Source organism: Euprymna scolopes, chromosome 21 (genome assembly GCF_053919585.1).
Source record: "Euprymna scolopes isolate OS-2025 chromosome 21, ASM5391958v1, whole genome shotgun sequence".
NCBI lineage: Eukaryota > Metazoa > Mollusca > Cephalopoda > Sepiida > Sepiolidae > Euprymna > Euprymna scolopes.
The window spans coordinates 49958700-50021503 of record NC_136502.1 but is presented as its reverse complement, the minus strand read 5'-3'; the positions used below and the strand labels follow the sequence as shown (position 1 = coordinate 50021503).

Genomic DNA, 62804 nt, shown 5'->3' with positions numbered 1-62804 from the left:
TTATCTCCCTTTTCCTACTTCCTGTACAGACCCCCTCCCTTTACCTGATTCCTCCTTTTTCGAGAGTCTCCTCGTGATACGCACGCTTCTCTCATGGACTCCTCATGTGAGGATTTAGTTCAATAAAGCCCACTTGAGCAGTTACTCCACTCTTTGCCTTATTCTGTTTTCGTTGGTCTCCCTTTTCATCACAAAAACAAAACTACTTGATCAATTTACATGATTTTTGGAATATGGCATTTTTCTTTTCGTGATGGGTACGTAAATCAAAGATTTTTCTGTATTTTTGTTTGTTTTTATACACTTGAATTCTAAATAAGAACCTGGTTGTTCTGTATAGATATGTAATATGAAAACTTTCAGAAAAAGATGAGTGCATTTGAAAAGAGTAAAATTTCTATTCAGAGTATGATCAGTAAAATATGAACGCTATTCCAAAATATGAACGATATTTCAAAAGTTATGCTTCCTATTTTCATTCTGCTTGAATGAATTAGAGGGAATTGAAAATTACACTGTTCTGATAGCAGTATCAGAATTTTTGTAGGAATTTTTGACAACCCTAACACGAAACTGCGAATACAATATAAAAATCTCGTAATTTCTCTGTTAAAAGTGGGTTATTTATTTTCTTTATGGATTATACTTCCAAAATAAACTATTACAGTTGTTTTAAAAGTAATAGAAATATTTAAAAAAAAAAAAAAACAGTAATGAATTTTCCGAACTCAATATTTTTCAATTTTTAAACTTTAAAAATCTATCAAAATTTTTCTATTGATTCTATTTTTACGATATTTTCAGGGTCAATGTGAAATTTTATGTTCTTTCCAATAAACCGAATATAATATTTTAGACAAACGTTTTTTTTTAATTCACGCCCCCCCCCCCCAAGTGTCACCCAGTAAATAATTAATTTATGTCGGGGAGTTTTATATATCACAAATTGAAGAGAAAAGGTCAATAAATAATATATTCAAATTTAAAACAAAAAAAAAAAATCGCTTTTTTAGAAATTTACCTGTAAAGTCTGAAGTTTAAAACCTTTTTTTAAAAAAAAAACACATTGTTTTTTTTTTGTTGTTTTTTTTTTTTTAATAAAACCTTGGTCCTTGCTCCTTTAATTGAAAAAAAAAATAGGGCTTGAATTACATTTTTCGAGGAGTTATAAGCTTGGAAAGATGGGGTGGAATTATTCACTATTTTCACGAAATTTCTGACACTACCACTGTTCTGATGACTGAACTTATGCATTCATGACCTGAAAGTTTCATCTCTCTGTTGCAGATATTGACAGTGTGACGTGCTAGGAAAGCAGCCTATGTCATGGACGTGCGTGAGAAGCAGAAATGTGTCATTAAACTCCTTCATACAGAAAAACATTGAAGCGATCAATATTCACAGGCACTTGTTGAATGTCAGCATAGTTAGATGGTTTGTTGATTCCAGAGTGGCGACACCAATGTAACATTGGTTCTCTACACTGTAATATAGACTACGATGTATCATGGACTTAGTCACTGTGGGGAGGTATATTAAGTTTCCTCATAGTGAAATTTGCAATCCCTTTTCATCCATTTGGATGGAATAAAAAATAGGAGGCATTACTTTTGGAGTGTCACTATTATTATACTATTATATCTATATAAAAAAAAAAATAATAATGATTTTATTAATTCCTCTTTCCTTTTTAAGAGTAGTACATATTTTCTATTCATACCAAAAAGGGAAATTAAACTTTTTATTTTATAAATTTAACATTCTTCCAGAAGCCGATTTTTGGACACTCACCTCTCTCTTTCTCTCTCTCTCTCTCTCTCTCTATATATATATATATATGTGTGTGTGTGTGTGTGTGTGTGTGTGTGTGTGTGTGTGTGTGTGTGTGTGTGTAGTAAGTTATAAAAATATATATAGTAATTAAGCTACACAGAATATTCTGCATTTCATTGTGTAGCTTAATTGGCATATATATTTTTATAACTTACTATTATATATATATATATATATATGAGAGAGAGAGAGAGAGATAGGGGAGAATTTTCACAAGAATGAAACTCGGAATATTCTGTGTAGCTTAATTGCCATATACATTTTTATAACTTACTACCTAGCACTACCTATGTATTGAGCACTGTTGAAGTAAATACTAAAAATTTACGCATAAATTATATTTTCGTATATTAATTTATGTGATTTAATGAAGTAGTAGTCATCTCTCTCTCTCTCTCTCTCTCTCTATATATATATATATATATATATATATAATTTTTTTTATATATATATTTAAAGTTCACGCCAAAACTAATCAATCATTATGAATTTGTTTGATGTAAAAGTAAGTAGTGTGGGTTATATTTATCTAAATTTAGTTTTATATGAAAGAGATCAAACGGGGTGAGAGCCATTAATAAAAATTTGAATACTTCTTCTTCCCGTGAACTTTTACAATAGAGTTCAACTGAAGTATTTCTGCTTTTCAATTTATTGAGATGCGTTTAGATGGGTTGTCAAATCATACAGCTTTCGCTGAATTTCAATTTCTCTTAAAGTACTTGATTTTAAGCCTTAAATTTTAGATATTGTTGTAGAATACGAATATAATGATAATATTAATAATAATGACATATATAATAGTAATAATATTAATAATAATAATGACATATATAATAGTAATAATATTAATAATAATGACATAATAATATTAATAATGGCAATAATAATGACATAATAACAGTTATATTAATAATAATGGCAAATATAGTAATATTAATCATACAAGTTTCGCTGACTTTCAATTTCTCTTACAGTACTTTATTTTAAGTCTTAAATTTTAAATATTGTTGTAGAATACAAATATAATACTAACAATAATAATAATAATGATAATGATGATGATGACATATATAATAGTAGTAATATTAATAATAATAATAATAATGACATAATAATAGTAATATTAATAATAATGGCAAATATAGTAATATTAATAATAATGACAAATATAAGAATAGTAATATTAATAATGATAAACATAATAATATTAATAATGACAAATATAAGAATATTAATAATAATAATGACAAATATAACAAATATAATAATATTAATAACAATGACAAATAAAATAAGTATAATAATATTAATAATGACAAATATAATAATAACAATTATAATAATAGTAATATTAATAATGACAAATATAATAATAGTAATATTAATATAATAACAATAATATTAAATATAGTTTTATCATAAGTCTAAACAAGATTCATCTACATTATATCTTTACTTTATTTTTATGAGAGCAGAAAAATGGCGGCAAACTAAATGAATTTTAGTCCTCTAGAAAGAGGTATGTCATTTACTATGATAATTAATAAATACGAACAGACACTAGTGTTTCATCCTTTCGGGAACCATCAGTGCAGGGTGTCATGATTACCGCCAGTCAGGAGATTCAAAGCAGGCAATGAAATAATCAATATATATTGTAAGACAAATAAGGTAATCAACTGCAAGTGTTATGAATTGTTTACAGGATCATATATTGATTTATTCAAATTGGAAAATATGTGAAACAAAAATTTTAAATATTATGAATAATTTTTAGGATAATCAAAAGAATACAATGTGTGAGAAAAATGTTTTATTTTTTATTTTTCTTCCTGTTTTTTGTTGTTTTTTTTTTCATAATTTCCATAAAGTTTACTTGATGTTTCAATTTTACATATAAGATTTACTTCTAGGAGCAAACAAATATCACTAAGTGACTGAAAAATGATATCCTACTAAATCAAATATACATTTATTGTGAAATGGTTTGTATGAGTAGCAAGACAAATATGAAGAAATAATTGGACGAAAACGATTCTATGCAGATAAACAATAATATATGATTGCATTACACACACTGTCATTGATCTCAAATGCCTCAAAGTGTGCCCCATATTGATAGTCCAAACCTAAATAGTAATCTGCTGAAAACAGAGGGTATTAATTGATGACGACCTATTCCTGGCGGGTGGTGCATGCAAAATAGTAACAGGCAGAAATAGTTAGAAATCATTCATGAAATGTCTAATCTCCGCATAAGATGAGAAGATAAAAGAATTGAAAATATGAATGAAAATTACTATATTTTGTCAGGAATATATTTTGGAGGAAGTATTTCCTGTCGAGAAATCCTGGGAAATTCTCACTTCTTTCATAAAAAAATCCTAACATGAGTTTTCTTATATGCTTTTAAATTCTCTTTTCTTGCAAATGATGTGTTACTAACTTCACAAGAATAAGGGTTTTCTCTCTTTTTTTTTTGTTTAATTTTACTTCAATCGAAGTTCTGGGGTTTACACTTGACATAGTATCTGTTCTTCAGATGCTGCACTTCTATTTCTTGTTCTCTTTCGGTGGAGGAGAAATCCTTCACGACAGAGACAATTTTTATTTTTGTACCTTTTCTCCACTTTAAAAAACGACCCTGGTGTCTAACTCTGTCCCGTGGGGAGGCATAGTAAATAGGTACACAAGATAAATACATATTCAAATCTTCCATTAATGTTCTCCTTTACCTCTAAAATCCAGAGTACAAGAAAGAGAGGATTATCAAGAGACTACAAGAGAGGAAATTTATGTTCTCAACTTTTTTTACTAAAACTTTCTTGTAGTCTCTTGATAATACAGGATTCCAGGACAAGAATCTATCTCGTCTGATTAAGTATTCAGCTTAGTGTAGTTACTATTGGCAATATCACTTAGAGAAGCTGCGCCATTCCTTGTATAAGACAGTGTAGGGTGACCATACCAAGATTTGATTTGGGCTTCGAATACTATTTTATTTGGAATATTTGGTCAGGGTTTACTTCTAAGGGAAAGTGTTCTCACATACGGTTATCCTGCCAAACTCTTATACAGAGAAAGCTTAGATATTCGACTACTATTCTAGTAGGCATTCAAGTTCTCTTCTGTAGGTATTCAAGTTCTTGCCAATAAGCATTCTACCTTGTAGGCATTCATTTCTCCCCTATAGGCATTCAAGTTCTCGCCAGTAGACATTCAAGTTTTCCCCTGTAGGCATTCAATTTTTCCAATAGGCATTCAAGTTCTTTCATTTAAGTATTCAAATTCCCACCAATAGGCATTCTCCTCGGTAGGCATTCAAATTCTATACAGTACACATTTACCTTCAATCCAGTAGACATTCAAGTTTTTTCCCCTGTAGGCATTCAATTTTTCTAATAGGCATTCAAGTTCTTTCCTGTAAGTATTCAAATTCTCACCAATAGGCATTCTCCTCGGTAGGCATTCAAATTTATACAGTACACATTTACCTTCAATCCAGTAGACATTCAAGTTTTCCCCTGTAGGCATTCAATTTTTCCAATAGGTATTCAAGTTCTTTCCTGTAAGTATTCAAATTCTCACCAATAGGCATTCTCCTCGGTAGGCATTCAAATTCTATACAGTACACATTTACCTTCAATCTAGTAGACATTCAAGTTTTCTCTTTTCCACCAGTATGTTTTCGCTTATGTACTGCTAAATTAGATTTTATAGTAAACGATTTTCCACACACATCACAAGAAAAAGGCTTTTCTCCACTATGACTTTGCATGTGGATTTTTAAATGCGTTTTCTGTGAAAAAGCTGATCCACAGATTTCACATAAATGAGGTTTTTCTCCTGTGTGTATTCGTACATGTTTGTTCAATGACGATTTTGTTGTGAACGATGAATCACATGCGTCACACAAATAAGGTCTCTCGCCTGTGTGACGTCTCATGTGAACCGTTAATGTGGATTTTTCCGTGAACGATGCATCACAAATCTCGCAAGAATATGGTTTCTCCCCAGTGTGTTTCCGCATATGGACCCTCACATAAGATTTCTTGCTGAACGATGAGTTGCACACGCCGCAAGAATATGGTTTTGCACCGGTGTGGATTACCCGATGTCGCTTTAAGTACGGCTGACTTGTAAATGACAAATGGCATATCTCACAAGAATATGGTTTCTCTCCAGTGTGTGTCCGTGTGTGAATTTTTAGTTGGATTTTTCGTGTAAATGATAAGCTGCAGATGTCACAGAAATGTGGTTTCTCTCCAGTGTGGATGTGTGTGTGCGCTTTCAAATCTGATTTTCTTGCAAATGTATCTCCACAAAGTTCACAATTAAATGGTTTCTCTCCAATGTGCGTTTGTATGTGTCGCTGTAGACTAGACTTTTGTGTAAAAGATGAGGCACACATCTCACAAGAATAAGGTTTCTCTCCGCTGTGTACCAACATGTGTCGCTTTATGTCGTACTTTGTTGCAAATAGTGAACCACACACTTCACAGGAATGAGGCTTGCCAGCAGCGCTTTCCTGTATGCGCCCCTTTAAAAGCCCACCTTTTTTAAAAGACAAATCCCATGACTTGGAAGAATCAACTTTTTCCCCAAAGTGTTTGCACATATGTCTTTTTAAACTCGGCTTTGATGCAAATAACGAGCCACATACTTCACAAGAAAAATGTTTTTTATCTTCCGTGTGAGTATTAACATGTTTCTTCAGATTGTCTCTTGTTATGAAGGATGCACTACAGATTTGACAAACAAACGGTTTCTCTCCTGTATGCGTACGCACATGGATCTCCAATTCAGATTTTGTTGTAAATGATGAACTGCATGCTTCACAACGATAACGCTTCTCTCCACTATGCCTTCGTCGATGCACTAACAATTGTGAATTGTCTGCAAAAGATGAGCCACAAACTTCACAAGAATAAGGTTTCTCCCCAGTATGAGTTCGAACATGTATTTGCAATGCCGATTTCGTTGTGAATGCTGATGGACACACCTCACAGGAGTATGGCTTCTCACCAGTGTGTCTTCGCATATGTACTGTCAGCTGACCATTCGTTTTAAATGATGAGCTACACACTTGACAAGAAAAAGGTTTTTCTCCAGTGTGTATCCTCAGATGTCTTTCAAGTTGCGATTTGGAAATGCATGGTAATCTGCACACTTGGCAATGATATGGTTTCTCTTTACTGCTTTTTACCATGTTTTCTTTTATGCAGGATTCTGTTACAAAAGACGTATTACAAAGATTATTCACTTCAGCACTATAAGTTTCCTCTAGTATTTTTTTCGCCTATGTGCTGCCAATTATGGATTATCTGCAAATGATAAGCCACAAAAAGGTTTCACTCTATTGTAACTACACACACACATTTTTGCTGTGAACGCCTGGGGACACACGTTACTTCTACCTTTTTATTTTACTTCAATTAGTTTTAAGGGATCAAAGGGTTTCCCTGCTGGAGCTAACACTTGATTTGGAATTTATATTTATAATTAAGCTTCTTGTTCATCGACAAAGAGAAATAGACGTTTAGTGTTGGGGTTGGTTAGTGTGTGGCTCGACGATGTGGGTTGTCAAAGTATCAACCATGCTCACCCCGTGTTTGCTTGCTTTTGTTTTATGTTGTTTAGCTTTCTCTTATGCTGAAATTAATCACATTCCTTGAAATGTAAATATTAAGATATTACATTCTTTTCTTCTATTTTGCATTGCGAAATTCATAACTCCTGACTTTGGTATGTAAACAGTTCTTTGATTTTGTTTTCATTACAATTCCGGTCATTTTATTGCACCAAAGAATGTAGGTTGTTTTAAGAATCAACATTGTTTTTTATGGTTTCTCTCCAGTGTGTCTTCACATGTTTCATTAACTGACCATTCATTTTTAATGATGAGCTACACACTTGACAATGATAAGGTTTCATACTGCTGCTTTTTATCATGCTTTCTATTATGCAGGATTTCCTTACAAAAGACATGCTATAAAGATGATTTACTTGAGAACGATGAGGCTTCTCTTCAATATGATATACTAATAATTGTGTATTACCTACAAACATGCCACATACACCACCAGAAAAAGATTTCCCTTTACTGTGATTACAGACATGTGTTTGTAATGCCGATCTTTTTGCGAACACTGACTGACACGCGTTACAAAAATTTCTACCTTTCTTTTTCTTCAGTTAGTTTTTTTAACATAGGAGTCACTGTTTATCAAAGCCTAGAGTTCACTCGAGTCTAAGGGTTAATGAATGTACGGTAGTTAATGGGATGATATCGTAGTAATCGTTAGTAATGGAAGTTTGATAAATTGGATTACTTAAGAGTATGGCTCATCAAGAACTTGTTTATGTTTGACTTGAAGGCGGTCATATTGTGGTCAGTTGGAAAGCAGAGAAATGGAAGAGAGTTCCACAGGTGTGGTTATAAGAAATAAGCTTTTTTCCTGGAATCTAATTTAGAGTCTCTTTCTGTTGGAACCTTTTTTCATTGTGAGTTGAATGTATATCCAAATGCTCTTTTAAGAATACACATTCTTTTATGGCTGCTGTATTTGCATATGTACATAACTTGTCAATTTGCTTTAATTGATGAACTCTACATGCATGTGTAATCACTCTACACCTCACAAGAAAAAGTTTCTTATGCATGTGTAATCACATATGTTCTAATAAAGAATTTGAAATACATGACAACTATAAGTTTTTTTACACAGGATTTCATGATAAAATACATGTTACAAAGAGTATATCCTCGTTCATCTAGAGATTAGGTGTTCATGGTCCACATTGATTCATTTCTAAACGAGTGAAAAATTTCAGATGAAGTTTTCTATCCCATACGTGAATAGGCCACTTTGATTAATTTCCATCGTTACTTTCACCTGTGAATAAAGAAGAGATTTTATTTTAAATCTCATACATTAAAGCAGATATAATAAAGACATACACAGAAATATAAAAGTAATTAAATTGGAACAAATTAAAAGTAGATATATTATAACAATAGGGCAGGTCGATTTTGGAACCCCGGTGAGGCAATCGTGATGATAGTTGGGGTTTGACATAGAAAAGACCTACACAAAATATTTTTCTCAAAATCGTTATCTTTGCTTGAGGAAATGCCTTTAAAAGTTGAAAAATTGAAGTGATTAAAAGTTTTTCAGTGAATTGTTAAGAACGCCCCGTCATCAAAACAATCCATACTGTTAAGAAAATAGAATCATTATTTAGAATATATTTTAAACTACATTTTTAAATAAAACGAGTGAGGATAATGCATTAATAAAATAAATATTAAATGTAAAGGCAAAATTATGTTTTTAAAATAATAACGACCAAAGTTCGCTTTTTCATTTCAGAAACTTTTTTTTTGGTGGAAACATTTTAGATTTCACCGTCGCAAAACACGCTCGTTATTGATATTGAAAATTAACGTTTGTTTATTATTTAATTTGAAAACATTACGATTTAGGCTTAATTATTTCGAAAGGAAAAACGTTTAAAATATATATTATTATATTTCACGTGTCTGCACTGAATTTAAAGATGTTTGTTTTATCTTTTTTAATTTGTTTTTCTATTAGGTTGGTGCAAAAACACTATCATTTTTTGATGTTCAAATGAACGTCAAAAACATTATTTTTGCACCAACCTAATATTTCACATCAAATTCTATTTGAAATTTTTATTAAAATATGGTAATACTCCAGTTTTATATTAAAATAACAACAAAAATATAGTCCATACAATTTTATTCTACACATTCTTTACAAAACAACCACGTAAATTTTCAAGTTTTTCTACTTAATAAAAAATACTTTGCAGAAAATTAGTGTCAAATTTTAATTTCTTTTCTTTTTAGGGAGTAATTGTTTTTAAGCCGTGTTTTTCTTCTAAAATTATAGTTTTTAAATCAGATTACCCACAAAGATTAATACAAGTAAATAAGGAAACTCCTTTAAAGGTATTTCGTTATGTGTGCATTGTGCTAAAATAACTTTGTTATTTAGAAAGCCATTCTTAATATAGGAAGAAGGTTGTATTGTAACTATTCTGTACTTTCACCTAAAAATTTAATAAACAAAGATTTCATAATAATTAAATTTAACTTGAAAATACTATTAAAAATAGCATAGTAACATAGATGCACAAGCACTGGTTTTTCAAACTCTAAAGACTTAACACTCGTTAAAAATGGCACAACTACAGCAAGAATGAATCTCTTTATGGATAAATTCATGTTATCGAAGGCGGAGCTAAAATCTGCTAAAAATGTCTAAACTAAATACTGCTATGCCTCTGATTTGGTTTGGTCCTCTCTCTTCAATACATCTAATTCAACTCTACAAAGTTTTTCATTATTTCTTATAACTCGCACTTATTTCTTTACATATGAAACTGGAAGATAGCCTAATACAGTTTCCTTCAGTTATAATCCATTTATTTATTTTACTTTTCAGATTAGAATGTCAGTAACAGCATGACATTCAGTTTTAACCCGTGATTCACAAAATTTGCTGGTCCACTTTGTCATTTGGATGAAACAGCACCCCCAACTTCACGACAAGTCATCCAGTTTAGTTATTTCCTCGAAAACAGTTATCCCCACTTAAAAAATAGTGGGATTTCCAAGTTAATTGCCAAGGAAATAATTAATATTTGGCAAGCAGTCAATCCAAAATTGCCCTTGTTAAGGGAACGTTACATAAGACAGAAGGTCAATATATTTTGCTATAAGAGGGCCAAATAGATTGACAGGAAATCTCTTGCAGCAATAAAAGTGAAAAGAATGAAGGAACAGATAGACAGACTGTTTGATATATCTTCTTGTAGCTGTAAACTTCCTGTCTTGAGATGTGATGACTTTGCAGTAAAATGCAAGACAGAAAAATGTCAAAAAGGCACATAATCTGCACTTGTCCTTCTAATAAGGAGGTAAAATTAATTCTATAGATTCACCTGCAATTATGTTCCATTTTTGTGGAAAATAAAATAATATATTGGTATTTATTATGTAATCTGGCTCTATTATTAAACATGCAAATTTTGCAATTTTCAGGTTCCACTAGAAGAACTGACATTTACAGCAATTTTTAAATTAATTGATGGAACAACAAAAAGCCTAACAACATTTATTGGTCGTTTGGGGAAACTTTGTATCAATAATTATCAAGATTTGCCTCAAGTAGAATTCTAAAAATTAGTGCCCTTCCTGATCATCATTATCTAACAGCAGAAGAAACAAATAATTTAAGTGTGAAGACCAGAGGCTATTTTTTGAGTATGCTGTTTGCATTTCTTGTGGAGAAGTTAACTTAGAAAATTGGGCCCTTGAATCAAGGAAGATGGCTAACATAAGCCACAAGATTAATGTGTTTCTGGACTAGAGTTGTCTATCTCAAACACTATGATAAATTAAACATTTTGGTTAAATTTATCATTCAAGTGTATGCAGTTAGTTGGTTTGAGATCAAAACCGACAATATTTTTTTTTAACCAACAGCAGTATATTTTAATATGATTCAGAGAACAAAACAGTTAAATGAAATCCAAATTACTGTTTTAAACTGTTCAAAATATAGTGCTTTTGCACTTCTTCCAGAAAATATAATATTGATGATAAGCTCAGATGAATTGGATGTGAGAGAACAGGGCATTCAAACGATTTTATCCATTAGGTAAATAAATGTTTATTCATTAAATTTTATTAGTTTTCTTAATTTACCCAAACAATAGTTCGTTTTATTCATATTACATCGCATAACTCAAACAAAAAAAATTAAAAGGTTACTGCTATCAATTTTGCAGCCACATACTGGTCAAATTTGATTGATTTTTCTCAAAAAGTTGTATATGGGTAGGAAGCAAGACATAGACACATTATTACAAAGTCATCGTGCCAGCAAATTAGACCTTCATTTTCCTCAAAAGGAAATTATACAGAACAATTTAGTTCTATTATAACAGTTTATATTATTGCATTTAATAAAAAATTAAAATACATTGTTCTGTAACTTGTATCAAGTTGTTATTTTGTGTAATACATCTTCACATATTTTGGAATTGTGAAATTTAAAAGATCTAGTTGCTAATTAGCTTTTTTTACAATTTTTGTTTAATTAATGCAGTAAAAGTTTAGATATTTTGCTAGGTGTGATTCATAATTAAAATTATAATTCATGTATATACTTTTCTTTCAATTTATTTCATATAAATATATCAATTTCAATTGAATATTTTATAAAAATAGTGAAATTTCAAAGTCAGTGTTGTCAAAAATGCTATGAAAATGAAGGATTTCTTAGCATTTTTCTACACGATTTTTAAAATTAAATGCTCAATTTTCTGTTCAAGATGGAAATCTAATTTTTGGTATATGTTCTTATCGCATCAAATCCCAACTATCATCACCAGTGCCATGTTGATTTTATGAAAAAAGTTGCAAATCGATCTGCCCTATTTTAACAATACTTATAGAAACAAATTAAAAAGTACATATATTAAAACCAGGCTTATAGGAAAAAATAAAAGTAGATATATTATAGCAATATCTATAGGAATAAAAGTAGATATGTTAAATCAAACCTTATAGAAAAAATAATGAGTAGATATATTAAAGCAATACTTACAGAAAAATTTTAAAGTAAATATATTAAAGAAATAATTATAGAAAAATAAAAAGTAGATATATTAGTACAATGCTTATAGAAAAATATAAGAAAAATAAAAAGTACATATATGAATCAATACTTATAGAAGAATAAAAAAGTAGATATATTAAATACTTATAAAAAAAATATATATTAAATCAATAATTATAGAAAAATAAAAAGTAGATATATTAGATCAATACTTATGGAAAAATAAAAAGATATATTAAATCAATACTTATAGAAAAATAAAAAGATATATTAAATCAATACTTATAGAAAAATAAAAAGATATATTAAATCAATACTTATAGAAAAATAAAAAGATATATTAAATCAATACTTATAGAAAAATAAAAAGATATATTAAATCAATACTTATAGAAAAATAAAAAGATATATTAAATCAATACTTATAGAAAAATAAAAAGATATATTAAATCAATAATTATAGAAAAATAAAAAGATATATTGAATCAATAATTATAGAAAAATAAAAAGATATATTGAATCAATAATTATAGAAAAATAAAAAGATATATTAAATCAATACTTATAGAAAAATAAAAAGATATATTGAATCAATAATTATAGAAAAATAAAAAGTAGATATATTAAATCAATACTTATAGAAAAATAAAAAGATATATTAAATCAAAACTTATAGAAAAATAAAAAGATATATTAAATCAATAATTATAGAAAAATAAAAAGATATATTAAATCAATACTTATAGAAAAATAAAAAGATATATTGAATCAATACTTATAGAAAAATAAAAAGATATATTGAATCAATACTTATAGAAAAATAAAAAGATATATTGAATCAATAATTATAGAAAAATAAAAAGATATATTGAATCAATAATTATAGAAAAATAAAAAGATATATTGAATCAATAATTATAGAAAAATAAAAAGATATATTGAATCAAAACTTATAGAAAAATAAAAAGATATATTAAATCAATAATTATAGAAAAATAAAAAGTAGATATATTAAATCAATACTTATAGAAAAATAAAAAGATATATTAAATCAAAACTTATAGAAAAATAAAAAGATATATTAAATCAATACTTATAGAAAAATAAAAAGATATATTAAATCAATACTTATAGAAAAATAAAAAGATATATTGAATCAATACTTATAGAAAAATAAAAAGATATATTGAATCAATAATTATAGAAAAATAAAAAGATATATTGAATCAATAATTATAGAAAAATAAAAAGATATATTAAATCAATAATTATAGAAAAATAAAAAGATATATTAAATCAATACTTATAGAAAAATAAAAAGATATATTGAATCAATAATTATAGAAAAATAAAAAGATATATTGAATCAATAATTATAGAAAAATAAAAAGATATATTAAATCAATACTTATAGAAAAATAAAAAGATATATTAAATCAATACTTATAGAAAAATAAAAAGATATATTGAATCAATACTTATAGAAAAATAAAAAGATATATTAGATCAAAACTTATAGAAAAATAAAAAGATATATTAAATCAATACTTATAGAAAAATAAAAAGATATATTAGATCAAAACTTATAGAAAAATAAAAAGATATATTAGATCAAAACTTATAGAAAAATAAAAAGTAGATATATTAGATCAAAACTTATAGAAAAATAAAAAGATATATTAAATCAATAATTATAGAAAAATAAAAAGATATATTAAATCAATACTTATAGAAAAATAAAAAGATATATTAAATCAATACTTATAGAAAAATAAAAAGATATATTAAATCAATACTTATAGAAAAATAAAAAGATATATTAAATCAATACTTATAGAAAAATAAAAAGATATATTAAATCAATACTTATAGAAAAATAAAAAGATATATTAAATCAATACTTATAGAAAAAAGAAATATACGTATATTGAATCAATACTTATAGAAAAATAAAAAATAGATATACTAAAGAAATAATTATAGAAAAAAATAAATATAGGTACATTAAAACAAAACTCATAGAAAAATTAAAAGTAGATATATTAAAACAATACTGACAGAAAAAATAAAATTAAAGAATATGATACAACGGCACATATAATTATGAAAGAATCGGATTTTATCAATTTTGATCCCAACTTTAACTCTCAGCGTCACTTGTAGAGTTGTAGTCGAGTAAATTATATCATTTTGAAGAGAGGTGGTGCTAAAAGCTCTCTAAGGAATAATAAAGGTGAACTTTGTTTCTGTATTCTGGAAAATGCTCTTCTAATCCCGATATAAGAATAGTTTCAAATGTTAAAAACACTTGAAATCAGTTATATTCATGCAAGACCAATTCAGAGTTTGCATAGTCTTTGGTCCTGCATCTGTAATTTCACCAAACTGAAACGGAATATTTTTATTTTAGTAATAAAGTCGATTTCTTGCTTCTTGAGAATCTTCATAACACATGTTATGTTGTGTTTTAAGATGCATATATATATATATATATATATATATATATATATATATATATATATATATATATATATGTATGTGTGTGTGAGTTTTTCGTGCAACTTTTTTCTTATTCTCTCTCAATATCCTATCAGCCATAACATTTATATCTCTCCTTGCTCATTGATAGATTTTTACACCAACTGCACAAATAGTTTTCTTTTGGTTAAAACTTCCTCATGAAATTTTGACTTAACTAGTTATCATAACTGTTTTCCTAGTCCTATGACTCCTCTGTCTCTTTATTGCTCAGTTATTTAAAGAGATTATTTAAAAGATCACTAGTTAATCTAACCCTGTTTAGTCCATGGCCCCTTTTTGTCTCTTAACGGCTCAGCACAAGATTATTCAAAACAAGTTCAGCCTATTTTCGTTTCTTAGATGCTCAGTGACTTTTGACGAGATTATTTGAGACAATTACTGTTTACACCTGACTCAACAGGCCAGATACATTATTCATGCCTTCAAACTTAATTGGATATCAACATTATACAACAATTATTGCATTTTCCCCCTTTTTGTTACACAATACACTTGGACCTTATCATTAAGCATCGGCAGTTCTATCTCATGCGAGCACTGTTTATTCGCATACTACTCTCTAATTTCCACTATCCTCTAAGCTTCTTTGTTCATAAACTGACACATCAAAACTCCAGCCACTAACTTCTGATGACTATAGGTTTCATTCCATGTCCGCGAAATTTAATTCGTTGTCCAAATTCTGTCAACAAATTTCAGACTGTCTACAGAGAAAAAATGTCACTCCATCTCTATAACAACGGACTGTGAGCACCCTAAATGCTTAGTGGGCATTTATCTTTCTACCATAGTGGCAATACAAGCTGCCGCGCCTCATCATCATAAAGTGTTTCAGTTTAAAAGAATAGTTTCCTTCATATTAAGTGTTTTATCTTACCATCACGCAGTGGAGGTTCAGAATGACTGGAAACAATGCCGAGATAAGCGGAAAGCACATACAGCACCTAGAATTACCAAATGGTCACCCATCTGATACTAGTCGGGCTCAACGTTGCTTAACTTCGGTGATCTGATGAGAACCGGTGTGTCAATGTAATTGTGCCGATTGTGCAGGATTAATAATCAATTATAAACGACCCATAAGCTTAGAAAAAAATTATTACTCTTTATAGAAATAAAAGTCAGACTTTTTTAGTACTTATTTAGTACTTATATTTACCTTTTCACACATTATAATTGTTTAAACATTTATTATAGTCTTGCAAAACCACTATCCAAAGATTTTTTAAATTTTAAAACTTTAGTCATTTGTAGAGTTGTAGTCAAGTACATTATATCATTTTGAAGATTAACAACAAACTGGAGATACCACTTAAACAGTCCAAACACAAACTTAATAAAAATATGTTAAAGTCAAAAAAGTTTATTCCAAAATTCTCTCTAAAACAAAACAAGCTATTTGCTACATTAAAGTGAGTATGAAACAATATCACTTATAATAATGCATAACCGACTCATAAAACTAGAACATTCGTTTTTCACTAAAACAAAATTGACTTAAACCACTGTCGCCACAAAACAATAAAATATGACTGACAGGACCAGAGAAAAATTCAAAAGTGAGCAGACAAGACAAAGAGTGTGCAAGTGACTTACTGACTAGTGCAATATCCTTTTTTTTTTTTTCAAATTCTCCATACCTGGCCTGTTTTGTTTTTGTTTTGTTTTTTTTGCACTCCTCTTTTCTTACTGCATTTTTTCTGTGGTAACGTTTATTTTTTATTCTTTTTTTTTTCTTAATATTGACCCTTTTATGATAAAAGGCCTAGTCATGGCATCCAAAATAAATACTACATTGCCGGCTGTAGACAGCTATTCTTTATACGTCCATCTTTTTTTATTGCACTCTTTCTCCTGTCCACACGCTGGTTACAGCCAGCCCATTCTCGCTTTCACTTTATGTGTCCATCTCCTTCGGCATTGACTTTGTTTCTTCTCTTCACATGGAATTTTTTTCATTTTTCTTTTTGTGCCAGCTCACACATACTTCCTAATTTGCATATGTGCATAAATGCGGCTCTTGCTGCTAATACAATCACTTGTCATCCATCCTTTACTGCTGCTGATATTTTCCCGCCTGTTCATATGCGCTGTTACAATTATTTTAGCATGCATACACATTTCAAGCGTTTTCTTAAGATTACAAGCATAAGGCTAAGTAGATTTTAACTTGAAATGGTTCATTTACTAATATTTAACAAAAACAAGATGAGGCAATATATAGTTTTACTCCTCTTTCTTGAATTGTTTATAAAAATGGCCATTGTATTTTTTTCGGTAAAATTTCAGTGTTTCACCTGTGCAATATGATGACACTTGCTATAACTTGAAAATTTTACTGTCATTATATTTACTATTTTTATTGATACTGAACATCAAAAGGTGGCGGATCACCCACAATAAACTGACCCCAGGGTCACATTGGACAAACTTCAGAGATTTTTCTTCTTTTATTAAGAAAAACTCTTACCTGCCAAAAAACACAATTCACAGTCTGGAAATAAAATACATATTTACTGTTAGAATACAAATCGGTAAATTTTTACTTTCTTTCCACCTTAACAATCACCTTTAAAATGACATAGGTTTTCTGATATGTTGAAAACGAATATCGCATTTAAATTAGGTACAAACAAGTTTTCCAGATATTAAATGAAAAAAGAACCATCCCAGTGCAAGTAGAAGCCGGTGTAAGGTGAACATGTCACATTGGCCTAAAAATATTCCACCATTAAACCCGACGGTAAGACCGGGTTGCATGTTTTAGTTAAAAATAAGTAAAAATAGAAAGCTTTTGATCAAATTTTAATTTTTAGAAAATATGTTTAATAAAAGTAAAGGTAAAACTTGCGGAGAACACTCTGTTTTATGGTTGATATAAAAATGGAACAGAAATTTTAATTTTATTCTGTTTTAATCTTTTGTTTTTTCAACTCGCCTCTCCCCAAAATCGAAAGAATAACATTCAACAATCACACTTTTCATATATGAAAAAACAAAAGATTTTTTTATAAAATTTTATTAACAAAAACGAAATAATTTAATTTTTAAACGGAAAAAGTCAATTTGGTATACCTTTTTGGTATTTTAATTTTTTTTTTTTTAATAAGTCCAACTCACCGTTCACGTTGGAAATGTCAACTTTTCGGTATTATTATACAAACACCGTGACAGCGTTAGGGTTAGGGGTAGGATTAGGGTTAGGGTTAGGGTTAGGGTTTAGGGTTAGGGTTTAGGGTTAGGGTTAGGGTTAGGTTTAGGGTTAGGGTTAGGGTTAGGGTTGGGGTTAGGGTTAGTGTTAGGGTTAGGGTTAATTCGCTGTCACGGTGTTTGTATAGTTTTACCAACTTTTCTAGGTTTTTGGGTATCCTTACAACAAATGAACACCCTCAACCTCCCCATGTTAATAACGGCTTTCAGAATAAACACCCCCCCAATCTTGTCAATTTGGTGCTGTTTTACAATTTGTCATAGTTCTGAGAGAGACAACTCTATTTTACTAAGAGAGTCGTTCATTTTTTTCATGTCAGAATTGAGGACGCTAATAAGCTGTCAGTAAGTTTACACAAGCGGTTTACAAAAACATACTTTAATGTTTTTGTTCTTTTTGTTTGTGTTTTGTTTTGCTTGTTTTTTTAGGGGATATTCAATTATAGAATTCATATAGTTTTTAACAGATGCTTCTGAAATTTAAGCTCTCCGTCGCCCTCCCTCAATGTGTAAACAGAATGTTTGTGAAATATTAAATGGTTCTTCTGCTTTGTTAATGTCGATGCATTACTTACAGAAAAACGATTAATTAAACTGCAGAAGCACCTGTTAAAAACTAAAGTATTTTTTCTAAATAAAAATTGATAAAAACCTTTCCATTATTACTTATTTTGAACTAACAGAGGCAACCCGGCCCCGCCATGTTCTAATGGCGGAACATTTTTAGACCGATGTGCAATTTTCACCTTACACCGGTTTTTACCCGCATCTGTTCTTTTTCTATTCCTTATGTTATCATTATTTCGAAAAACTACTTGTTTGCGCGTTATTTAAATGCAATATTCGTTTTCAGCATACCCGAAAACCAATAATAGTCGTTATTTAATACGTGATTGTTAAAATGGAAAGAAAGTAAAAATTTACCTACGAATATTGCAATTAGCCTAAGAGAAGGTAAATTCTGAGGTAATCGTGAAGAAAGAGAGAGCCTGTTTCCTCCGTTTAACTATAGGTGCCGTTACTGTCTGTCCACCCAGTCACGGAAGCACAAAATGTATATAATGCCACCCTTGAAATAAAAATAAATGTTTTTGTTATATTTTAATTTTAAACATTTTTTTTTTTTTTTTGCAAACATATTTAAGTTTGTTTTTATTTTTAAACATATTTACGTTTTTTTGTTGTTGTTGTTTTTGCAAACATATTTAAGTTTTATTTTTCCAAACAAGCTTTGTTTGTTTATTTTCACACATTTACGTTGTTTTTTTGTTGTTTTTACGTTTTTTTTTTGTTTTTTTGCAAGCATAAACTAAATGTTTTTGCTATATTTTTCTTTTAAACATATTTATTGGTACAACAGTTATTCCGCGAGTATTTTTTACGCTCTTATAATAAAAAAAAAATCAACGTTTTTTCTTTTATCTTTTTTTATGGACCCCCCCTTTTTTCTAAATTTTTCTGCACTTATTTTACCTTTTCCGCGAATATTTATATATATATATATATATATATATATATATATATATATATATATATATATATATATATATATATTTGTAAAAGGATATTGTAAAACCTGAACTTACTTGAAACTACTATTAAAAATAGTGCGGTACAATAAGTGCATAAGCAAACTTTTCAAAAAGAAAAATATTTCAAAAATATTTAGTTTATGCTTGCAAAAAAAAAACGTAAAAACAAAAAAAAACGTAAATGTTTGAAAATAAACAATCAACAAAACGTAAATGTTAGGAAAAATAAAACTTAAACATGTTTGCAAAAAAATAAATAAATAAATAAATATGTTGGAAAAAAAATAAAACTTAAATATGTTTGCAAAAAAACAAAAAAAAAAAAAAAAAACATGTTTAAAATTAAAATATAACAAAAACATTTATTTTTATTTCAAGGGTGCCATATACATTTTGTGCTTCCGTAACTAGGTGGACAGACAGTAACGCCACCTATAGTCAAACGGAGGAAACAGGCTCTCTTTTCTTCACGATTACCAATTCTGAAATATCACAAGTCTAGTAACTTCATTTCATTAAAAAAAAAAAAATACTTACTTTACAAACTTTCGTAATGTGATTGACGTACTTTGTAGAATTATCTGAACTCTCCCATGTTATAAGACAAAAAAAATTGTCTAGACGGTGACATTTTTTTACACGAAATATTACCGACTTGTTTGCCTGCTTCTTCACCATGGAGACATAATTAAATAGGTTTGTTTTTAAAGTCGGAGTATGTTTGAAAAAACTTTATTCTACTAAGAACTATGCAGGAATCGAATAATGGGTGTGTCACGACAGGGTTCCCAGACCATAATAAATATTTGAAGCCAAGTTTTTCAGGAAAAAAGGCCAAAAAAAGCCAAATTCAACAGCAAAGCCACATTTTTTTAGATAAAAAAGGCTAAATTGAAAATTTTTAAAAAATTGACTTTTAACAGTTTTTTTTTTTCTGTATTAGTTTTGTCGTGTTTTCTTGGCAAAAACGTTACATATGAAATTGAAACTGAAAAATATGATTTGCCCCCCTCTCCAAGCATATTTTTCCATTTTAATTCAATAGGGAAGGTCTTTATTTTTAATATTTAGGCAAATAATTTCATTACAATACATTCTACAGTTTATATATTTTTAACATTATACAAGAAAACGTTAAAGAATATTTAATACTATTTTAATATTAAATAATTTAAGGAAAAGTTGGTAAATTTGTAGATGAGAACTCTAAGGTGCTCCCGTCCACCAAAAATAACAGATAGATCTACTTTTTTAGACAATTACATTTGAATATCTGGAAAAACTTGGGTAAAATAATTATTTTAGAATTTAGAGTGAGAGATCAGTTTCGCATATAAATTAAACATATGCTGATTACCCATTTCTAACAGGATAGGATTTTAAGAGTATATAACCAGAATTTCTTCTGTGAAAGAAGATAAATTGTGTTTTTTACAAGATTATTAACTTAAATTATTTAAATACTGGCAGGACTCGTTAACTGGTGTTGCCCAGTGGAATCATCCCTCCCCTTTAAAAAATTAAAGTATGGTTGTTGTTATTGGTTAACCCCAACCTCCTCATGTTAAGAACGGCCTCCTCGTGTTAAGAACGGCCTCCTCGTGTTAAGAACGGCTTTCAGAATGGACTCCCGTAACCTCCCAATGTTAAGAACTGCTTTCAGAATAGACACCCCAACTTCCTCATCTTAAGAACGGCTATCAGAATAGACACCCCATTTTGTGTGTGGGAGGGGGGTTGTAAAAATAGTTGCCCCAAAATTTAGCCTTGATAATCGTTGTTAGGATACCCACCCGCAAATACTATAAACCAACAAAACAATTGGGGGGTGGCAGTGTCGGTCGGAGAAAATTAAATTTGTTGCTCATGCGTGCGTACAAATCTGGCGGGCACTGATTTGAAATGCATAATACAAGTCTTTACATTTCGAAAACTACTTGTATCTGCCAATTATAAATAAGATTTTCTTAATCAGCATAGTCGAAAACTTACTAAAGCCGGCATTTTAAAGAAAAGTGAAAAGTGAAGGTGGAGCTAACGTAAACATTTACCTATAAAAAAGATAAATAAAGGTAATGTATATGCAGTGTCGATAAAGAGTCAGGAAAAGAGAAATAAACAAAATACTCCACAGAAAGTATAATTTGTCTATAATCAAACATAATGACTAACGACCATTTTGTGAGGATGGGTGTCAAAGTATTTGCCCCAAATGTAACCTTAATAATATCATATAAGGTTCGATAAGCCGCTAAAAAAAAAAAAAAAAAAAAAAAAATTAAAAATAAAAAATGATACCCGTACATTTTTTTTTTCAGGGTTTGTTTTTGTTTGAGGGGTATAGTGGCGTGTTGTTAATGTGTGCATAGGTACGTGTAAGGTTATTAGTATTTAATTTTCTGTTTATGAGCATTTATTATGTTTGTATTTGGTTTATTTTTTTTTAAACTGGGGAGATAAGATTTTTAGTGTGTATACCTATTTTTGCCTAATACGTAATTATATCAAAGAGTTTTCTTGTTAATTTATTTGGAACTGATATTTTCACCTGTGTGTTTTAATGGATAACCACCAGGACAACATTTGGAAGTTTGTAAAATTAAAATTAAATTATATCTATATTCTATAGTAGATGAGGAAACTCAGCTATCCTAAAGATGTGATTGTACTTTTTTCAAATAATTACGTGTGAACATCCAGAAAAGAAGTACTTTATAATTAATTAGTTTCGCATATAAATTAAACATAAAATGATCCTCCATTTTCGGGCCATCATAACTTTTTAGGATAGTTAACTTTTTTCTATCTCTAAGTCTGACTGACAAAATCGTAAAACCAGATGAAATTGCCTTATAAAGTAAAAAGTATAGAGTTTATCTCCCATAGAAAAAATATGCCCCAGTTTAGAAGAATTTTTCTTTCACTGACCAAGAACAGACTAAATAAAATATAGTAGCAGAACAAGTACTACACTTTAACATAAGCATTGATTCACAACTGGGACAGATTACAATAAAAGAATTGTTTATAGGCGATATAAACTTTTTTAAGATTATGACATAATTAATCATTTGGAGTTAGCATCTATTTAGTATTACAGCTGAAATCTGAAGAAAACATTAAAATGAATAAATATGCTAGTGTAATCAACAGATTTCTAAGATTGTGGTATGATTGAAAGGTAATTGGTCATTACTCCACATCAACTTTAAATATTAAATATATATTAAATATTAAATATATATTAAATATATTGATTTATTTTTAATTTACCAAAGTTTGTAATGTTTTCCTTTTATGCATTGCATCCAAGATTTTCATAAACTTATGAGACTTTTATTTATATCTTTCACTCCTGCTATTTTTTTTTTTTTCATATTTAACCAATTTTACCATTTTACTAGTGCCAATTTTCTCATGCCATTTTTATTGATACAGTTTGTAAATAAGTTCCTATCTGTCTATCATATTCTTTGAGAATAATTATTTCAGTCGCCACAATACCACATTTACTCACGGGGTGGGGGGTATCAACTTAAAATATCTCTAAAATATTGATAAATTTAATTTTAGTCATAAGTCTAAAATTAAACTTTGTTTCGAAGAAAATCTATGTATCATTATTAAGACAAATGCGCCTATTAATCAAAGATAGAAAATCTATAATTATTGATTTTTAAAGAAACTTTTGGAACTTACTCAGGAAAAATATAAGATTATTTTTAAACATTTCTTTTTAAATACAACTTTAGCTATTTGAGAGATGATTTAACAGTTATAAGTTTTCAAATTTCCATGAATTGAAAATGAATTGATTCCATTAATTTCAAAGTACTAGGTTTAAAGTATTACGAACGAAAAATCCAAACATTAATTATTTCAGAGGAGATATACTCAGTGACCGATTGACCTGACTGGACAGAACCAAGGTGCCAGTACTAAAAAAAAATGTCTCCAGAACGGTTCCATACTCAACTGCGAACCCTCCGAGAGGTTCCATATAAACGTTTAGTAAATAAGTGTGAAAACAAATTTAAACATTTAGGTGTAAGATTCCTTTAGTTCGTTAGAAAAAGATTTTAGTTTAGAAAAAGATTTTTCCCTGATATGACAAATGTTAGCAGATGTGGATTCCGGGGCTGTTTTTCTCATGCAAATCCATGAATCGAGAGAAAAAGCCAAAATTAAAAAATCTACAAGTTTCGACATCCGAACTACTTTTTAAATTACTTAATTATGTCTTTTTCTTTAATAATTACTATTAAAAAATATTTACATAAAATGATCAGAAAAAGGCCAAATTTGAAGCTATATTAGAAAAAAGGCCAAACAGAAATTTTGAAGGACAAACTGCTTTTAAAAAGGTCAAATTCGTGAAATTTGGCCTTAAAAAGCCAAACTGGCAACCTTGTCTCACGACATTTCCGAATAACAAAAACAGTGTTGCCAATTTAGCGGTTTTTCCGCTAGATCTGGAGAATTCGTTTGCAATTTAGCGAGCAAAATTTTGATCTAGCGGCTTGCGTTTTTTTTTTTTTTTTTTTTAGAAAATCTGGAGATATTTGACACTTACACACCCGCAAATTTAGATTAAAAGATAAAGAAAAGCATTTGAAAATAGTTTAAAACATAAACTAACTTGGTAAATGTGTAGTTTAGCTGTGTAACTTATTTGACTAACAAAAATTTATAAAAACTATTCATTTTTATATAAAACATTATTAAACCCAAAGACTGAAATAAAATCAGAAAAAATTGCATTTTTATTATTTTTTATTTTTTTATTTATTTTTTTTTTTTGTTGTTTTTTAATTAGACTAAATGTACGACAATCGAAGCCGTTGTATTCCTTTTAAAATTTGGCTTTTCTTCGGTTTGACAGATTGGCCTTTTTAAGGCCAAATTTGGCTCTCTCTCTCTCTTTTTTTTTAAGGCCAAATTTGGCCTTTTTACACTCTTACTAGCATGGGTGCCCGGCGTTGCCCGGATGTTTGGAGGTGTATGCTGAGCAAAAATAAAACAAAAAAAAAAAAGGTCACTTTATTTAAATTGACCCCTATTATGACCCCTTAACATTTAATGTTTTGGGCTCAAATCAAGTTATTAAGTTAGATCCATGTCCAAGGAACCTTTATTTAAAATTTCAAGTGTTTAGACCCAAATTGGCGGAGGAATTTGGTAGAGTTCTCAAAGGTCAAATCGTTGAACTTTGACCCCCTTAACCCACTTAATTCTTCTATGCATTTAATTTATAAACAAGGGATTTTTTTTAGAAAAGATGTTATACCTTGAAGGATGTCTAGTTGTACTTAGCCACTGCTTGGTCTCCCAGAGATTGTGTCTAAGCTGTTTTTAAATAGTTTTTTTTTATAAGGCTACTTGCCCCTACCACAAGTGGAATGCTCACTTTGTTTTCATTTTACGTCAGTGTATGTTCTCAGAAATCAAGAGGCCCCTTTTTAAGGCTAACACCTGATCTTTGTATGTGATATACAAATATTCGAATACTCCATTAAAGTTCTTTACCTCTCAAATGTTAGCTACAGAATAATAATTTTCCTTACGATAATTGACAACTAAGCTATGGCATGATAAATCTTTCTGGCAGTTTCTTAGTTCTGCCGGATTCCAGGACAAGAATTCATCTAATCTGGTGAAACATCAAAATGGAGGCGACATCATTGAAACAAGATGCAGCATTCCTTGCATAAGCCAGTTTGTAGTAACTATAGAGAAGGGATCTTATTTCGGCTGCAAATACTATATTATTTGGAATAATTAGTCAGAGTATATATGTAGAGTGAAGTAATCTCATACCAGGTTATTCTGGCAGACCCCTGCAGAGAGAGAGATCTTAGAGACTCAAGGATATTATTTCACAAGGAAATTATTAACGTTCATAAGAACCCTCCGAGAGGTTCCATTCCTTGCATAAGCCAGTTTGTAGCAACTATAGAGAAGGGATCTTATTTCGGCTGCAAATACTATATTATTTGGAATAATTAGTCAGAGTATATATGTAGAGTGAAGTAATCTCATACCAGGTTATTCTGGCAGACCCCTGCAGAGAGAGAAAGAGAGATCTTAGAGACTCAAGGATATTATTTCACAGGGAAATTATTAACGTTCATAAGAATTATAATTGCAAATATATATTTGCATTTGCCATGAAAATAAATATAACAATCTAAAAATAAGGCGTTAATGTTACGAACAGACAGATTTATTTTTATATTTTTATCTGATGAAACTGATTAGCCACATACAACATAAAAAATAAGGTACCCATACTATTTTTTATGTTAAAGAAAACTTAATCCTTATATTTATCAAGAGTAATACTTACAAATTTTGAACTCATGAAATTATATAAATGAACGCAATAGTAATCATGGCGTAATCTTTTCTGTATTCTACTGTAGTATCTTTTGGCTAATAACATATTTTTTATCAGTCATGCTTCACAATAATGAAGTTAGAGTAAAGGCGTGTCAACATGTCGATATGTGTAAAAATCTTTATTTAAATAAAATACTGTTGTGACCCTATGAAAGGGTTATAAAGAAAAACACGAGCAACAGGTGTAGGTAGAAAAAGAATATATTGTACAAGAAAGTGAATACAAAGAAAGGTTGTCGTATTTACCAAATATTTAGTTAGATTGTAGTCTTATGATAGGTTGTGATATTTCCATACAAGGTATTAGCTTCATGGTTTATATAATGGTAAGCAGAGTTCATTATGAGTGAATGGGTAAGTCCCCATAACACCCCTTCCCAAGCATTTACTCCACAGGGGGTACTAGTACAGTTTACTTTTAAGATCAACAGTTAAAGGATGTGTCGATTTCCTTTTTCTTCTCGATCAGTGGGATTCTGGAGCTGCTTGGGATGATTTGATGTTGGAAGTCGGAAGTGTTGTTTATGATCTCAAGGACCACTTCCTTGTGAGGTGCATAGTTTGGATCATGTAACAGATGCTTTCTTATCTGAATAAGGTATCTTTTAGATGTGAATTGAGGATCTGGAAAAGATGCACACCATCTTTCTGATTCTTTTGTCTTTTGTGTTCAGTTTCCAACGACATGCTGTTTTATACATTCTGTAGAAAACTTTTACTTCTGGGTCATAGTCTTTCTTAGGCACAATAAAGTCCTTAATTTTGTTTGCTTTGATAATAGTTTTTCACATGGGTTGAATAAAGGGTTCTTTCTGTTCAAAATTTCGTGCAGATTTCCGAGTTGGACAAAAAGATTCCTAAGTTCGACAAGTTACACCTGAACAAAGTTGGAAGTTACATCGATTGAAACGTTGTGAAAATAACACTCAAGATGAGAACAGTAGTCCAAAGCATCCAAAAGAAATATGAATAATCCTCCCCATCTTTCTGCTAGAACATAGTCTCCACTGGGTATAATGCTGATGGTGTGTTAGAATTAGGAGCGATTCTATAAATTTGTACAAACTGTTGTAGTGCCGTTTCTGTAGGTGTGCCACATGCTTTTTTGAGTGCTCAATTGTCAACAAAGTGTTCCACTATCACATTAGATCGGATCATACTGGAGAATCATGACATGATTAATTTGAAATGTTTCACAGAACTCCTTGAAGATTGTGCACATAAATTAAGTCCTGCTATCATTTACTAGACAGCTGTCAAATCCAAACAGGGTGAATAATTCATGGAGGGAATTCATTACTACTTGTGAGTTTTTTACATCCGAGCACTTCTGGCCATTTTATGTAGGTGTCCACCATTATTAAATAATACTATTCCTCCACTGGCCCTGAGAAATCTATATAGATTCTAAACCAGGAATGGTCTGTTTTGGGCCATGGTTTAAAGGTGATCGGGAGCCTTTGCTGCTAAAACACAACCCTTGCATGAGTCACCCATGTTTTTAATGTCTTTGTTCATCATCGGCCAGTATAAGGCTGTTCATTTTGTTTATTCATGGCTGACCAATATGAATATTTTTCATTATCCTGTGTTTTTCGTATGACAGTCTACTTGCTGTATAGTAGGATGTCATCACGCAAACAAAACCTCTCTTGTGTGTATCTATTGATATCTTATATGTTTTTATATAGAGCAATGTAGTTCTTGGTTGTTTAACTGTGTCGGATATATACTCGAATCAAAACAAAGAAAAGAATATGCTGTTGTCATAGCCCTAGTCACCATGCCTGCAAAAACTGTCTTGTATTTTCTTTATTTGTGATTTTCTGTTTTGTAATTTATTTTGTAACACTAATAAATTCATCTTTTTGTGCTTTGCATTTAATTTTATTTAGTGTTACTGGAAGGTTTCCGATAGTATGGCATTATTTACTATGGGTACATAAGGAAGCAATTACTGAGTCCTTGAGAAGGTCACTCTGTCTTGGGACCAACTTTGAAAGTCCATTCGCATGTTCGATCTGCTTGGAGGAGAGGTACTCTAATTTTAAACTGTAATTTAGCAAAATAGTACCCCACCTCAGTAGTCTGCTGTGTAGTCAGGTAACTCTTTCTTCGACCCAAAGATACCCAAAGATCTTCAACAGTTGGTCTACAATATAAAGAATCGTCCATGTAAATATTGTTGGAACTTTCTATGGAATAAAAATGCAAGCACTTCTTTCTTGATCTGTGAATAGTGCTTTACTGCCGGGAGCAAAGCCCTTGATGTGTGTGCAATTGCCTTTTACTTCAATCTGGCATTTATATAAGATATAGGCCACTATTCTATATGAGCTTACATTGCTAACAACTATTATATCTAGTTTATAACTATCTATCTATCTATATATCTATATATCTATATATATATATATAATGCATTATCTATATCTCTCTCTCTCTCTATATATATATATATAATGCATGAATAATAGATGTAACATCAGGGTTTTATTTCCACATTCTGTCTTTGTTTCGTAACTCGTTCAGTAGGGCCTGAAGGTCGTGCATATTAGGAATGAATGTCTGGTAATAGTTTGCGAACCTCCAAAACTTTGTGATTCTGTAATATTTTGGGGAGCTGGCATATCCTTTATAGCTGTAGCCCTTTTTTGTGTTCTGGTCTTCTACCGTTTTTGCTTATGATGTGTTCAAAATATTTTATTTATTCTATGAAGGCGTCACGCTTTCCTTTTTTATTTTGAACCCAAAATGCTATGTTTGGGAAAATATCTTGTGGATTTGTTCTTAATGTTGTTCTCTGGTCTTACTTATATAGTTTGCTACCGGGAAATCAAGGCTGTTCAACATAATATTCATTATTTCTTAAAAAAAAATGGTGGGCGCTACCTTAACTCCAAAAGCAAACTTTTTGAATATAAATAACTCTTTATGGGTGTTAATACAAAGTAACTTCAAGCTTTAACTGGATTTTGAAGGTATGCATCACTTAGATCGATTTTAGAGATGATCTTGCCTCCATTTAGCTTAGTAAACACTTCAGGAAGTAGGTAATGATAGTCTTTTAGCACTGAGTTCAACCCCATACTAAAGTCAGCACAAATGCTGATATGTTTTGACTTCTTTTTGACATAAATGGTAGAAACTGCTCATTGGCTGAATTCAACTTTTGATTAGATACTGGGTTTTTTTTTTCAAGTCTTTCAAGCTTTTAATTTTCTCCAATCAGGTGAATTGTACATGATTTCTTGGTTGTATATAGTTTTTAGTTCAAATCTTTGTGCATTTTCCCCAGACTAGATAAGAAAACTTAGGGAAACATTAGGTTTTCCTTCTCATTCATTAGAGTTGCCATATTTATTAGTGATTAATTCACCTTCAAAATTTATTTCACTGCTCTGGCTGTTGTGAAACATTTTAGCATAATAAATTTATTTAATCTGCTTCAGTTATGCAAATATATGATCAATAAGTCTGATCTCGGATCTAACTGAAACTTCACATTTTTATTTAATATTTTCACTAGCATATATTTCCATATATTTTTATTGTCTTTATCGTTTGTTCTGGTGTGTTGTATCTGACTTTTAATTTTGTTCTTTGCCCTACAATTAAAGCTATGATTTCCAATTCTCTTAAAAGTATGACAAGATTTTGTGCAGTATGTGCTGTCTTTACCCTAATGCAGGGCTCTGCACTGATAACATGAATTTGATGATGATTTACTTTGATTTTCTGGAAACTGTCTTTTCTGTGTGTGAGGGGAATAATCTTTCTTTTTTATTTTCTCTAAAGAATAGGATTTTGGCTTTTTATGTATCTTTCTTATGTATGCAACACCATATACTTTATATGCTAATCACTCATTGGTATACTTCTGCCAACTTTTTTAATGTTAGATTCAGTTTGCTTTCTAATTTAGTTAAAACTTTGTGTTGAATTTCAGTCTTTTACCAAGACCAATCCTTGTACAAATATCAAGCATATAAAATCATCAGAACTTAGTTTAGTGAGTTTAAAATCGTCAAAGTGTTTATTGACTATGCAAATATTAAATAGTCCTCATGATCGTTCTTGGTTAAATTTAGGCATTTCCACCGTTTGTGAAATAACAACGTTTTTGAGTTAAACTGTTCTGTTAAGAGTTTTACGGTTTCAGGAAAAGTTAAGTCACACGTTTTTCATGGAAACATGTAATTCACAAATCTGTTATGTTCTGTAGATCCCAGTTTTTTTAAACAATTAGCAGACCCTTTTTGGAGTCCAGTCAATCGGTACAATCACTGTTACACAGGTCGTGATACCTTCTAAAGTACCAGAAGGTTTTGTATTTATCCGAGATAAATGAAATTGTTAAGTGTTCTAAACACCATATTGTGCGAAAGTTGTTACTTTCCGTGACTTGGTTTTTATTTGTTAACATTTATAGTAATATATTTATTTTCTCTTGTTGTTCTAGTAAGTTTTTAAAACCTTTCTTCCATTTTCTTTACTTTTTGTTACTTCTGTTATTTGGTCCAGTTTGTCTTCGTTTTTTGCCAGCAACTATCTGAAATTTCCTCATTTGTGCCAAAGCTGATTTAAGTTAACTATTGTGTTTGATTTTCCCTTTTAAGAAAAATGAATATAGTTCTGGACGTGATTAGAAAATTTATGATTTTTCACATTTATTTTCCTTAACGATCAACACAATATAGAACTTGAGGTAAACAAAAAAATAATTACAACTCTTTGTCTCAAATAAAGTTCACCATTTTTGCTTGGCAGGAAAATAAATTAAAATCAAGTTCTTTTTGTTACAATATTTAATTTTCTCTTTGAGAGAAAACCCAAGGGGGGGGGAATGAAGACCGTGAAATTTTTAAAAGTTTAATAAAAAAAAAAAACAACCTTTTACCATTGCACAATTATGTTTTATTTTAAGTTTCTTTTTTATGCAGAACCGAGAGTTGGTATGATTTTTAAAGTTGGTGCGGCAGGTCAGTGCAACTTTCAGAGTTGCTTCCTGGTTCTTCAAATGTTTAGCCATCTGGTTCTACATTACCGACTCTGATTCATTGTTAGTGTTTTTAAAACACTATCTTTTTTACATAGGAATCACCACTTAGCAAGGCCCAAAGGCCACTCGAGGATAAGAGTTACTGAGTGTACAGTAGTCAATGGGACAATATCATAGTTATCGTTCATTAGTACTGGAAATTTAGTAAATTGGATTACTTAAGGAGATGGCTCATCAAGAACATGATGGGCTTGAAGACGACCAAATTGCAGTCAGCTGAAAATCAGGAAAAAAAAGAGGATTCCACAGGTGTGCAGTCCTAAGAAATAAAGTTTGTTCATTTATCTGTAGCCACAGATAAAGAGTGGGGGAAATAATTGATAGTGGTTTCAGCTAGACGACTTTTTTCATGAAAGTTTGGTGATGGAGGTGACCATAGATTGGAGCTCAGATGAGAACACTATCTGCTTGTTTGAATACTTCATTGAAAGGTCAATATTGTTGAGGTAGGTACTTTAAATACCACGTTGTTAGCTCAAATACCTTGTTGCCAGTTGTAGTGTCTGAATGAATGTCCAAAAAACAAAAAAAAACGCTGATACCATATCAACCCCATTACTTTTTCTGTCTTATATTAGTGTATTTGATGTATTTAGATGGAAAATATATCATGGAAGATAATAGCAATGATCCTGAATCTCCAAGTGCTTTCCCAATGAGAGCAAAACCTCCCATAGACTTTTAAATATATCCTATATTGATAAAAAATTTTATAATTTTTTTTTTATTTTTATTTTTTTATTACATTTTCACCCCAAACAAGGCACATTGCCACTTTGGTGTAGGGGGCTACTATCAGGGGCAACAACTACTGGGGTACTATGTAGGGACTTGGGCAGCAAGATGTCTGTTCACATTGCACTTGAACTTCTGCACGTCAGTAAAGTTGGGGAAGCAGGGACCTGGAATGGAATTCCAAAGTCTAGCGGTTCTGGGGAAGAAACTACTGGAGTAGAAAGATTTTTTACATCTAGAGATCTCTACAGTGTGGGGTGGGATTTTGCAGCCTGTCGGGTCTGTCGAGGGTGTTCACGTCATGGGGGCACAAGTGCTTGCAATTCGTTAGAGCATTAACCATTAAAATACTTGTAGAACAGGCAGAGGGATACAACGTTTTGTCAATGGAACAGAGGCTTAGATGCCAGTTCGGGGCCTATCAGATTGGCGACTCTCTTTTGACCCTTGTCAAGGAGTATGGATAAAAATATCCAGGGAAGTCAGTGGAAATCATTCTATATCCTCCCCATTGTAATTTGCATGTGTGCCTTTAACTTATCATTTTTAGAAATGAAGAGTTACACGCTACACAAAAAATAAGATTTACTTTACTTGCATAAACCAGTGCATATAAACAATGATGCATCATTTTTGTTTTGTAAATACTCTGTCAATTTTTAGAGTTTTCTTGAATCGATTAGGTTAAGGTCAATTAGTGTCGACTAAAACCTGTTCCTATGTTTTGTCCATTTGCTGGAGGCCTTTAAACCCTAATTAATAAATACTCAGGTTCATCAAAATATTCAGTCAGTGTTTAGGTTTTATCGCGACGGCTGGGTATCCTGACAATCGTCTCCAGTATGAGTTTCCATATGGGCTTTTAAATTATCTTTCCTTAGAAATGAAGAGTTACATTTTTCACAAGAATAAGGTTTTTCTCCAGTGTGTATTCGTATGTGTGCTGTTAGATTCGATTTTTCTCTAAAAGATGAACCACAAACTTCACAACAATATGGTTTCTCTCCAGTGTGGATTTGCATGTGCCTCTTTAAATAACATCTTGTCGTAAATGATGATGCACACACCTGGCAAGAATATGGTTTCTCTCCCGTGTGACTTCTTATATGTCTTTTTAGATCAGACTTTGTAGTAAACGATGAAATACACTCATCACAAGAATAAGGTTTATCCCCAGTGTGCCTTTGCATATGAACTGCTAGATAAGATTTCTCTCTGAATGATGAACCGCACATTCCACAGGAATAAGGTCGCTCTCCAGTGTGTTTATCTATATGTGCCTTCAATGCATCTTTTCGTTTGAATGATGACTTGCACAAATCACATGAATAAGGTTTGTCATCACTATGTATTTTTACGTGTCTCTTATACTCAGAGTTCTTTGTGAATGACGAGCTACACACTTTGCAAGTGTATAGCTTCTCGGTAGTGTGGATTTGAAGGTGCTTCTTTAAATCTGACTTCTTTATAAAAGATAAGACGCACACTTCACATGAGTGAGTTTCATTCTTTTTCTTTTCATGTCTTTGCATATGTACTCGCAGATTAGCTTTCACACTGAAGGACGTCCCACACAGTTGACATGAGAAAGGTTTCTCTCCACTGTGTGTTCGCATGTGGATCTTTAAATGTGGTTTCTGTGAAAAAGATGCACCACACACTTCACATAAATGAGGTTTCTCTCCTGTATGAGTTCGTATGTGTGTTTTTAAGGCAGATCTCGTTGTAAACGAAAGAACGCACATCTCACACTTATAAGGTTTCTCTCCAGTGTGTATTCGCATATGTACATTCAAAGAAGATTTTTCTGTAAACGAGGAGCCACACAATTCACAAGAAAAAGGTTTCTCTCCATATCGGACTTGTCTATTTGAATGAGACTCTGTTGCAGATGACAAAACAGTGTCATCAGAAGAATTAGTGTGCTTCCGCACATGTGTTTTTAAATCATCTTTTCTTGTGAATGAAGATCCACACGTTTCACAGGAATAAGGTTTTTCTCCAGTGTGAATTTGTACGTGTCTTTTCAAGCTTGATTTCTGTGTGAATGTCGACTGACACACCTCACAAGTATACGGTTTCTCCCCAGTGTGGATTTGAATATGTCTTTTCAAATCAGACTTTGCTGTAAATGATGAGCTACAAACTTCACAAGAATAAGGTTTTCCATCAGTGTGGATATGCATGTGTGCATTTAAATAATGTTTTTTGGTGAATGATAAGTCACACAAACTGCAAGAAAAAGGTTTCACTCCATTATGTTTTTGCATGTGAGCTTTTAAACTCGGTTTCGTTGTAAATGATGACCCGCACTCTTCACAAGGAAACGGTTTCTTTTCAGTGTGCGTATGAATGTGCTTTTTTAAATTGTCTTTTGTTATGAATGACGCATTGCACATTCGACAGGCAAATGGTTTCTCTCCAGTGTGAGTTCGCACATGGATCTCTAATTCAGATTTTGTTGTGAATGATGAACGACACACTTCACACTTGTATGGTTTCTCTCCACTATGTCTTCGCATATGAACCGTTAACTGAGATTTATCTGTGAATGAAGAGTCACACACTTCACAACCATAAGGCTTCTCACCTGTGTGTGTTCGTGTATGTATCTTTAATGCAGATTTTGTTCGAAATGCTGAGGTACACACTTCACAGCGAAAAGGTTTCTCTCCAGTGTGTGTTTGTACATGTACCTTTAAATGGCCTTTTGTTTTAAATGAGGATCGACACAATTCACAAGAATATGGTTTCTCTCCAGTGTGTATTCTCATATGTATCTTAAGTTGAGAGTTTGCTTTAAATAATGAGCCACACATTTGACAGCTATAAGCTTTCTCTCCAGTGTCTTTTTGCATGTTTAACTTTGCAATGGGTTTTGCTATAACTGATGTATCACACATTTTTAAAAGAATGAAAAAAAAAACGCTGTTCTATGTTACCTAAAAGGTATTCTGCGCAACAGTACAAGCAACAAAATTCAAAAGAATAAAGTTTTTCGCATACTCTTTAAAAGAGGTTTTGTTTAAAGTGATGAGCAACAATTTTGCAAAGTAAGGTCACTCACTAATGCTGATATTAATGTTCCTTTATGTATGTGTATTATAGATCACACAGTTTTAAAAATAGAAAAGTCTGTGTTTCCCCTGTTACTTATAATAAGTATGTTTTGTTAATGAAGAGCACCATCTATACGGATCCCCTTTAGTATGTCTCTCTTTAAACTCGTAAGTTATGAGCCACACACATTACAAGATAAATGTTGCAGGTTTGCTAAAAGATTAGCTTTTTTCTGATTTTTTATTTGTATTTCAGCGGAAATTCTCATTTCACATGTAGAAACTCTATTTGATGTCTGCATAAACCACTTTCAGTTATTCCATTACTGATATCTGTGAACGAATAATAAGGATATCATTAAACAATTCATACGTTAAAAATCAGAAATACTGAAACAATTTTGAGCTACTGATTGAACTATTAATTTATTTTTATTTCAGACTATTATTCTCATCTTTATTAGTTGTTGTTTTTTTATCTTTTATTGGTTTTTGTTTATTCACAACGTTTCGGCCAACTATTCCTCTAGCCTTTGTCAGGTGGTAACCGGGACGGATAGGAACTTCGAATCTCCTAACTGCATTCTCAGCCATCACTGCCATCCGTAGTTGTTGTCGTCTCACCACATTTTGACCAATTAACCACCTGACAAAGAGCAGAGGAATAGTTGGCCGAAACGTAGTGAATAAACCAAAACCAATAAAAAATCCAAAAACAACGACTAATAAAGATGAGAATAATAGTCCGAAAAAAAAATAAATTAATATATATAATGCTCATCTCAAAAATAAATTCCAATCAAGGAATAATATATAGGATTGAACTATATCTGTTAGATTTACTTCTGTAGGTTTCATATGCTAATAGAAAAAATTTAAGCTAATATGACTGCACTCGATCGTCATAATAATGATCACATGCATTAATAACATTGCACAAATATATTCGATAATATTGTGGAAATACATTTAATAATATCAAACAAATCTAACTGCACAAATGTATTTCATAATTTCATGCAATTATATTGGATAACATTACAGAAATATGTTTGATAACATTATGCAAATATATTAGATGACGCAAATATATTCAATATTACGCAAATATGTTTGATAAAATTGTGCAAATATATTGGATAATTTTATGCAAATGTATCAATAACATTGCGCATACACATTCAGAGAACGTCAATGCAATAAAATTATACTAACAAGAGTAAGAACCAACTTACAAGTTGGTACTTTATCATAATGTGTACCTAAAAATTGAAAATCTTTATGTATCGACTGTCAATTGTTGAGAATGATATTGAAATTAAAAAACAGAAAACAACAGTTAATTATTAAATGATTCAGATAAGTATTAAATGAAAACTCAGTAGCCCGAAAAGCTTATATATTAGAATTTATTTAAGATGTTATTGCAAGGAAATCAGTAGGATTCACAAAGATTTAGCGGATTTAATTTTTTGCAACTCACATGCATTTTTTTTGATAAAAACAATTTTGTAAGGTTGCAGAGGATTTACATACTTAAAAATGTTAAAATTTACAGAAAATATCGATTAAAAAATTACAAGCTTTCTTTCACACTCTCTCATCATTTATCTTTACTTTTGTTCCTGCTTTCGTGCCATACATTCTCTTTTTCCTTACTCTTTCTCCCTCGTTTCTTATCATTTCCCTCTTTTTCACACATTCTCTTTTTATACCACCCTTTATCTCTAACTAGCCTGGGTACCCGGCGTTGCCCGGATATTTGAAGGTGTGTGTTGAGCAAAAAAAAAATGCAGGCCCGAACCCATACCACGACGGAGGAAAAGAACGCAAAAAAAAAACCAAATGTGACATCTTTGCCGTTGTGTCCATCACCAAACCGGAAGTGGCAAAGATTTAAATTAAGGCTAGTCAATCAAAAAGAAAGGATGACTTTCGAAAAATATCAGCGAAAACACCCCTCCTTGTAGAAATATTCCTAGTTGAAGGAATTAATGTTTTTAGCCAATTTCTCGATATTTGTCGTCCAAAGGGTCGAGCTTCAAAACAATACTGATCTTGTGAAAATCTGTCACCTTTGTGGAAAGTTTTAGGCAGATATACATACATACATTTAAACAGACAGGTGAAGTTTATATTATAGATTACTGACACTTTCTTTCATTTTCTAAACATCTCTACCCCACACAACATCCTGAATGAATGATTCGACCATTAAAGTTTTTATTTTAATTTTCAACTTTACTTTTTACGTTTCTGAATTTTTGAGATGAAGATTGATTATATTATGTGGATTCTTTAGACTATTGTACTCCTCTTGCGTATTATTTTTGCAATAGTTCAGTCAATGTAACCTCTGACCTTCTTCAGGTGCAGCTTGTAAAACTCGTTTTTTTTTCTGTTGAACTTGTGAATCTGCATGAAATTTTGAATGGAACCCTTTTTTATTTAATTCACAAGGGTCGCATGTTCTTGTTCAATCAGCCATGACTGTGTAGTAGTCCTTAGTAATTTGCAATTATATTCTGAGTGTCACTCAACTTCTAGAAGAGTGTAACTTACAACTGAATTTTACCAAGTACTTTATCCACCATGCCATGAGTTTGACAAGATATGCCTGAAGAAGATGGGAGGTTACATCGACTGAAATGGTGTGTGAATAACACCCAAAATGAGAACTGTAGTCTGAATAATTAAAATTATACAAATTTTTCTCATTTGTCACTCAGTGCTGTGCTCATAACTGAACGACTCTTTTCAATTGTATTTTGAGTGTCACCAGCCACCTTCAACCTCCAAAAGAGTGTCACTTTACAACTGAATTTTACCAATAATTTTATCCACATCACAGGTCTGTGTGTTCTTTTTTTGGAGGGGGGGATTAATCCACTGTGTAAATTATCCTGGTGCACTCTTTTGATATACTTATTCTGGGGCTAGGTGGGAAAATCTATCAATGAGAGCTGGGAGGGAGTTTTTTTTTTACTTTATTAAATGCGGATGAAGGCTTTGTTAACTATTTTGTACTTTCATTTAACTATTTAATAAGCAAAGAATACCAGAATAATTGAATTTACCTTAAAATAGCACAATCTGTTAATTAATATTTGCAAAATAAATAAAAAATTTTGCAATACATTTTGATTTCGTTTTTAATAACCATGGTTTGATTTTATTGTGACCGCAACCATCAGAAAACAAATTATTTTTAAACAATACTGTTAGAACCAACCCAATAAATGTCATGGTGGTGGATTTCTGTCAGTATTTTATTTAATTGTTGAATTTTGAGTGATTATCAATACTTTGAAGATGGCAACATTAATTTGGCCATCGTGTGGTTCTTCTAACTTAGGAACTTAACAATACTTGTTTTTGAAAATAAATACACAATGGTAAAATAAGTAAAAATACAAAAAAATTATCCAACTAGGTAGAAGAGTAACTTATCTTGGCTTTAGTAACACTTATTTATTATATATTCCTTTCTTGACCACCTTTTCGGTTTATTGCAATAAAACATAGTGTGTTGTTTTTCTTAGCGTCATACAAAAAATAGACTTCATATCAGAACTATCTTTCATGTTAAAAAAAAAAATATTTTGAAGATGAAATCAAATTTTTGAAAAGAAACGTTTTTATACCAAACTTGACATCTTTTAACAACTACATTTCCAATAAATGGAGAATTGAAAAAATTATTTTTGGCAAATTTTTTACTAGGTACAAGCAAAAATGGACGAATAAAGAAAGGGTGACATAGTTTTGAAAGCCAGTTTATCATAACTTTTTGTAGGTTTTTGAGTACTTTTTGGTTGTATTTGAAAGATTAAAATTAATTCCCAAAAGGAAAAAATATTTATACATGTGAAAAAAAAGTTATAATGAAAAATGTTTTCACAATGACATTCGGAAGCTGACAAATTTTGAAGTTAAATAAATTCGTTTTAAAAATCCTTTGAAAGATAAATATTAGTTTTCTGCGTCTATTTCAAAGATAATCAATAAAGTCCTAAGATATTAAATTAAATTAAAAAAAACACCTTGTTTGTACAAAGAATAGTTTATTAGCCTCCAAAAGCTAGAGATTATAGCTTCGCTTTTGCTTAAGCAAAACAAAGTTCTCTATATGTTAGGTACGTGCAAAATGAATGGCTGACTGGGTAGGGGACATGGTTCTGAATGCAGACTAATCATAAAATTTTTTTAAATTTCGGTTAATTTTTTATTATATGTGAAAGATTATAGTTTAAAGATAATTTCTCCAAAGAAAAACTAGCGTGTGAAATAAAAGATGCATGGAATAATTTTATCTCAAATCTGAAAAACCGTACATTTCATGTAAAAAATAATTATGATAATGATCATGTTTACATTTTTCTGACAAGAGAAATATAAGTTGTCTTTAATTATTTCCAAGTGAAATATTAAGTTAAAGTCTTAAGATAATGAATTAATACAATAAATGTACTTAACTTTTGCTAAAAAAAAAGTAATAATTATTCAAAATTTGGGAGCAACAAACTTTGTTTATTGTGTCAAAAAATAACATGGCGGCAAAATTAAAAAAGTATGTGTAGTAAAATGTAGTAAGCAAAAATCAGGAACAACGATAGAAAAAAGTCAGTTTCGCCCTGGACCACCCACCTCTAGAAGAGGGGGATTTCTTGGCTGTAATGACTGTAGAGAAAGAAGGAGACAAAAAAGGCAGAAGAAAACTTGCTTCTCACAGATTCGTGGTTCATCACGAAGAACAATCCAACCGCCAGAACCACCTACACACAATTTGCATGACACTGCCTGACTGCTTCCCAACATCCTGCCTTTATATATTTGCATACTCGCGCAAGAGCACACACGATTCTGCAAGAATTGCATGGGGTCGACGCCAATAAAAACCATGGACGCCATCTTGGAACTCTCTTCCCCTCGGCCCAAAACACAACAACATTTATTTCCCCCGATTTTGGTTATTGCCAATTCCGCAACAGTATGGCAGTGCACAAAGAACATAATTTTATTATTTAACATTGTTTTGGCATATCGAGTGATTTTTTTTTTGTTTTGTTTTTTTTTTTTAGTTGGAGACCCCTCCCTTCATTTAAAATACATCAAAATTCAGAAAATTTTTTTTTTTTTACCCCATTTTTGCTTCGTTGGCTACTCTAAATGCGTCGATAAATTATTTTTTTTATAAAACTACAAGTACATTTTAAGTGTTGGAAGGTCAATTAAATTCACTTAGTTACTATGACAATTTATTCATTAAAAAAGTTCAAACAATTATTAATAGAATTTAAACTTGAAAGACAAACTGCATAAATGTTAATTAAATTCATTAATTATACTCACAATTTATTCATTGACAAAAAAACTTACACCATTATTTATTAATATTTATAAAGAATTCAAAGTAGAAAGAAAACAATTTATAAAATTATTGAAAAAAATTACACACTTAACAAAAAATACAATCTTACGTTTTAATTTATCAGAATGCTCACATGAAATTTAAAGTTGACTGACCCAAACAGGTGTATCTGAAAATGATGTTAGGTAGTTGGAGGGAGGGGTAGGTGGGCAAAACCAATGGGTTTTCTTTTCAGAACTGTGCATCCGTACTTACTGACGTCTAATTTTTACCATTTTTTAATTTAATTATTTTTCTCTGGTCCTGTTTTTCAATATAATTTTCTTTACTTTATTTTACAAGATTATATGAAAATTATCTTACATCGATGATTATACGTTCATGCGTGCAATGAAAATATTTATTCGGTCATGAGAGACAATGGATACCACCTGTAAAGGTTCCTACGCATGTAATTGCGAAGCAAGGGATGCGCAATCTTCAACTGCACCTCTCTTGAGTTTGCACTCATGACGCCGCTTTTCCAAAGGAATCGCCCCAGAAATATGTATGCACATATGTAGCCAATAATACTTGTATACATACTGCTATAATTAAAGAAATATATTTTAACCTTTTGTGACTTGACTTATGATGTACATGATTAAAAAAATATTTATTGTTAATTTTAGTTAGTTTAAAGGGTGATGATACTATGATTGTCTTCAAACTGGAAAAATTATGAAGTTCAATAGTTAAACTACCACTAAAAAATTTTGTATTTCATAAACTTACTTTGATTATTATCTATAGTGCTTGAAAATATGTGTGTTTATGTCAACAAACGAAATCCTCCACTTTCTGAGACAGATAGCGGTATGTTGAATGTAAGCAATGGACATTTTCAATCTGCAGGTATCTGACATCTACCCAAGATACCGAAGTAATACGTACAAGGCGTTAATTCCCAAAAAAAAAAAATGTAACCGTAAAAAAAGTAGAAATATTTTTGGCAATTGTAATTTTTTTTCTGCCAAAATATTCAATAAACAATGCTTAATTCAATGATAATATCAGTAGTTTGATAATTAATTTTTCTTTGAGTTATATCAATTTCGTTAATACAGACTTTACGGGCTTTTTTCGTAATGTTCCTATAAAAATTAAATAATGTTTTTTAATTGTTACGATACTGTATTTTCATAAATAAAAGCAATAAAATCATGCATTTTTTTACTACTGAAAACCATGACTTTAGTAAAGGTATTTCTTGTTTACAAAATAATACATTTCCATTAGCATTTAAATAAAAATAATGGGGTAATTATATTCCGAGATTATTATTTAATAAATACTGGAAATTTCATTGAAATTGGTTAATTTCCTGATTTTTGGTAGAGTTTTAAGTAAAGGGAGGAGTCAAAATGTTTATTCATTTTGAGCATCGATATTCATTTTGCATGTACCTACTATAATGACCCTGGTGTCCAACTCTGTCCCATGGGGGGGCATAGTAAATAGGTACTATATATGTGGATTCTTCGGAAGCCCAAAACGTCAGAATGTCAAAAGGTGTCGGAATTAGCTTACCGACGAGTAGGTGGTGGAAGAAAAGACTTTGAAGTCTTGCATGTCGACCTTGTAAAAGTAATAGATGAGTAACGATGAGTAATGTCGACCTTGTAAAAGTAATAGATGAGTAACGATGGTCAAAGTGTAGTTTGTCTGAAAGACAACAACAACAACAACAACAACCGTAGAGTGGCCACTCGTTTTATATATCCAAACTCTCGAGATTCGCGCGTGACTGGAATATGTATTTAACTTGTAAGAAATAGGCACCCAGTTTCTTTGCTTAGCAAACCACCGGCCATGTTGGTCACAGCTACCAGCATTCCTTCCTTCCCCACCGACCTACCCTCGGTAAGTCAAACAATTCAAAATCCTCACAAAGGCTGTCTGAAAATGTCATCAGGTAGTTATAAGGAGGTAGAAAGTGCTGATTTTCTTTCACCCCCCAGCCATGCATCCATACATTCCTATCACGAAGGCTTGTATAATTTTTACTATTTCTTACTTGAATTATTTTTCTGTGTTCCTTCTTTTATATTATTTTTTTTTAAGGTTATATCAAAATTATGTTATGCATAAAGTTACATGTTAATTCAAGCAAGGAAAATATAAAAATCTTACAAATAAAAAGTACGCAAAACATGTAATCTAAAAAAAACAGAATAGAAATAATTTTTGCAATTATAATCTTTTTGTGTGAAAATGTAAAATAAACAATGCTTAATCCAATGATCGGTAGTTCGAGAAATTAATTTTTCTTCGAGTTATATCGAATTCATTAATACAAACTTTAATGTTCCTGAAAAAAATTAATCTTTCTTTTTTTATTGTTACAATTTATGATGCTTTATTTTCATAAAAAAAAAGCAAAAATAAATTCATTCATTAATTTTTTACTACTGAAAACCATAACTTTAGTAAAGGTGTTTTTTTGTTTAAACAAAATAATACATTTCCACTGAGATTCAAATAAAAATAATGGGTTTATTATATTCCATGATCATTATTTGATAAATACTGAAAATTTAATTAATTATTGGTTAATTTCCTGATTTTTTGGTGAGTTTTGAAGTAAAGGGAGTACTCAAAATTTTTATACATTTTGAGCATCGGCATAATTTTTACTTTCTCCCCATCTTCACATTCACCTTTAAAATGACGATTTTATAGCGTTTTCGGGTATGCTGCAAATACTGTTAGAAATTCACTCAATATATGTTAACGTGACATAAGTTGACATATTCGGTGGGTTTTTAATAGTATTTTGTCTAGTTTTCTTATTCATAACACCTTTTCCCAAACTTACCGTGTTAAAGAGAGAATCGGGCGCCATTTTGAATTTTCCAATACATCGGTAAACACTGCATGTTTTTCGAGCTAAATAAACATTTTACATTGAATAAAAACACAAAAAATATATCCAGTTTTGTAGAAAAGTAACTTATCTTGCCTTTGATAACATTTATTTGTTATATATTTGTGTACAGTAAAACCCCAAATATCACATTTAAACCAAACTCTTTATAAAACAAACTTTTAAAGCTGCGGCGACTTTTTTTTTTTTTTTTTACTGCAACAAAGCTTATAATATCATTAACACCAACTAAAGAGTTTCATTCTTTGTATTTTTTTTTAAGGTTAAAGACTAATATTTTTTAAAAAACAACCTTACCATAGAATTTACTTTTTAATTTAAAAAAAAAAAAAAAAAAAAGGTTGCCGGAGGAGCTCCTTTTTTTTTTTTTTAATGTTTTCATCTAATAAAAATATCGTTGGTTTTCTATTAATAGTCGCGTAAAGACTACATTTTGTATTAATAATGTTATCAATTTTGTTACATTAAAAAAGAATTCGTCACAGTTTTTATTTATTTATTTTTTTTTTAATGTTTTGATGTCTGAAAGAAAAAATATCGTACTAAATTATGAGACGAAAAATGAACGAATCTCTTAGTAAGTGAGAGTTGTCTCCCTCAGCACAGTGAACTATTGTAAAAACAGCGCCAAAATAACATTTTTTTTTTAATTAAGTAAAATATAAAAATTGTAACTTACTGTTTATAATGTTATTTAAAAAATTCATATTGTTTTAGAAACTTGTATTACTTTAGCATTCAGGCAGTAGAGTTCACTGAACTCTCCCATTTGGTAAGACAACAAAATGTCTACACGGTGTAGCACGACATTTGTCCCGTTTTCTATAAGATATAGTAATTAGTAATGTTTAATCATTTTATCGTATACCGTCGAGATTAAAAAAGAAATATTTCAAAGTGATTTATGCAAATAAATATTATAAAATAGAATGTCCTCTTTTCGAATTTAGGAAAACTCGTCCCCGGAAAACTCGTACCTGGAAAACTCGACCTCGGAACACTCGTACCCTTTTGCTAGGTAGGAAAACTGGTCCCTTATTTAATACACATCGATTGAAAACACATTTTATGACCGTCCTTGAAGAAGATATTGTCTTTAAAAGAGAATACACATCCCATAATATTTTTTAAAAATATTTTTACTTATTTACTGTTGTTTAAAAAAAATTAAATTAATTTTTTAAAGTTTTAGTTTTCTACCTAGCTTTGAAAGTTTTTGGTCTTTTAACTTATTTTAAAGAGTTTATTTAGTTAAAAAAAAAAAAAAGTAATGTCGAGTGTTACTTATAGGCACCGCCAAAAATGGCCGAAAAATCAAGTTGTTGTTGTTTTTTAAAACGAAATTACATTTATTAAAATCCATTATTTCTGAGTAACTTTTTTTTCCAGAAAGATAAAGCCCTGAATTTTATCATATAGAAAACAGAATAATGTAAAACTTTTTCTACTATTTTTAATTAAATTTTAAATGTTAAATTTTCCCAAAAAGTTAACAATTGACATTTTTTGTCTTGCACAAAAAACGTACATAAATATTTAAAAAAATAAAAGGTTTTCGAAATAATTTATTTATTTATTTGTTGTCTAACTAAGATTTAGGATGATTTTCTAAGAGAATATGCAAAAATATTATAATATAAGTACCTGGATTTCAAATAATTCCACTTATTCATATATGTAACCAATTATTTCGCGTCGATCTAGAGTCTAGATCGACAATGTTTACGTTTGCATTTGATAAAAAGCAAACTATGGAAGACCAAACAGGCCAAAAAAAAACTTATTTTCAGTGACGAAAATTTCAATGTATTATTAACGCTGAGGCTGGCCAGTACCAGATGGGTGACCATTTGTATGAGTTTGGTTTTTAATGTGTATGTGTGTGGGGGCCAGGCTCCCCAAAATGTGAGGGGGGGGGGGGTAATGTAAAGCAGAATAAAAAAAAATTATTTCAGCGCGTTTGGTCCACCGTTGTCGAAAGGCGGCAAACGTTTTCAAACGGGATCGAAAAAATGATGCTATTTTTAACACAAAGGGCACAATATTTATCGAAATTGTTTTTGTTTTTTTTGTATCGATTCTTCAAAGCATGCCCTGTTTAATAATGGTCATACATTATTCGGCTTGCTAAAAAAAAAATTGTTAATTTATTTATCAAAGATTTTAAAATGGCTTTTTTCGTATGAATATTTAAAAAAAAAAATTGTTTTGCTTAACTTAAATTAATTATTTTACTTAACATATTCACCGAATTTCACACTTCAAAACTCAAAAGCGGGATAATTAAACACAATCGAATTTCTGATATTCAGACGTCAAAATAAGTTATGCAAACAATTTTTTTTTTTTAATCTATAATTCTGTCCCTTACAACAACACAATATGTTTTGTTCAGTTTCAGATGATTATTTTAAGCATATTTGTACCCCCTCAAACAAGGGGAGGTTTTGTAAGCAAATATATATATATATATATATATATATATCGTTTATGAAAAATAAGTACGCTGTTAACAAGTTCATTCTTCTCTTAATAATCGCTGAGAATTTCGTATTGATCGGATAATTACCTGATTTTTGTTAGATTTTTAAAAAGACGGTCCGTCAAAAAGTACTTACCTGCCCCCCCCCCTCTCCGATAGTTTTGGCGATGCCTAGTTACTTATGAACAAAAAATGTCTGACATAAGAGGATAGATCACGTCACGTCTTAGGAAGATAATTGCTCAAAAATAGAAAATTAAAGAAAATATTAAGGTAGATATAGTTTTAAAATACCCCCCCCAAAAAAAAAAGAAAATAAATGCGTATATTTTTAGGTAATAATGCACATCCCATAATATTTTTAAAAAAATTTTTACATGTTTATTTTTTTTAAAAAATGAATTGATTTTTCTAAGTTTTCATTTTCTACCTAGCTTTGTAAGTTTTTGGTGTTTAAACTTATTTTAAAGAGTTTATTTAATTAAAAATAAATAACAAGTAATGTCAGACTCGACATTACTTAGTAAATAATTTTGAACAAAAAATGTCCGAAAATTAAAGAAAATACTGAGGTAGATATAGTTTTAAAACGAGCCTCCACCACCTCCAAAAGAAAATAAATTTATATATTTTTATAGGCACCGCCAAAACTGGGGGGGGGGGGCAGGTCAGTACTTTTTGACGGACCGTCTTTTTAAAAATCTACCAAAAATCAGGTAATTATCCGATCAATACGAAATTTTCAGCGATTATTAAGAGAAGAATGAACTTTATAACGGCGTACTTATTTTTCATAAACGATATATATATATATTTTTTTTTTGCTTACAACCCCCCCCCGCCTTGTTTTGAAGTGAGAACAAATATGCTTAAAATAATCATCTGAAACTGAACAAAACATATTGTGTTGTTGTAAGGGACAGAATTATAGATTTAAAAAAAAAATTGTTTGCATACCTTATTTTGACGTCTGAATATCAGAAATTCGATTGTGTTTAATTATTCCGCTTTTGAGTTTTGAAGTGTGAAATTCGGTGAATATGTTAAGTAAAATCATTACTTTAAGTTAAGCAAAAGAAAAAAAAAATTTTTTTTTAATATTTATACGAAAAAAGCCATTTTAAAATCTTTGATAAATAAATTAACAATTTTTTTTTTAGCGAGCCGAATAATGCATGACCATTATTAAACAGGGCATGCTTTGAAGAATCGATACCAAAAAAAAAATTCGATAAATATTGTGCCCTTTGTGTTAAAAATAGCATCATTTTTTTCGATCCCGTTTGAAAACGTTTGCCGCCGTTCGACTACGGTGGACCAAACGCGCTGAAATAATTTTTTTTTATTCTGCTTTAAATTGCCCCCCCCCCCCCATTTTGGGGAGCCTGGCCCCCACATACATACACATTAAAAACCAAACTCATACAAATGGTCACCCATCTGGTACTGGCCAGCCTCAGCGTTAATAATACATTGAAATTTTCGTCACTGAAAAATAAGTTTTTTTGGCCTGTTTGGTCTTCCATAGTTTGCTTCTTAACAAACGCAAACGTAAACATTGTCGATCTAGACTCTAGATCGACGCGAAATAATTGGTTACATATATGAATAAGTGGAATTATTTGAAATCCAGGTACTTATATTATAATATTTTGCATATTCTCTTAGAAAATCATCCTAAATCTTAGTAAGAGAATAAATAAATAAATTAATTATTTCAAAAACCTTTTTTTTTTAATATTTATGTACGTTTTTTGTGCAAGACAAAAAATGTCAATTGTTAACTTTTTGGGAAAATTTAACATTTAGAATTTAATTAAAAATAGTAGAAAAAGTTTTACATTATTCTGTTTTCTATATGATAAAATTCAGGGCTTTATCTTTCTGGAAAAAAAAAAGTTACTCAGAAATAATGGATTTTAATAAATGTAATTTCGTTTTAAAAAACAACAACTTGATTTTTCGGCCATTTTTGGCGGTGCCTATATTTTTAAGTACTGCACAAGTGCCCCCGAAATGACTTTTAAACGATACCCTCCCCTCCCGATGTTAAGAATGGCTTTCGAAATAATAATGTCATTATTTCAGCGCGGTACCAAAATTACATAAGACCGTGTATTCTCTTTTGTTTTGTAATAACACAAGAATTATTTCAACTTAATTAATTCTTCGGGTTTGTATTACTGTACACATAGATTCGAAAAAGTTGTCAAAAAACAAATATATAACAAATAAATGTTATCAAAGGCAAAATAAGTTACTTTTCTACCAAACTGGATATATTTTTTGTGTTTTTATTCAATGGAACATGTTTATTTAGCTTGAAAAACATGCAGTGTTTACCGATGTATTGGAAAATTCAAAATGGCGCCCGACTCTCTCTTTAACACGGTAAGTTTGGGAAAACGTGTTAAATAATAAACTATACAAAATACTATTAAAAAAACACCGAATATATGTCAAGTTATGTCACGGTAACATGAGCGAATTTCTAACAGTATTTTGTCTAGTTTATTATTTATAACACCTTTTCCCGAACTTACCGTGTTTAAGAGAGAGTCGGCCGCCATTTTGAATTTTCCAATACATCGGTAAATACTGCATGTTTTTCGAGCTGAATGTTAAATTGAATAAAAACACGAGAATTATATCCAGTTTGGTAGAAAAGTAACTTATCTTGCCTTTGATAACATTTATTGGTTATATATTTGTTTTTTGACAACTTTTTCGAATCTATGTATACAGTAATACAAACCCCGAAAAGTGTTAAAACTAGAGTATTTTTTTTAATAAATATTTGGTTTCGTTTTTCGTATCTTGACTCCGTGATCAAGTTTATTTTTTAAGCAAGAGTTAAAAATAATTTTTTTAAATATTATGGGGGTGCGTAGTCTCATTTAAAAACAATATCTCCTTCAAGAACGGTAATAAAATGTGTTTTCAATCGATATTTACTCAATAAGGGACCAGTTTTCCTACCTAATATAAAGGGGTGAGTTTTTGGGTACGAGTTTTCCGGGCACCATAAACACCCCAATCTCATGTTAAGAACAGCTTTCGAAATAAACACACCCAACCTCGAAAGCCGTTGTTAATATGGGGAGGTTGGGAGGGTGTTTATCCTACGCTGGAACAGGTCGTTAAAAAATACCGAAAAAAAGTAAATTAAGAAAGTGAAAGAGAACATATATCCGTAATTGTTTAATCGGAAATGTTTCGAGTTAATTAATGAAAACGCGAAAGTTTTTCATGAAACGTACATACATTTTTTATTATTAAAAACAGAAAATGAAAATGACATATTCATAATTGTTTAAACTGGGCGAGCGCCATTTGAAAACCAAAACATTTATTGTAAAAATGTATCAAAATATAATTCAAAAGACATTTATTGAAAAGTCTGCTTAAAAAAATATGATTTTAAAACAATTTTGTAATTTTTTTTGTTATTTCCTACTCCGGTCATAGTTTAAAATACTGATTTCTCCCTCTGATTTTAACGACAGATGCCCGAAAGAAAATGGTGTCTCTATTTTCGGTGATAAACTGTAGAAGTACCCGGAAGTTTTTTACCCGTGTTGATTTAAAATAATTCTTAATTATTTTAGACTGCATAGCGTAATTCAAATCTTGTCGGTAGCTGAATACTTGATGTTTGGCCAAGGCTATTTTTTTATCGCGACACCATATCATCACTAGATGGGCTGCCTACCACGGCTTAAGAGAGTCTTTTCTATCCTCGAGAGAAGGATAGACTGCGCCAGTTTCTCAACCTGGTATTTTACCTCATGGTGTGGTGTGCGCTCGCCTCGCCTGGCCAGACTCAACATTGCTTAACTTCGGTGATCTGGCGAGAACCGGTGTGTCAACGTGATTCTGTCGTACTTTAACTGAAAAAAAAATAATTTATTTATTATTTAGCAATTAATGATATAGATATATAATTTTCAACTAAAAATGCTTAAAAATTGCAATAAAATTAACATACCATAAAATAAATCTAAGGCTTAAGGTAATTTTTAGATTCAATTTAAATTAAATTTTTAAGTTTAATTTTTTTTTTTTTTGTTATTTATTTCATGCTCCATGTTTAAAAATACTGATTTCTCCCTCCGATTTTAACAACAGGTGCGCGAAAAAATGGCATCTCCATTTTCGGCGATAAACTGGAGAAGTACCAAATTTTACTTTGTAAAATTTTAAAAAGTTCAATTTGAAAATTTATAATTTCAAATTAAATCTTGTACCTTTTTTTTGAAGTAAGTTAAAAAATTTGTTTAACCGTTTACATGCCTCGAAAAAAAATGTTTTTTAACTTGTATATTATTTTTTTAGATTATATTTTACTTAATTTGTTAATTTAAAATTGAAAAAAAAAAACTGAATATAGTTTTGCATGCCTATAACAAGTTAAAATTATTTTGTTTCACTATTCTATTTGGGTGAAAAGATAACGTTATTTGTAATAAAGCATTTTTTTTTTATTACATTTTCATTCCAAACAAGGCACAGTGTCACTTTGATATAAAGGGCTACTATCGGGGACATAAGTTGAGCAGCAAGATGTCTGTTCGCATTACACTTGAACTTCTGCATGTCAGTACAGTTGGGGAAGCAGGATCCTGGAAGGGAATTACAAAGTCTAGCAATCCTGGGAAAGAAACTATTAGAGTAGAAGGTTTTCTTGCATCTAGGGATTTCTACTGTGAACAGGTGGGACTTTGGTGTTTGTCGGGTTTGTCAAAGGTATAAGAGAATACAGGGGCTTGTAGTTCGTCGGAGCATCCACCATTAAAATACTTGTTTGTGACAACATGATTAAAACCCGATTTAAAACATAAAATAGTAAAAAAGCATATATTATCATACAAGGGTTTGTGTTCCTGGTTGAGATCGAATAAAATAAATATCTATTTGATACATTTGAAGCCAAAACAACGCATTGTTACAAAATGAACAGATATTCATTTTGTTTGAAATTTCTATTGAAATTCCTAAATATATTTCGAAGATATACTTCATCATCAGTATGTCTTTCTTTTTCTTTTTTTTTTCTTTTTTTTGCCATGTTGTCGGAGCATTGAATTGAAAACCCTAACGTGAATTCGGTGTGACCAATGCACTGTTCCAACATTTGAAAAGATTACCATAAAAACAACAAACGGACTTCTACTAATTCAATGCTCCAACAACAACATGGCAAAAAAAAAATTGAGTAGCATAGACCATCTACATTTTGACAGCCTGCAATCTTTTGGGCATTCCTTGAATTAGCCTGCAGCAATAATCTGGTGAAAGGGCATCCCACTTTTCTTTCATTTTTGTCCAAAGTTTTTCCAGATTTGGAATTTTATCATTGTGTAGCTGTTGCTTGATGTAATACCATATGTTTTCGATGGGATTGCAGTCTGGAGATTGTGCAAGCCAATCCAAACACGGAATATCATGCTCTTACAGGAAAATTTTGACATTGTCAGCTTTATGGATGGGAGCATTATCCTGCATGAAGATGGGATTATCATCCAAATTCTGACCAAATTAGGGTAGAAAATGCTCAGTCAACATATTAATGTACTTGGTCGAATTAATTTGATCTTGTAAATGAACTATAGACCCTGGACCATTGGTACTGATAATACCCCACACCAAAACTGAACCTCCACCATCTTGCAACATTGAAACTATGCACCTAGGATTAAATTCTGTGTCCTTCCTCCAACAGATGTACTGCCTACCATCACTGCCTAGCCTACTGAACTTGCTTTTGTTGCTAAAAATCACTTTCAGCCAATATGAAGTCATGATCTTCATTGCATCTGACGAAATCCAGACGCCATTTTTTGTTCTTTACAGAAATCATTGGTTTGCATCTTGGAACACAGCCTCACAAATTAAATTCCTTCACTCTGTTCTTAACTGTAAAGAGAGAGCACTTTTTAACAAGATTAAAACTGTTGTTGGATTTGGGGAGCCGTTTCAAATCTGTTTCTGAGGTTGCGGATCCTGATAACATTGTCTTCCCTGTAAGAAGTAACTCTAGAACGAACAGATATAGAGGCATGACGAACGCTGCCGGTGTGTTGGTGCCTTTGCACAGTCATTGTACCGTTTTCTCATCACATTCAATCCGCGGCTGATTTCTCGATTAGATAAACCAGAAAGGTGGGGATTAATGAGCTCCTGATGATCACTAAGAGAAAATCGAAGCATATGGACTATTGTATAACCTGGAACAACAATTACAATTAGACATGTTTGTCGCCTAAAAGGTGGATATTTTAAGCTGGTTATAAGCTTATTTGTTGGTGTGGAGTTTTTTGTTTTGCCTTCGATTTGGAGTTATTTTTTTTTAATTGATGTAACTACGAGGATACTTCAATTAAAAATCAAATATAAACAGGTAAAATTATAGAGGAATAAAAGGCGAATCAAATGAGGTATAGGTTGTTTTAACAGTTATATTCAATTTAGTTTTACTTTGCAGTTTCTTTTTTAAATAATGACCAGTGCGGGCTTTCTTTTTGGTGCCACTATATATATATATATATATATATATATATATATATATAGTCATCCACATATATATATATATATATATATATATATATATATATATATATATTATTTTATTTTATCAACAATTCCTTTCTGTTGCAAGTTTAGAATATAATTGTCTATAATACCAACTCAATTATAATCTCAGCTCAATGAATTTTCAAAAGAGTTTTCAGAGCATATATACGTAAATTGAATAAAATCACAACCTACATACATAGAAATTCACTTTTTTTTGTGTTAAGCTCTTACATCCTTTCACGAAACAGCTGTTAGAGCTTCTCAGCTTAACACCAAAAAAAGTGAATTTCTATTCATGTAGGTTGTGATTTTATTCAATTTACGTATATATATATATATATATATATATATATATATATATATATATATATATATATATATTTACCAGTGGTGAAAAAAAAAAACCGGACTAAAGTGCTCAATGTGTAGTCAGAGCAGTATATAGGAAATTTATAACTGTGAGTCCAGAATGAGTTTACAAATTGTTTCAACTAGAGGAAAATCCTCAAAGAGAGGAAAAATCCAACTAGCATCATCAGAATTCATAGATGGACTAAGTTATAAAGTCAAATAAAAATGGAAAGATCGTAGATAAAGGGGAGTTAGAAAAGAAGGGGGAGTGGTGGGGAGAGGAAGTTGGAGTTTAAAGTAGTAGGAGTGTATTAAAAAAAGAGAGGGGTTTATAATTAAATATTAATTATGTGTAAATTCTTATATACGTGTTTTTTAACGGTTTAAACTTAAAAGACGCTACTTTTGTTGATAACGGCATAAGTAACAGTTAATTTAAAGGATCACCATGGCAACAGGTTGGAGAGTTAATGTTAGTGAAGGAACGGGTTGAAAATGGGGTTTAAAGTAATTTAGCCGGGCGGGGAGAGATTGAAAGATATTTATTGTTTATAAAATGGAAAGAAAAAGAAAAGGAAAAATAAGTTAATGAATTATACTTTACAGGTTTATTTTGATAGTGTAATGATATATATATATAATTAAATATAATATATATATATAAATAAATTAGCCGGGCAGGTAGAAATTATACGTTACAGGTTTATTTTAATTAAATAAAATAAAATAGGTGAAAGCTTAAGAAAGTAACTTAAATAATAGAAACAAACATTTTTAATAAGTAACACACAAATATAAGCACACGCATAAATATGTACAGCAAATGCACATACGTAAATGGGGGAAAAGCACATGCGTGATCACACATACATATATATATATATATATATATATATATATATATACATATATATATATATATATATATAAATATATATATATATATATATATACATATATACACAAACATACATATACAAACACACATATATATATGTACACATACACAGATACGTAAAAATACACGCATATATACATATATAAACATATATGCAAATACACATACATCCAGATGCAAACACTTACACATACATATATATATACATATACATATACATACATATATATATATAAATATAAATTAGCTGGGAGGGGGGGAATTGAAAAATATTTTATAAATAATTTTTAAATTTTCAGGCGTTGTAGTTGAAGGAAAGAGAGAAAGAGAAAAATATAAATTAATAAATTATAAGTTACAAGTTTATTTTACTAATATAGAAATAGGTAAGAATATCAGTAAGTTAATCAAATAATAAAATTCATAAAATTATTAGGGAGATATTTATAATAAGTGAATAAAACACATACACACAGAAAAACACACACACAAATATACATGTAGAAGATACGTAACCAAATACAAATATATATAAACACATACATATACACACATGTAGAAGATACGCACAAACACAAATACATATATATACATACATATACACACACATATATATATACACACATATAAATACATACATACACACACATATACATACATATACAAACACGCACACATACACACACATATATATATATATATATATATATGCACATATATATACATATATATATATATATATATATAAATTAGCTGGGCAGGGAGAGATTGAAAAAATTAATTTTTTGTTTTTAATTTATTATTTATAGTTTTTTGAATTGTCCGGCGTTAAGTTGAAAGAAAGAAATGAGAAATAGAAGGGTAAATAGGTGAATTATACGTTATAGGTTTATTTAATAAAGTAAAACAACTAAGGATATCAGTAAGTTAATTAAATAATAAAAATTAATATAATTATTAATAAAATGTAGATAGTAAGTAGATAACAAAAACACACAAATACATACACATGAGTACACATGTAAAAAAATACACACATCAATGGGGGAGGAGCATGTGCTTGAGTATATGTACAAACACAAATACGAAAAATATGTAAATAAGCTTCGTGTTAAAAAATATGATAATTATTATTGAAAGAATTAGTAAGAGGTAAATATAAGAGAAAAGCGTATTATATATGTTATATGTAGATGGTAAATTAAATAATTAATTAAAATAGAAGGTAAGTAAATGATTAGTTGTTAACAAGTAGATAATAGACCGAGAGGCAAGTCGAAGGATACCAATTGTGATAAGTACGTAATTGAAATAATAGAAATCGAGACCTAATTATGGAAATAGCCAATAAGAGACTATGGGGCGAGAACCTTTAAATAATGACATAAGGAGTGATTAAGGCAAAGGGGGGGTACAAAAATGAGTTTGGTAAAGAGAGATGTAGCTAAAAAATGGTGGGATAAATAGGTGGGGGTTCTGTGGAGGGGTTCTTTTAAAATGAATGGGGGACTATATAGTTTAGGTTGTAAATAGGGTGTGTGTAATTCGTTAGTGTTAGATTTTAGGGGTGGGTTATAGTTATTATTAGAAGGGTGAGAAGTTGCTTAAGAGGTGGGATTTATAATGTTTACAATTAAGTGAGGTTTCAGTTTTTTTATTTAGAAGTTTATCTCTATCTCTAAAATTAGTAATCAGTAATTTTTCAATTAAGCATAAATAACATGGGGAGTTTAGTGATTTACAGGTACTAGCTCTATTAAGAATTTCCCAGCTAATAATTGGGGTGAGGTTGTTTCGGGTAAGTAGTAGATAGTGGTTAGTTAATGAAGTACTATTTGGGTGGTTGGGGTTATTTAGGGAGCATTTATGCACTCTAAATCTGTCTTTGAACGTGGTGCTTGAGAGGCCAATGTAAAATTTTTTGTTTTGTGGGTCTTCAGCAGATACTAAAAATGCATACCTCCTCATAAAAGACCATAAAGAACACTTCCGTACCAGACCACAAACCAGGCTTATCAACCCCACCAGACCCGAAATTGGCAGAATCAGCAAAACAATTCTTGAAAGAATCAATAAACAAATCAAAAATAAATTCAACCTAACCCAGTGGATTAACACCGAAGACACCATTAATTGGTTCAAAAGAATACCTAACAAGAACAAGGCTGCATTTATTCAATTTGACATAGTTAATTACTACCCTTCTATTTCTAAACACCTTTTTGACACTGTCTTGGATTTTGCTTCTACCTTCTCCGATGTTCAACCATTTGAAACTGACATCATTCTGAAATGCCGTAAAACTGTCCTACTAAGCCAGGACTCTCAATGGACTAAAAAAGACCAACCTACCTCCTTCGATCTTGCGATGGGTGCTTTTGATGCAGCTGAGGCTACTGACTTAGTAGGCCTTTTCATCCTATATAATATCACAAAATTTATCCCCAACAACAACGTGGGACTTTACAGAGATGATGGCCTTATCATTGTTGAAAACGCAAGCGGCCCAAAGTGCGAAGGCATTAAAAAGAACATTATCAGGGAACTGAAGAATATGGATTTAAAGATTGAAGTAACTTCCAACTTAAAAACAGTAAATTTTCTAGATGTTACCTTTAACCTCCCTAATAATACTTATGAACCATACACTAAAAATAATACATACCCCCTATATATACACCCTATGTCCAACCACCCCAAACACATTATTAAACATATCCCTAAATCAATAGAAAAAAGGCTTAGCACAAACTCATCTAACTCCAGCATTTTTAACCTACACAAACCCTTCTTTGAAAATGCTTTAAAGGAATCTGGATATTCCAACCCTAATATTACATACTTGGACCCTAATAAACCCAACAATACAAATAGGAATAACAGATCCCGCAAAGTCCTCTGGTTTAACCCTCCCTATAATAATATGATAAAAACTAAATTAGGTAAAAAATTCTTCATGCTTCTTAATCACCACTTCCCCCCTAGTAATATTCTACATAAAATTTTTAATAAGAACACTATTAAGCTTAGCTACAGTTGCACAAATAATCTAGAAAATAAAATTTAAAAAAACACAACAATAAAATACTAAATAACCACAACTATAATAACAATGGTCAAAATAACTGTAACTGCCTTAACAAACCCCAATGCCCGCTCCAGCAAAATTGTCTCTCAACAAATGTGGTTTACAAAGCAACTATTGCCCCTGCTGAAGACCCACAAAACAAAAAATTTTACATTGGCCTCTCAAGCACCACGTTCAAAGACAGATTTAGAGTGCATAAATGCTCCCTAAATAACCCCAACCACCCAAATAGTACTTCATTAACTAACCACTATCTACTACTTACCCGAAACAACCTCACCCCAATTATTAGCTGGGAAATTCTTAATAGAGCTAGTACCTGTAAATCACTAAACTCCCCATGTTATTTATGCTTAACTGAAAAATTACTGATTACTAATTTTAGAGATAGAGATAAACTTCTAAATAAAAAAACTGAAACCTCACTTAATTGTAAACATTATAAATCCCACCTCTTAAGCAACTTCTCACCCTTCTAATAATAACTATAACCCACCCCTAAAATCTAACACTAACGAATTACACACACCCTATTTACAACCTAAACTATATAGTCCCCCATTCATTTTAAAAGAACCCCTCCACAGAACCCCCACCTATTTATCCCACCATTTTTTAGCTACATCTCTCTTTACCAAACTCATTTTTGTACCCCCCCTTTGCCTTAATCACTCCTTATGTCATTATTTAAAGGTTCTCGCCCCATAGTCTCTTATTGGCTATTTCCATAATTAGGTCTCGATTTCTATTATTTCAATTACGTACTTATCACAATTGGTATCCTTCGACTTGCCTCTCGGTCTATTATCTACTTGTTAACAACTAATCATTTACTTACCTTCTATTTTAATTAATTATTTAATTTACCATATAACATATATAATACGCTTTTCTCTTATATTTACCTCTTACTAATTCTTTCAATAATAATTATCATATTTTTTAACACGAAGCTTATTTACATATTTTTCGTATTTGTGTTTGTACATATACTCAAGCACATGCTCCTCCCCCATTGATGTGTGTATTTTTTTACATGTGTACTCATGTGTATGTATTTGTGTGTTTTTGTTATCTACTTACTATCTACATTTTATTAATAATTATATTAATTTTTATTATTTAATTAACTTACTGATATCCTTAGTTTTTTTACTTTATTAAATAAACCTATAACGTATAATTCACCTATTTACCCTTCTATTTCTCATTTCTTTCTTTCAACTAAACGCCCGACAATTCAAAAAACTATAAATAATAAATTAAAAACAAAAAATTAATTTTTTCAATCTCTCCCTGCCCAGCTAATTTATATATATATATATATGTATATATATGTGCACATATATATATATATGTGTGTATGTGTGCGTGTTTGTATATGTATGTATATGTGTGTGTATGTATGTATTTATATGTATGTATATATATGTGTGTGTGTATATATGTATGTATATATATGTATTTGTGTTTGTGCGTATCTTCTACATGTGTGTATATGTATGTGTTTATATATATTTGTATTTGGTTACGTATCTTCTACATGTATATTTGTGTGTGTGTTTTTCTGTGTGTATGTGTTTTATTCACTTATTATAAATATATCCCTAATAATTTTATGAATTTTATTATTTGATTAACTTACTGATATTCTTACCTATTTCTATATTAGTAAAATAAACTTGTAACTTATAATTTATTAATTTATATTTTTCTCTTTCTCTCTTTCCTTCAACTACAACGCCTGAAAATTTAAAAATTATTTATAAAATATTTTTCAATTCCCCCCCTCCCAGCTAATTTATATTTATATATATATATATATGTATGTATATGTATATGTATATATATGTATGTGTAAGTGTTTGCATCTGGATGTATGTGTATTTGCATATATGTTTATATATGTATATATGCGTGTATTTTTACGTATCTGTGTATGTGTACATATATATATATGTGTTTGTATATGTATGTTTGTGTATATATGTATATGTATATATATATATATATATATATATATATATATATATATATATATGTGTGTGTGTGTATGTGTGTGATCACGCATGTGCTTTTCCCCCATTTACGTATGTGCATTTGCTGTACATATTTATGCGTGTGCTTATATTTGTGTGTTACTTATTAAAAATGTTTTTTTTCTATTATTTAAGTTACTTTCTTAAGCTTTCACCTATTTTATTTTATTTAATTAAAATAAACCTGTAACGTATAATTTCTACCTGCCCGGCTAATTTATTTATATATATATTATATTTGATTATATATATCATTACACTATCAAAATAAACCTGTAAAGTATAATTCATTAACTTATTTTTCCTTTTCTTTTTCTTTCCATTTTATAAACAATAAATATCTTTCAATCTCTCCCCGCCCGGCTAAATTACTTTAAACCCCATTTTCAACCCGTTCCTTCCTTCACTAACATTAACTCTCCAACCTGTTGCCATGGTGATCCTTTAAATTAACTGTTACTTATGCCGTTATCAACAAAAGTAGCGTCTTTTAAGTTTAAACCGTTAAAAAACACGTATATAAGAATTTACACATAATTAATATTTAATTATAAACCCCTCTCTTTTTTTAATACACTCCTACTACTTTAAACTCCAACGTCCTCTCCCCACCACTCCCCCTTCTTTTCTAACTCCCCTTTATCTACGATCTTTCCATTTTTATTTGACTTTATAACTTAGTCCATCTATGAATTCTGATGATGCTAGTTGGATTTTTCCTCTCTTTGGGGATTTTCCTCTAGTTGAAACAATTTGTAAACTCATTCTGGACTCACAGTTATAAATTTCCTATATATATATATATATATATATATATATATATATATATATATATATATATATATATATACTCATGAGCAAAAAAAATGGGCCAAGAGTGAAAGAAGGAAGAAATTGATTTTTCAATATTTTCCCATTAATTTTTGTTAATTTTAATTGAAAATTTCTATTTTTAAGATCATCAATATTATAGTATAAAATGATAAGTGGAAGAATGAATCCTAAAAATGGTAAGACCGCATCTTGGTGAGGATATAAAAACCAAATTGCAGGATTATGGCAATCCAAAAATGACTTACAAGCAGATTTTTTCATATTTTAAGAAAAGAAAATGTGAAAACATTTCTTTCTATAGTGAAGCGAATTGGTCAAAGATTCGAAGTCGAACACTTGGTAAAGGGGAAATCTGGATCTGGTCGCCCTAGAGCATCTACTTTGAAGGACGACCACAGGCTTAAATTAATTGTTTTGAAGGATGGAAAGAAAACTTATGTTGACCATAGCAAACAATTCAAAACAGAGCCTGGAAATTCTCTTTCTATATATACAATATCTAGACGAATGAAAGAAATTGTATTTTCTTCTAAAAGATTTGCAAAGAAGCCATTTTTATCTAAGAAGAACATCAACGATAGAAAGAGATTTTTCTCGTGTTTTGGCAAGAAAGATACAAAATGGTTCAGGAATGTTTTCTGGTTAGTTGAATCAAGATTTTTCTTGTTAGTGATCCTTCCAAATGGCGCATTCGAAGAACTGGAGAAAGATTTTCGCCAAGTTGCATAAAAACGACAGTTAAACACGGGAATGGAGGGATACTGGTATGGAGAAGTTTTACTGCAGCAGGAGTTGGGGAATTTATTAGATGTGAGAAGTCAATCAATGCAAAGGAATACATTCGAATATTAGAAACAGAAGCTGGAAATATCCCAGAACATTATTTTTCAACATGATAATGCCCCTGCACACACTGCTAAAGTCACAAAAATAAGATTTTCTGATAATTCAATTGATGTGATATTTTGGCCAGGCCAAAGCCCGATTTAAACCCAATCAAGATTATTTGGTCCATAATATCTCGTGCATTGGCTGGAAGAACTTTTTCGAACAATGACAAACTGTGAGAAGCTATGCAAAGCGAATAGAATAGCAACATGGATACGAACAGGAATACCTGGTTTCACTCTTCAGTGTTCCACTTTGGTTGAGAGCATGTCTAAAAGGATTGATCTTTAAAAGAAATCAAAAGGGAATGCGATTCCATACTAAGCATTTATAAAAGTAAATGTCTTGTTCTGTGTTATTAGTCTCGTTTAAGTTTCCTTGTTCAATTGTTTTTTGTTCAATATAACTTTTAGTGCAATAAAATGTATAAAATTTGTTTGGCCCATTTTTGGGGGCTCACGAATGTATATATATATATATATATATATATATGGCGCCACTATATATATATATATATATATATATATATATATATATATATATATATATATATATATATATATATTGAAATAGATTGGAGATGCTTTATTGGATCTTGGATCTTGTCTAAGAAGGAAAGATTAGTAGTAGATTCACTAAAAACTTATTCTTATATTTCTTGTTAGAACTTGTAGAAAATGTTTGCTTGTTTAAATGCAAACATAATCAATAAAATGTTAACATGGCATAAACTATTCCATAGTATGAATGGTATCTGTTTGGCCACTAACACACTCCTGCTTCACAGTGTAGTTTGAATATAGACATGACCACAAGATGATGTCTATAAAAAAAGCCTTCATTTACATAATTTACATGTGGACGCACATAAAGTAATTTGGTGTTAGAAACGCAAATCACTGTTCACTCAGAAACAGACCAATTAGATGTATTAAAACATTGAATGGTTATAAAAAAGATCTAATTAAAAGAAACTTCTCGTTTTTAGATTTTATCATTTTCGTGGTTCATTTGAACGATACTAGTTATCAATTAATGGTTAATTTCTAAAATACTAATTATCAATTAATCAGGTTTCTGCAAAAATCTTACTGCTAAATTTTCTGTTCTTTTTATTGTTTTTCAGTTTAACATATTAACATATTATAAACTCTTCCATAGTATGAATGGTATCTGTTTCAGCGAATATTATTTTGATGGTTTATCAATTAAATACTAGTCATCAATTACTTGCAAAAAATTAATTTTTCTGTAAAAATCTTATTGCCGATAAAATGTTCTTTGATTTTTGTCATTGTCTTTGATTGGTTTTTGAAGACAGAGATTTTTGTCTTGGAATTAAATTATTTTATTTAATCAATTAACTATGAAACTGAAATTTATTTTTATTGCCTTGTCTGTTTATGCAGGATTTCAAGATCAATAATGGAATATCATCTACTCTGTAATATCTATTTGGCCTCTAATAATTCATATTTTTTAATTAAATCACATAATAGCTATTTGGTAACATTTACTTGGTCCGTTATTATTGTATATTTATTTTCTTCCCCACCAAAGCAAATTAGGCACAAGGCCGTTTTTAATGTGGGGTAAAAACCAGCTCCCCTAAAAGTAGGCAAAAAGAGGGCACTCTGGTTACCAAAAATAATAATTGTCCCAGTATAGAGGGTTTCCCCTCCATTGACCAATACAAATTATCTTAAGTGCAGCATCTGCAGAACAGATACTACACTTTGAGGTATTTATTTGCTCCCCCACTGAGCAAATTAGGCACAAGGCCGATTTTTAATGTGAGGAGTGAAGGGGAAATGGGGACCAACTCCCCGGGGAGTAGGGGAGCTGGATAGTGACAATTGGTATGAAGAGTTGCCCCTACATTGACCAAGGTCTTATATGTGGAGTTTCCCCCACATATGGTCTTTGCTTGCAGTATCTGCCGGAACAGATACTATACTTTGATCCCGACCCGAAGGCTAAGAACAACAAATTTGCTCCCCCACTGAGCAAATTGGGCACAAGGCCGATTTTTAATGTGAGGGGTGAAGGGGAAATGGGGACTAACGCCCCGGGGAGTAGGGGAGCTGGATAGTGATAATTGGTATGAAGGGTTTCCCCTACAATGACCAAAGGTGTTATATGTGGAGTTTCCTCCACATATGGTCTTTGCTTGCAGTATCTGCCGGAACAGATACTACACTTTGATCCTGGCCCGAAGGCCAAGATATTTATTTGCTCCCCCACTGAGCAAATTAGGCACAAGGCCGATTTTTAATGTGAGGAGTGAAGGGGAAATGGGGACCAACTCCCCGGGGAGTAGGG

At 30.6% G+C, this 62804-nt stretch overlaps 2 protein-coding genes and 1 pseudogene across 2 annotated transcripts; all 3 read right to left on the bottom strand.

The window, feature by feature from the left end:
- Positions 1-5358: 5358 nt before the first annotated feature.
- Positions 5359-7185, bottom strand: LOC145242259 (uncharacterized). Its single transcript, XM_080105269.1, has one exon. It carries the CDS (start codon positions 7043-7045, stop codon positions 5495-5497), a length of 1551 nt encoding a protein of 516 aa, XP_079961395.1. The 5' UTR covers positions 7046-7185; the 3' UTR covers positions 5359-5494.
- An 8779-nt stretch (positions 7186-15964) lies between these two features.
- On the bottom strand, positions 15965-16081 carry LOC145243132 (5S ribosomal RNA; annotated as a pseudogene).
- A 10275-nt stretch (positions 16082-26356) lies between these two features.
- On the bottom strand, positions 26357-44111 carry LOC145242256 (uncharacterized). Its single transcript, XM_080105267.1, has 2 exons — positions 44006-44111; positions 26357-35362 (listed from the first exon to the last, which is right to left on the bottom strand). The coding sequence occupies exon 2, from the start codon at positions 34871-34873 to the stop codon at positions 32774-32776; it is 2100 nt and encodes a 699-aa protein (XP_079961393.1). The 5' UTR covers positions 34874-35362; positions 44006-44111; the 3' UTR covers positions 26357-32773.
- Between the last annotated feature and the right edge of the window lie 18693 nt (positions 44112-62804).

Bases quoted from the DNA above. Each gene is read 5' to 3' on its own strand.
- LOC145242259 (XM_080105269.1), bottom strand. From the start codon at position 7,045: ATGGTAAAAAGCAGTAAAGAGAAACCATATCATTGCCAAGTGTGCAGA.
- LOC145242256 (XM_080105267.1), bottom strand. From the start codon at position 34,873: ATGTGTGATACATCAGTTATAGCAAAACCCATTGCAAAGTTAAACATG.